Here is a 72,089-nt window from a genome sequence, read left to right as displayed (position 1 = left end):
ATATGTCAATGCTTGTATCATTTTAATTCACAGAAAATCAATAGCTTCTCTTTTCCTCAGGGCTCTTCAAAATAGGGAGTCGGTTTTTTTCCCTAGGAAAGGTCATAAACACACACAGAAATATAAAGAGGAATTTTCAAAAACTACTACTGTTTTGTTGCTATTAACTTTATATAGCTACTATATACATAATTACTTCCAATATCTATTATTCAGTTGTTACGGTAGTATATTCGCGCGGTTGTATTCATGAATACATAAGCAAAAAGCACCTAAAATAAGGGTAGTCCAACTGTACGCGCATGTATTCACATGTATTCGCGATTCTGTATTCATGAATACAAGCGCCTAAAATCAGGGCAGTCCAACTGTACGCACATGTATTCACATGTATTCGCGTTGTTGTCTTCATGAATACAACAACAAAAAGTGACTAAAATCAGGGCAGTCCAGCTGTACGCGCATGTATTCACATGTATTTGCATTGTTGTATTCAAGAAATACTGCAACAAAAAGCGCCTAAAATAAGGGCAATCCAGCTGCACACGCATGTATTCAAATGTATTCGCGCCATGTATTCATGAATACAGTAACGACAATCACCTTAAAAATAGGTATGTCCATCTGTCTAATAACAGAAATAATATCAATTAGCGTGATACACTCCTAATATAACTCAGCAAAATCAATTCTTACATGCCTCATTATCAATCCAATTAATTAGAATAATTTTTCAATTGTATATAACTGTTGTACTTAACTTTAGTATTTAGTGTGTTTCAATATTTTTTTTACTATTGCATTCATTAGATTCAATGTTTGTATTTACGGTATTCGCTATTTTATATTCAGTGTATTCAAATAAATTTGTATTAGCAGCATTTTAGTTATTCCTAATACATGTTATTACTGTTGTATTCAGTATATTTCATTGGTTGTATTCACTGTATTTCTATTTGTATTCAGTATATTTTAATGTATTTCACCGTATTTTAAAATTAAATATATTCACTGTTTATATTCTATTCTATTTTAATATTTGTATTCAGTGTATTTCAATGTTTATATCCTGTATTCATGCACGAATACATGAGTATTCAGTTGTATTAAAAAAATACAAACCTTTAAAATACATAAATACAGGCAAAACATAATGTATTTATATAAAAATACAATATATTTGAGTGAATTTGTACAGAATACAATGTGTTTGTATTATTGGATGTGACTAAATAGCGAAGAAGGGAAGAAAGTTCGCCGGATATGGCATTTTCCGGCCAAGCAAAATATTATATACATTGTATTAAAACTAAAAATGGAGACGAACAAAAACCCCGTCCCTTAAATCTTCTCCGGCATAAAAACTATTGCAGTATCCGTGTAGAAAAATCATTTACAATATCCGGCGTAGAGAGAGCCGTAGTCTCTTTCTTTCTAATATTGCAGTACAAATCCATTACAAATATCCGGCGTAAAAACTAAGCAGTACAAATCCATTGCAATATCCAGCGTATAAACTAAGGAGGTATTCTGCTCGAACAGAGAGAGAAGAAAAATTTTGTTGGGATTTTGAGATCGTGTGTTAATTGAAAGAAAGAGAGAGAAGGAAGAGAGAGAGAAAGAAGAAAAAATTTGTTGGAATTTTGGTATCGTGTGTTAATTGAAAGAAAGAGAGAAGGAAGAGAGAGAAAGAAGAAAAAATCTGAGAGAATCTTGTGTTAATTGAAAAAAAGAGAGATGAAAAATATAAATAGCATATTTCATGTCTCAATGATAGTATATATCATAAATACCTATTTTGCTATAAAATATAAAAAGTAACTATAAAAAATAATATTTTAAAATAATTTTAGTTTATAATAAATATGGTATATAACTTTGCAACAGGCGGTAAAATTTTCAAATATAAATGGACGTTGATCACTTTATCATAGTTGATCTAAATGTACAGTTCCTTTCCTTGTTCGATGTATCTAAATGTGGGAAATGAGTTGTTTAACACGTATATGTGACACTCACATAATCATAACGTGATACTAATGTACTATTTTATACTAACATTTTACTTTAATAAATAAATAAAAATAACAATATACTCCGCCAAAAATATCCACTATTCGACGAAATCAACAAAGTTTTTAATTAAAACTATCAAAGATAAGGATGTGTGTGTTACTATATATATGGTAATTGCTTTCTAACCTCTTTTCCAATATAATGAGAACTAAATAATCTCAACATTTAAATTTCACATTTTTTCTATTTTTATTTTACACTTTCAAATTGTGAAAATTTACAATATTGACTCGAAATTGACTACTACTTTGACCAAGTCAATCTAAGTGATGGGATAAGATAAGATACTTCAAGATACGTAGTCAGATTCGGCGGGAAAAAGATTGACCCAAATGAGATTTTGAGAATATATTAAATTGCAAAAAAGAAAAAATATATTCAACCTTAAATCTGAAATCCATTCTTGAGAAACATTCACAGTATATTAAAATTTTTAGATCTTCTCCGAAATTGAGAGAAAAGAAACTTGAGAAAAAAATAAAAAATAACGAATTGAAGTAAAAAGAAAAAGAGAACAAGAAATCACTAGCTAGCTTTGGCGTCATTGGTTATGTTGAACATCAAGAAAAAAAATATTGTTATTTGACATACTATTTCTAGATGAATTTAAAGACTATGGGTTGATGAGTATAACATTTAAGGTTATTAATATAGTTAGTGACGGCGGCGGATGATGATAGAGGTGGTTGGTTGGTGGTGATGGTTGTGTAATAATTGATAAAGTAGTGGTGAAATATTACGTCCACGAGAATCATTAAGTTAGCATTTTAACAATTTTGAAGACTTTTCGCAACATGGCTGATTTAAAAGTATAAAGTGAAAGCTAACTAATGGTGAGTTACAACTTCATTAAGTGGAAGTAACTGAACCTAACTGTTCCTTTTCTTCTAAGGAACACTTGTTTCATATACAGAAAATTTCTTCATGCATGTCAGAGTAAAAACAGTAACTGATTAACTTCATTGAATATTTAATTAATCACTGCAATTCAATGAATTCCACCAGCTTCAAATGGACAAGCTGTGTTCTTTGACATTGCTACAGAGAGGCTAATCAGGTCGCGGATATTTTTGTCAAAATAGAGCATTGACGAACAAGTGAGCTTTTTCTATGTTTCTAATGAAATGCGGCCGAGACAAGTCCGTAGTTCTTATGCATGAGTCATTCTGGTTAGTTTGGTTGAACTTTGTACGCGGTCGAAATAGATTTCGGCCTTCATACGATTGATCGAGGTCAAAACATAATGGATCAAAGTCAAAACATAATGGATCGAAGTAAGGCTCCGTGATGGGTTCCGAAGATGGAACAAACAAGCTTCGAGCCCGAAGGACCGATAAACGTCGAGCTCGATATCATTATCAAGCTCGAATCCAAATCGAACTATGATGCGAAGAAAAGTTATCGAACTTGTGATTCAGAGACCGACCCACATCGACCCCGAATCAATTCAGGGATCCGAGTCAGAATCAAGCTCAAGTCAAGATCGAGAGCTCAAGTCAAGACCGAAAACTCGAGTCAATATCGAGCTCATAGGCAAGAGCCGTTGCAATCCCACTAGAGTAGAGAATCTTGGTAGGAATTGTGGAAAAACTGATTTATCATTGGTCTCCCACTATGTATTTTTAATTATATCTAAAGTAATATCCCCTTACTATAAAGGGAATGATTATCATTTCTGTAAGGACCAAGTTTTTGCTTATATTGTAATTCAAGCACCATATTCTCCTACAGTGAAGAATTATTCTTTCAAACTTCATAAATTGATTCAACTTATTTAGTCCTAGCAATCATCTTCCTTACAACCTTTTCTATTTGCATTCTTATCAATCCATACTTGATTTTTCTATTCATCCTTACGATTTGTATTAAACTATACCATATATCCTTAGAACTACGTACAAATTCAACTCTATCCGTTTTTTGGGTAAACAGTTTGGCGCCAACCGTGGGGCTAAGGATAACAATGGTTATTTGATACGACCTTGTTTTACCCTTGTTTCCGAAAGCATTTCGGATTAGCAACAACTGACTACCAATCAAATGGCCTTACCTATCGACAACGAAGTCGGTCTTCAAGATGAGAATAACAACTTGACACCCAGTACCGGAATATCACTTGTCAACGCCGTTGAAGCTCGAATCGAAGTGCCGATAGATATCAATTCGCATGTGGCCATTGAGGCGAACCTACATCCTGAACCTGAGAATAGCATTCATGGTGGCACTCGGTCTGCAGTTCGAGATACCCATAATGTTGAGGAAAACGGCATCAGCCTGCGCATGATTTTTGAAATGTTGCAAGCTCAACAGGCAGCAATAGCTCAGTTGCAGAGCCAAACCTAACTACCAAGCAGACCGGAGCCCAGTCCACTTCGAGAAATCAGCCACAGAACAGAGTCGGCCATAGTGAGGTCAAATGAGCAAGAATCGGGGACTACTTCCGAAATTGCTAAAATGCTCGAGGAGCTCACAAAGCGAGTCGAAGCCAACGATAAAAAAGTAGAAACGTATAACTCCAGGGTCGATCAGATCCCGAGAGCTCCACCAATGATAAAAGGGTTGGATTCCAAAAAATTCGTGCAAAAACCTTTTTCCCTCGAGCGCAGCCCCAAAACCAATCCCCAAAACATTTCGTATGCCTGAAATTCCTAAATATAACGACAATGTTGAACCGTCATTAATGACTTTGTTTGTTCTCTTTGAACCTAGATCTTGGGATCTCCAGTCTTCTAGGTAGAGTTACCGCCACAATGACTTGTTCTCGGCCATAGCCCCATTCCCCTTGATGATTTCTCAACTACCTCTCTAGTTAGGCCTTTTGTAAGTGGATCCGACACATTATCACTTGACTTTACATAGTCAATTGTGATAATTCCTCTAGAGAGTAATTGCCTAACGGTTTTATGTCTTCGTCGTATATGACGAGATTTACCGTTATACATGACGCTCCCAGCCCTTCCAATTGCCGCTTGACTATCACAATGTATGCATATTGGTGCCAACGGTTTGGGCCAAAATGGAATGTCTTCCAAGAAATTCCGGAGCCATTCAGCTTCTTCACCGGCTTTATCTAAGGCTATGAATTCAGCCTCCATTGTAGAGCGGGCAATACATGTTTGTTTGGACGACTTCCAAGATACCGCTCCTCCACCAATAGTGAATACATATCCACTCGTGGACTTAGAATCAGTTGAACCGGTGATCCAGATGCACACTTATCTTGGTTTCCCTGATATTATCTTGATCTCCTAAATTGATTGCTTCAGTTTCATTCAAATTAGGCTTGGGTTTTTCTTCAAAGTGATTTAGTTCTCTACTGATTTCCTGAAATGCTGCTTCTTCATCATATTCTGTTTCATCATCACACTCTACTTCTTGGATTGTTGTTTCGGAATTAGATTGGCTTTTACGATTTGGCTAAAAATTCCTCATGCATGTCATGTCATTGAAACCAGCATAAAAAGAACTGTACAGAAAAAAGAAACAAAACAAAAATGAAACGCTATCAGGAATAATGGAAAACGGAAAATTGTATTTCATTGAAAATAAAAGGATAGAAGGGTTTGTACATCAAAACAAGCAAAAAATAAAAAATCTAGATTACAACCCTGGAATAACCCAGATAACAAAAAGGAAAACAAAGCAAACTACCAAAACTCCTTCCGGGTGGGGAGAGGAGTAGCTTTCCAATTGCTAAGCTTCACATTTGGCCCAACGAGCTGCACATCGGCATTATTGGAACCTTCCCTGATTTCCACCATATTAACCTCATCAAACAGACTCTGGAACCTCTTGATCAACTCTTCATCAAAGTCGACCACAGGTTTTGGGACCGCTGATATTGGGCGCTTTGCGACCCCTGGCTTGACAAAAGACTTGGAGACATGTGGAACAGGCTTAGGAAGTGACCATTCCTTTCTTTTCAAATTTTTAGCCTTTTTTACGTCCTTCCCTGTGAGTGTGAATCCCAAACCAAATGTACCGAAACTTTCACGTGGACACACCGGATGTGCAATACCCTGTAGAGATGAACCCAGGCCTTTGCTGGGCACAAAACCATTCTTCAACAGTTCATTTGCTACTATGACGGACACAAATGGTAGCTTCGGACCTGGAATGCATTCTCCTTCAGGAATCTTCTCGACAGACACTGTTTCGAACGTTTGGTAAACCCAAGGCCCTTTATCATCTTAAACTTCAATAAGTAGAACAGTTGTGTCATTGTAAGCAGATAAGTTCTCATCACCGTGCACAACTATTTCCTGCCTGTCCCATTCAAACTTTACCATTTGATATAGAGAAGACGGGATTGCCTTGGCAGCATGTGTTCAGGGCCTGCCCAACAACAAGTTGTAGGAGACAGCCACATCTAGCACTTGGAACTCCATAGTGAACTCAACTGGCCCTATTGGCAATTCGAGCATTATATCACCAACAGAATCTTTCCCTCCTCCATCAAAGTCTCGAACACATACATTGTTCATATGGATCCTTTCAGTGCCGATCTTCAACTTTTGCAAAGTGGACAGAGGGCAAATATTTGCACTAGAATCGTTATCAACCAGTACCCTTGAGACAGCAGAATCCTCGCACTTCACTGTGAGATAAAGAGCTCGGTTGTGCTCTATACCCTCCATAGGAAGTTCATCATCTGAGAAAGTGATCTTGTTTGCTTCGAAAATCTTGTTAGCAATCTTTTCCAAGTGGTTCACCGTGATCTTATCAGGAACATGGGCCTCATTCAAAATCTTCATCAGGGATTTGCGGTGGTCATATGAATGTATCAGCAAAGACAAAAGAGAGATCTGAGCTGGTGTTTTCCTTAACTGCTCTACAATGGAATAGTCTTGTATTTTTATCTTTTTCAGGAACTCTTCAGCCTCTTATTCGGTGACCGGCTTCTTTACTGGGACGTGGCCATCCTTGAATGGCTTGGCTTTTCTCAGTTCTTCTGGGGTAAAACATCTCCCAGAACGAGTCAATCCTCTGGTTTCATTGACTTCTTCCTCTACTTCTTTCCCTTTATATGTTACTATCACCTGTTTGTAATTCCACGGGACGACCTTTGTGTCAACCATTGGTAACTAGGTCACTGGCTTAATAATAACGGGGGTAATACGAGCCCCTTCCATGATTATGATAGGCTTGCCCAGGACCCCTGGCACGACCACTTTTTGCTTTTCCTGGTTCGCTTCAACATCAATCGGAGGCCCTTTCACAACCAATACAGATGGCTTCACGTTGAGCGTGCTTAGCTTCTCCGACACCCCTTCAACTGTCAAGGGCATTGCTTTTGCAAAATCTGGAGCTTTAACTGGATTACTTTCGCTAGCCCAGATCATCATGACATACTTGGAAGAATTCTTGGGCTCCCCGTCCTTATGAACTATCTCAATCATATGTGTCTCTGCATGGGCCGGCAAAGGATTTTGGTTGATGTTTGGCGCCTCCGGGCTCTGGACCACAATTTGATTTGTATCAATAAGCTCTTGGATCGCCCACTTCAAATGCCAACACTTCTCTGTGTCGTGCCCTGGGGCATCAGAATAATATGCGCATTTGAGGGAATAATCAAGGTTCCTTGGAGGTGGATTTGGTGTCTTTGGCTCAATCGGCCTCAAAACGTCCAACTGCATCAACCTTTGAAACAAACTGGTATACGACTCTCCAAGAGGGGTGAAGGTTTCTTTCCGCTGCTGCCTCTCTTTTCTATAATCCAGATTTGATCGAAAGATTAGACCAGTAGGGTTTCGGTATGGTTGTGGGGGTGGATAAGGATTTTGTGGAGTTGGAGCACGCCATTGCGGGTAAAGAGGGGGTCTGTGCATGGTGAACATGGTATTGGGGTGGTCTGGCTGAATATTGAGGGTCTTGTGGTGGGAAATAATGTTGGGATGGATTATATGGAGCTTGGGTGTAGGCTTGAGGTTGGGGTCGAGGTTGGGTGTACTGGTGAGGCGAACCCCTTGGGCCACGCCCTGATCCAGAGACAAATATAGCGACATTATCTTTCTTCTTTTTGCCTAACAGGCTTCCGATGCCACTTTGAATTGCCTGTGTGGTTGTTTTATGGCAGAGTAGCTCATGATCTTACTTGACTTAAGTCCCCCTTCCACCATTCCTCCCATCTTTACTACATCGTTGAAGGACTTACCTATGGCTGAGATCAACTGGCCAAAGTAAGTAGGTTCTAAGGCTTGAAGAAAGTACTCGACCATCTCATCTTCTTCCATTGGAGGATTGACCCGTGCAGCTTGTTCTCTCCATCTGAAACCATATTCCCTAAAGCTCTCGCTGGGCTTCTTCTCTACCTTGGTCAAATATAGGCGATCCGAGACAATGTCTATATTGTACTGAAAGTGCCGAGCAAAGGCCTGAGCCAAGTTGTCCCATGTGTACCACCTGCTAGCATCTTGGTGGGTGTACCATTCCAAAGCCGCCCCACTCAAACTCTGACTGAAATACGCCATTAATAATTCATCTTTCCCACCGGCGCCTCTCACCTTGCTGCAAAAGACTCTCAAATGGGCCACGGGATCTCCATGTCCATTGTACAGGTCAAACTTGGGCATCTTGAACCCAGCGGGCAGTTGGACATCAGGGAATAAGCATAAATCCTTGTAAGCCACACTTACTTGGCTTCCTATCCCTTGCATGTTCTTCAAAGATTGCTCTAGACTCTTCACTTTCCTGAATATCTCATCCTGCTCCATGTTCCGGGATGGCTTCTCAGTTTCAATAGGAGGTTCAAAGTGAGGGGTGTAGGAGCTTGGAACGCGGGTTCACTAGAAGATCGGTGGAGGGTAGCTCGCGGAGAGGCTATGAAAATAGGAGAAGATGTCGGAGCCGGGTATGCGGTTGTTTTGGTTGGTGGAGCATGGAAAGTTTGGGATGAGGTGCCGGGGTAGTGGTGGAAAGGGGTAAAACCCGGTGCATGCTGAGGGGAAAGATCAACGGTAGTGGGATTCTGGGCTTGTGCCAGTGGTGGGATGAAAGCGGGATTTTCTATGTAGTTAGCGGGAAATGAAGGTGGAGGATGCCCCCTGATCCAGGTTGGATACATTTCAGCCATTTGATGCTTCAACCTGTGGACCTCCTCTTTCAATTCAGACTCCCATTCTACAATCTCCCTCGGCGGGTCGACAACACCCGTGTCCGACTCTTTGCTAGTCATGACTTCCTTGCGCTTTGATCTGGTATTATAGGGGTGACTTGCCAGGATGCCACTAAACTAACCACCTAAACAGAACCTGTCTTTCTATGCACACACAATAACTTGGTCAGTTTTGAAGCATTTAACAGATAGGGAATTGCATATTGGGGATGCAATGCACCTGAGCAGTTAAACGTTTCTAAATGCTTTGCGACGGTTTATGTGTTTCATCCCGGCTCTTTTCCCAAATTTTGAATCCTGATTTTTCCTCTCTCCTTTTGTTGTGTTTCGCTCTTTTAATTCTCATTCTTTTTTTTCTTTTGTTTGGACCCTCTTTTCTTTCTTCCCTCCCTTTTTTCTTTTCCTCTTTTTTTTCTTTCTTTCTTTTCTCTATTTTCTTTTAAGACTATGATCGAATCCTATGGGGATTGCCTACGTATCATGACGCCGCATGAAGCAGATCATTACACAGTTCAGGGATATAAATGCGAAATGAAAATTTCTTTTTTTTGTTTTTTTTTCAATATTTCATTGATAAAAGACATCTTTTTGGATTTTCTATTACAATGACTTAAAGTAGTGATGACTATAAAAGAAAATTCTATAGACTCGAAATAAAGCAATAAACAGCCTTGACAAAGACAAACAAAACTCGAGGAGAAAAACAAACTCAAAAACTTAAAAAAAAAGAAGGTCAAAAATACATAAGAGCATCCACTGGTACTCCGGGGGCTTGCGGGACATCAGTCGGTCTCTGCACGGGCCTATGGGCAATATCTTCTTGAAGGTGGTCTAGGTCAACCATCACCTGTCGAACGAATGTCATCACAGAAGCAAAAAACATAGACTTGGTCATGTCTTCACATTCATGGTATTTCATTACAACATAATCAGCTATCTCTTTAATCCTCATTCTGATGACACCCTTTTCTTGAAGCAAACGTCCAATCTGCTGGGCCCGAGCCTCCAACACCTGTGTATCTATGTTGTTTTGATCTTGTAACTGCTGCAGGCTTTCTTGTAGCTGGTAAATCAATGCATAGCAATGTTCTCTTTCTGTCTTGAAACCCTTTGTTTGCTTGACCAATTCATTTTCCAGGGCAACCAGCTTTTTCTGTAAATTTGCTACTTCTTTGTCATATTTCTGCTTCAACTGGTGGGCTAATCTAGCATGTTCTTCTGCACTTTTGGCCAACTTTGCTTGAGCATTTAACAAGTCCCTTTCGGCCTTTGTCAAGTCAAAACCATAATCATGCACTTTCCGCCTTAGGTTGGTTATAATTTTCTCATCTCTCTCACTTCTTACCGGTGTCTCGGCGGCTATTTTCATTCTATGGATTTGGGCTCGAAGGGCTTCATTTTCCCTAGCCAACCTCTTATTTTTCCCTTCATCTTTAGCTTCCTGCAAACTACTATCAAATTTGATTTTTTCAATTTGTTCTTCTAGTTTGTTTATAGTAGTCCGGTATTCCTTTTCTTTAGCTAACCAAGCCTATTGCTCTCGTGCTCCATCGGTGAATTGTTGGACATGGGGCCTTTTGGCGGGCTGTTCTGGCTCTTGATCAACCCGACTTCTTTTACCATACCATGTGGCATAGTTGGATCCTACTTCACCTATGGACAAATCTCGTACTTGAGTTTGTGGTTCCAGGAACCTACATTAATGCCGAATCAGGCGAACCCTTTCTTCTGGAAATGTGGTTTTGGGTATAGTTCAATAACCTGTGGACTCAAATCTTCGTCATTGGGGACCGTTTGGTATCTGCCCAATTGGCGTAGGACCCGATGCGGGGCATATGGCTGTATACTCCGAAGACCCATTAATAAAAAAAAGCACACTCCGGCGGACATGTAAATAACTTCATCGACCAGAGCCAACCGAAAGTCCACTCAATTCGATTTGCATTTAAAGAACCCAAATACTCGAACCATGCCTTAGTACCTTCTGGAAACTCATGAGCATTTACTCGGTTTTCATATTCTTCGATGCAATTGAGTCCGGTCAGACCGTAGTTCATGTAACCTGGGCGATGACAAAGATGTTCTACCAACCACATTTGTAAAAGCAAGTTGCAACCCTAAAAAAATTTTGTCCCGACTCGACAAGAGGTTAAAGCTCGGTAAATTTCTGCGAGAATCATCGGTATGATAGTGCCATTGGCCTTTTTGATCATAAAGTCGGCCACTCCTGCGAGCCCCAATTCTATATGTCTGTCACTCCTTGGGCATATCAGAGTGCTTAAAATTGCCACCACAAAGGCCAAACCCCTGCGTGCTTCCCATTTGTCTTTATTTCCCTGATGATTCAAACTAGTGTCCGGAGCCTCAAATCCGTGGGGGTCCCCATACCGGCTGTATAAGAAATAGAATGTGCAGAATCCTCCGGCTAAATTTTCATCTTTAACCTGCCGGCTAATACTCAAGAGGTCCAAAAACTTATGAGGGGTTACAGTTCTTGGTGCTACTGGATATTGATGCCTTAGCTTCCCTTCGAAACCAGCATAATCTGCTATCTCCTCTAGTGTAGGGGTCAACTCGAAATTAGAGAAGTGGAAAATATTGTGTGTCGGGTCCCAAAACGGTATCAAAGCTTCGATTATATCAACCTTTGGTTTAATCTCCAGAAGACCAGTGAGCCCACCTAAAGCCTTTGTCACAGAACGCTTGCTGACCTCCCCTAGGTCGTTCCACCACATATGGAGTCCTAGTGGAATCTCGTCTACGAATCGAAAAGGTATATTTTCAACAGTGCTCATCCTGCACATTTTTATTTAAGGCGACTGGTTAAAAACAAGTAATTTTTGATTTTTTTTATTTTTGACCCCAAAAGAAAGATTATTTGTGCAAAATAAAACTCAAACAACTCAAGGCCACCTTTGCAAATACGGTCCTTCAGAAATGAAGATTTAAAGTTGTGCTTGCTAAGTGGCCAAAATTAGGAAAAGAGCCATAGGTGGCTATTCTGGTAAAACAAACTTCCTGCGTCCCGTCGGGACGTTTCTGGCTATTTGGACAGAAAGTGACATCCCCTAAATTTATTTATGACAAAATGACGTATTTTTATATTTTTTGGTTATTTTTGCAAAAACGGGGCCGGACCCGATGAGGGTTGCCTACGTATCTCACATCCGGTGAGAATCAAACTCGCGTAGTTCGGTTAATTTTGATGCACAGAAAGATATGATTTGTTTTGAAATGATTTTCTTTTTTAAAAAAACTTTGGCAGAGTAACGGGATTTTTTGAATATCGGGATTATCAAAATCGGGCATTTTTCTATCCTATCTTACTCTTGATTTTTTTTTCTTCTTAATTTTCTTTCCTTACTCTAGAAGCCGGTCAACATACAAGCCAAGCAAATTAATGCACAAGTAGCACGTAAAGAATGCATCAGGATGGTCTTTTAATTTTTGGGTGCACCTATCCTAGACGGACCCAACCCCTATGTTGAGTCCCCTAAGTCAAATACACATGATGCAAGTAAACGTACCTACTAGGGATTCGGCATGAGGATGTGTTATTCTAAGTTTAAATCTTGAGTGTATTGTTCTAGACCTGGCTTACCCGAGCGGACAACTCGAGCCGGAGGGGGGGGGGAGCGTATCGGGAATATAGAAGCTTCACCGGCTTTGCAACTTGTCCGAGCCTCATTCTAAAATTAGGATATGACTCTAACAGAAAAGAAGCCACGCGAAGCGCACGCTCCCCAGAAGATTTAGAAGACTCAGAGAGAAGGAGAGTTGTCGTAGCAATTTATATACAGTTCAAACAATATCAAAGCGGTAAAAAGCGGCATTTAGCACATTAGGTTCAAACACGTAAAAATCAGATTATAAATAAAATCAAGTATCACAATTATTCTAAGCTCGAATTTTGAACCCTGAACCAGAGATTCTGGGTTCTTTTCCCCAACAAAGTCGCCAGAGCTGTCACACCTCCTTTTTTCGAAGGGGGATAAGGGAGTTTTTCCAATTAAAGTGACGTTAATCGAAATGGGATTATTTATTTATCAGAGTCGCCACTTGGAATAGTTGTTATGGTGTCCCAAGTCACCGGTTTATTTTAAATCCCAAATCAAGAAAATTGACTCTATTTTATGGTCCGCGAACACAGAAGACCGGGTAAGAAATTCTGTTAACCCGGGAGAAGGTGTGAGGCACTCCCGAGTTCCGTGGTTTTAGCACAGTCGCTTAACAATTAATACTTGGCCTAATTATCTGATTTATTACATATTTAAAGCCTATTGTGCATTTTACTTTTTAACCGCTTTTAATTATTTATGAAATTATTTCTGGAATAAGTCACGATGTCGTACACTTGTCGTTTTGGCACACGTCGCAAACCGCGCCACATAAAATGCACCCGCGATTTACAACATATTTATTTTTATTATTATTGTTTGAAATTGAGGTCGAGTCACGTGAAACGCGCACTCGAATTGGAGATTACGTATCATGACTATACCACGATAACCGTACCCATAGTCACGATGATTTATTAATCGCGCCTAAAGCAAACTACGATGTTCGAATTATTTATCATATATTAATTTGAGATTATTGTAAGGCCATGAATTATGGAAGTGGTAGAAAAGAAGCAAATTAGTTGATGGAATAAACATGCTAGCATGTTCCTTCTCGTTATTAACCGAACCCAAAATCCAACTTCAATTTTTCTTAAAAAAATCAACCTACGGCTTAAAAATGCTCTTATTAAGAGTCGAATTAACAAAAGCAAGGTAAAAAAAAAATAACAGAAATTATCCAAAGCTCGAATCATTTAATTTTGAGTTCTCTGCCACGAATAATTTGTCTCAAGAAGCCAAAACCTCTCTTTTGCTTTTAAATTCAAACATTGTCATGGCTTAACCAAACAGATCGTAATCAATGAAAATTCAAACATTTGCAGCCACATTTTCATAAACTAATTAATTCATGTATGCTCCCAAATAACGCATCATCAACGGAAACTTTAACATAAATAAACTAAATTAAGAAAGTTCTAGACAAACAACAGAATAATCACACGGAATTCATAATCATCGGAGATTAATAGAGAGGAAACTTATCAGAGAAAGAAATTGACCTCAAAGAGTGACAGCTTTTCGATTACAGTAGCCGTATATGAGTGGAAACCCGGATCGAAAAACCCCGACGGAAACAGAAACTCGAACTTAAGACCGGAATATTTTTGGTATTTTTTAAGTGTTATAAATATTATAAAATACTAATAAGCTAATATATATTTATATATATATAATAAGAAAAGAAACATTATAAAACCATTTTTGTGTTTTTAAAACTTATGTTTTAAAATTAAAACTAAAAGCTGACTGAAATCCTATTAAAATGGAAATAAATAAATATTTTTAAAATACTACTTTTAAAAGTTGCGCGGGTCAAAAATTACGTGCTTACAATGACAAAACTAACCACTAGACGATACAAATTGTTAAATCAACACCATGCAGTATGACTCTTTTCTTTAATCCACCTTCTCCAGACCAGAACAAAAAACACATATCAATACGTTTTTTGCTCCCTCTATTGAGAAACAAAAGACGTAATGATGCTAAATGTACAATTTTACTTCGCATTTTGAGTAAAATACAGTTATATAACATATTTCTTGTACAAAGGGAGCAAAAAAATGTATTTTAACCAACTAGTTTAATGTGACGAGCCGAATACCCACCACGATTAAAATAATAATAATAATAATAACAACAATAATAATAACAACAACAACAACAACAACAACAACAATAATAATAATAATAATAACAAAAATAAAGATTATTCGTTTTAGCCATTAAAATGCTTCGTGTTTGTAAGAGTATAGCACACCATGAATTGCTTTGTTCCTTTCATGAGGATAACTCATTGATCAAGAGATCATAATTCAAATCATAACATGAAAATTTAAAGGGTTTAAGTTTAATGGCCTCAGTTGGATCTCTTGTTACCGATGTTTAAAAAATATTATCACATGCTCCAAAATATTTTGCAATTTATCTCTTATTTTTTGATGAAAAATGAATAAGATATTTCATTTATTTCCTTTTTGTTTCTAGCATTTACAAATAATTTATGCAGAAGTTTTTTTTTTGTAGGACAGAAATATGTGTGTTTGGAATTTTTACTTATTTTCTAGTTTATATTTGTTAAAATCGTAAGTTCAACCTAAATGGATGAATTTTCTCTCTCGACCTTATTAATTTAGACTATAAACAATTTATATTATTGAGAATAGGCATTTATACTTTATTTTTGAAACTTCATAGGAAAATTAACATTGCGGAAATTTTTTTATATGAAAGAGATTTGTACGAAATTTTTTGACCCTGTCGAATCCAAACTTTATGCTAATTTTGTATTTTTTTCATATTAAAAATAATAATTTCATATGGACATCTAACTTTCCACTGTTCATTAAAGAGTTAATATTTTAACTCTACAACTTGCGAGTTAATTTCTCTAGACGCCTATATAATATGACTTAATTTTGGTCAATCCCTTGCATTTCAAAATCTAAAATTTAACACCTATTTAAAGGAAGCTAAATCCTACCCAAGTATAATGATTACTAGTAATTAAGTAAGTAATTTATTTCATTAGATATTTAGGAGGTCTCGTGTACTCACATTTCAAAAAAAAAAAAAAATGATTTCTAACTTTTTAATGAAAGAGTACAATCCTTTGTCTCAAGCTCTTGTGGCTACAATGTTTGAATCTTGTTCAAGCGAACTTGTGGTATATTGGTAGAAATATGTCAATGCTTGTATCATTTTAATTCACAGAAAATCAATAGCTTCTCTTTTCCTCAGGGCTCTTCAAAATAGGGAGTCGGTTTTTTTCCCTAGGAAAGGTCATAAACACACACAGAAATATAAAGAGGAATTTTCAAAAATTACTACTGTTTTGTTGCTATTAACTTTATATAGCTACTATATACATAATTACTTCCAATATCTATTATTCAGTTGTTACGGTAGTATATTCGCGCGGTTGTATTCATGAATACATAAGCAAAAAGCACCTAAAATAAGGGTAGTCCAACTGTACGCGCATGTATTCACATGTATTCGCGATTCTGTATTCATGAATACAAGCGCCTAAAATCAGGGCAGTCCAACTGTACGCACATGTATTCACATGTATTCGCGTTGTTGTCTTCATGAATACAACAACAAAAAGTGACTAAAATCAGGGCAGTCCAGCTGTACGCGCATGTATTCACATGTATTTGCATTGTTGTATTCAAGAAATACTGCAACAAAAAGCGCCTAAAATAAGGGCAATCCAGCTGCACACGCATGTATTCAAATGTATTCGCGCCATGTATTCATGAATACAGTAACGACAATCACCTTAAAAATAGGTATGTCCATCTGTCTAATAACAGAAATAATATCAATTAGCGTGATACACTCCTAATATAACTCAGCAAAATCAATTCTTACATGCCTCATTATCAATCCAATTAATTAGAATAATTTTTCAATTGTATATAACTGTTGTACTTAACTTTAGTATTTAGTGTGTTTCAATATTTTTTTTACTATTGCATTCATTAGATTCAATGTTTGTATTTACGGTATTCGCTATTTTATATTCAGTGTATTCAAATAAATTTGTATTAGCAGCATTTTAGTTATTCCTAATACATGTTATTACTGTTGTATTCAGTATATTTCATTGGTTGTATTCACTGTATTTCTATTAGTATTCAGTATATTTTAATGTATTTCACCGTATTTTAAAATTAAATGTATTCACTGTTTATATTCTATTCTATTTTAATATTTGTATTCAGTGTATTTCAATGTTTATATCCTGTATTCATGCACGAATACATGAGTATTCAGTTGTATTAAAAAAATACAAACCTTTAAAATACATAAATACAGGCAAAACATAATGTATTTATATAAAAATACAATATATTTGAGTGAATTTGTACAGAATACAATGTGTTTGTATTATTGGATGTGACTAAATAGCGAAGAAGGGAAGAAAGTTCGCCGGATATGGCATTTTCCGGCCAAGCAAAATATTATATACATTGTATTAAAACTAAAAATGGAGACGAACAAAAACCCCGTCCCTTAAATCTTCTCCGGCATAAAAACTATTGCAGTATCCGTGTAGAAAAATCATTTACAATATCCGGCGTAGAGAGAGCCGTAGTCTCTTTCTTTCTAATATTGCAGTACAAATCCATTACAAATATCCGGCGTAAAAACTAAGCAGTACAAATCCATTGCAATATCCAGCGTATAAACTAAGGAGGTATTCTGCTCGAACAGAGAGAGAAGAAAAATTTTGTTGGGATTTTGAGATCGTGTGTTAATTGAAAGAAAGAGAGAGAAGGAAGAGAGAGAGAAAGAAGAAAAAATTTGTTGGAATTTTGGTATCGTGTGTTAATTGAAAGAAAGAGAGAAGGAAGAGAGAGAAAGAAGAAAAAATCTGAGAGAATCTTGTGTTAATTGAAAAAAAGAGAGATGAAAAATATAAATAGCATATTTCATGTCTCAATGATAGTATATATCATAAATACCTATTTTGCTATAAAATATAAAAAGTAACTATAAAAAATAATATTTTAAAATAATTTTAGTTTATAATAAATATGGTATATAACTTTGCAACAGGCGGTAAAATTTTCAAATATAAATGGACGTTGATCACTTTATCATAGTTGATCTAAATGTACAGTTCCTTTCCTTGTTCGATGTATCTAAATGTGGGAAATGAGTTGTTTAACACGTATATGTGACACTCACATAATCATAACGTGATACTAATGTACTATTTTATACTAACATTTTACTTTAATAAATAAATAAAAATAACAATATACTCCGCCAAAAATATCCACTATTCGACGAAATCAACAAAGTTTTTAATTAAAACTATCAAAGATAAGGATGTGTGTGTTACTATATATATGGTAATTGCTTTCTAACCTCTTTTCCAATATAATGAGAACTAAATAATCTTAACATTTAAATTTCACATTTTTTCCATTTTTATTTTACACTTTCAAATTGTGAAAATTTACAATATTGACTCGAAATTGACTACTACTTTGACCAAGTCAATCTAAGTGATGGGATAAGATAAGATACTTCAAGATACGTAGTCAGATTCGGCGGGAAAAAGATTGACCCAAATGAGATTTTGAGAATATATTAAATTGCAAAAAAGAAAAAATATATTCAACCTTAAATCTGAAATCCATTCTTGAGAAACATTCACAGTATATTAAAATTTTTAGATCTTCTCCGAAATTGAGAGAAAAGAAACTTGAGAAAAAAATAAAAAATAACGAATTGAAGTAAAAAGAAAAAGAGAACAAGAAATCACTAGCTAGCTTTGGCGTCATTGGTTATGTTGAACATCAAGAAAAAAAATATTGTTATTTGACATACTATTTCTAGATGAATTTAAAGACTATGGGTTGATGAGTATAACATTTAAGGTTATTAATATAGTTAGTGACGGCGGCGGATGATGATAGAGGTGGTTGGTTGGTGGTGATGGTTGTGTAATAATTGATAAAGTAGTGGTGAAATATTACGTCCACGAGAATCATTAAGTTAGCATTTTAACAATTTTGAAGACTTTTCGCAACATGGCTGATTTAAAAGTATAAAGTGAAAGCTAACTAATGGTGAGTTACAACTTCATTAAGTGGAAGTAACTGAACCTAACTGTTCCTTTTCTTCTAAGGAACACTTGTTTCATATACAGAAAATTTCTTCATGCATGTCAGAGTAAAAACAGTAACTGATTAACTTCATTGAATATTTAATTAATCACTGCAATTCAATGAATTCCACCAGCTTCAAATGGACAAGCTGTGTTCTTTGACATTGCTACAGAGAGGCTAATCAGGTCGCGGATATTTTTGTCAAAATAGAGCATTGACGAACAAGTGAGCTTTTTCTATGTTTCTAATGAAATGCGGCCGAGACAAGTCCGTAGTTCTTATGCATGAGTCATTCTGGTTAGTTTGGTTGAACTTTGTACGCGGTCGAAATAGATTTCGGCCTTCATACGATTGATCGAGGTCAAAACATAATGGATCAAAGTCAAAACATAATGGATCGAAGTAAGGCTCCGTGATGGGTTCCGAAGATGGAACAAACAAGCTTCGAGCCCGAAGGACCGATAAACGTCGAGCTCGATATCATTATCAAGCTCGAATCCAAATCGAACTATGATGCGAAGAAAAGTTATCGAACTTGTGATTCAGAGACCGACCCACATCGACCCCGAATCAATTCAGGGATCCGAGTCAGAATCAAGCTCAAGTCAAGATCGAGAGCTCGAGTCAAGACCGAAAACTCGAGTCAATATCGAGCTCATAGGCAAGAGCCGTTGCAATCCCACTAGAGTAGAGAATCTTGGTAGGAATTGTGGAAAAACTGATTTATCATTGGTCTCCCACTATGTATTTTTAATTATATCTAAAGTAATATCCCCTTACTATAAAGGGAATGATTATCATTTCTGTAAGGACCAAGTTTTTGCTTATATTGTAATTCAAGCACCATATTCTCCTACAGTGAAGAATTATTCTTTCAAACTTCATAAATTGATTCAACTTATTTAGTCCTAGCAATCATCTTCCTTACAACCTTTTCTATTTGCATTCTTATCAATCCATACTTGATTTTTCTATTCATCCTTACGATTTGTATTAAACTATACCATATATCCTTATAACTACGTACAAATTCAACTCTATCCGTTTTTTGGGTAAACAGTTTGGCGCCTACCGTGGGGCTAAGGATAACAATGGTTATTTGATACGACCTTGTTTTACGCTTGTTTCCGAAAGCATTTCGGATTAGCAATAACTGACTACCAATCAAATGGCCTTACCTATCGACAACGAAGTCGGTCTTCAAGATGAGAATAACAACTTGACACCCAGTACCGGAATACCACTTGTCAACGCCGTTGAAGCTCGAATCGAAGTGCCGATAGATATCAATTCGCATGTGGCCATTGAAGCGAACCTACATCCTGAACCTGAGAATAGCATTCATGGTGGCACTCGGTCTGCAGTTCGAGATACCCATAATGTTGAGGAAAACGGCATCAGCCTGCGCATGATTTTTGAAATGTTGCAAGCTCAACAGGCAGCAATAGCTCAGTTGCAGAGCCAAACCTAACTACCAAGCAGACCGGAGCCCAGTCCACTTCGAGAAATCAGCCACAGAACGGAGTCGGCCATAGTGAGGTCAAATGAGCAAGAATCGGGGACTACTTCCGAAATTGCTAAAATGCTCGAGGAGCTCACAAAGCGAGTCGAAGCCAACGATAAAAAAGTAGAAATGTATAACTCCAGGGTCGATCAGATCCCGAGAGCTCCACCAATGATAAAAGGGTTGGATTCCAAAAAATTCGTGCAAAAACCTTTTTCCCTCGAGCGCAGCCCCAAAACCAATCCCCAAAATATTTCGTATGCCCGAAATTCCTAAATATAACGGAACGACCGACCCCAACGAACACATAACTTCTTACACGTGTGCCATCAAGGGCAATGATCTAGAAGACGATGAAATCGAATTTGTGTTGCTAAAAATATTCGGAGAAACCCTCTCGAAGGGAGCAATGATTTGTTATCACAACCTACCACCGAATTCCATTGACTCATTTGCCATGTTAGCGGATTCTTTTGTAAAAGCACACACCGGCGCCATAAAGGTTGCAACAAGGAAATCGGACATTTTCAAGGTAAGACAAAAGGATAACGAGATGCTGAGGGAGTTCGTATCTCGTTTACAAATGGAACGAATGGATCTGCTACCAGTCACAGACGATTGGGCTGTTCAGGCTTTCACTCAAGGTTTAAACGAACAAAGTTCAACGGCTTCACGACGGTTGAAGCATAACCTGATCGAATACCCAGCCATCACGTGGGCCGACGTACACAATCAGTATCAATAAAAAATTAGGGTCGAAGATGATCAATTGGGGTCTGAACCCGCTGTTCGAAGGGATATTAATCGAGAACAAGGTCCGATCGGTGATCGATACAGACCGTATAACGGAAACCGCAGAATCAGTGAATCGAGACATAACCCCGGGCAAAATAATAAAAGAAGTGATCGAGGTCAAAGGTCCCGGGGGCTAATGAATAGAAGTAGGTTCGACAGGCCTGCCGGATCTAAGGAAGAGCATCGGTTATCGGAATATAACTTCAGCATCGATACATCCGCCATCGTGTCAGCTATCAGTTGCATCAAAGACACTAAATGGCCTCGACCCATGCACACCGATCCTGCCCAGAGGAATCCTAATCAAATGTGCGAATATCATGGCACCCATGGCCACAGAACGGAAGATTGCAGGAAGCTAAGAGAGGAGGTAGCCCGGTTATTCAACAAAGGGCACCTTCGAGAATTTTTAAGCGATAGGGCGAAGAACCATTATAAAAACAGGGATTTCGGCAAGCAAAACAAACAAGATGAACCACATCACGTCATTCACATGATCATCGGCGGCGATACCCTTCAAAGAGCGATGCTTAAACGCACTAAGACATCGATTGTGAGGGAAAAGCGATCTCGAACTCAAGATTACACTACAAACTCATAACGATGCACTGGTAATATTCGTACTTATGAATAAAACTAAAGTTACGCGTGTGTTGATTGATCCTGGTAGCTCGGCCAATATCATCAGATTGAAGGTCATAGAACAACTCAGCCTACAGGACCAGATCGTACCCGCAACCCTGGTTCTAAACGGATTTAATATGGCATGTGAAACCACCAAAGGCGAGATAATTCTACCAATAAACATGGTCGGGACCATCCAGGAAACGAAGTTCCACATGATCGAAGGCGACATGAGGTACAACACCCTTTTTGGAAGGCCGTGGATCCACAACATGAGAGCTGTACCGTCGACCCTACACCAGGTCCTTAAATTCCTAACATCGAGGGGAGTTAAAACAGTGTACGGAGAACAACCGGCCACAAGAGAAATGTTTGCCGTCGAATAAGCAAATCCAATATGCTCGCCTTCGCCAATAAAGGGTTCGAGCTCAAAAGGGGAACGAGATACCAAATAGCAATCACAGACATCGGCTTTAACCCGACCAGATAATCAGAAGATCAAAGAAGATGATGATCAGAGGATCCCTCGATCCTTCGTGGTTCCCGATGATTCTGACGCTACCAAATCAACGATTGAGGAATTGGAGCAAGTCACACGGATTGAGCACTGGCCCGAACGGAAGGTATACCTAGGAACGGGGTTGACCCCCGAACTCAGGAAAACACTTATTCAATTTCTTATCGATAACGTAGATTGTTTTGCCTGGTCCCATTTAGACATAACATGAATCTCACCGGATATAACGATGCATCGGCTAAGCTTGGACCCTAGGTTCAGACCGGTGAAGCAAAAGAGAAGACCCAGTACGAGGTAAAGCACATATTCATAAAAGACGAGGTAACCAAACTCCTCAAGATAGGGTCTATTCGGGAGGTGAAATATCCCGAATGATTAGCCAATGTAGTTGTAGTGCCTAAAAAAGGGAACAAACTTAGAATGTGTATAGACTATAAGGATTTGAACAAAGCATGCCCCAAAGATTCCTTTTCGCTACCCAACATCGATCGCATGATCGATGCCACGACCGGCCACGAGATCCTTACTTTTCTCGATGCCTATTCCGGGTATAATCAAATCCAAATGAACCTGGAAGACCAGGAAAAGACTTCATTTGTCACCAAGTATGGGACATATTGTTATAATGTAATGCCCTTCGGGCTAAAAATGCAGGAGTTACTTACCAACGGCTAGTAAATAAAATGTTCGAGGAACAAATAGGTAAATCAATGGAAGTTTATATTGATGACATGCTAGTTAAGTCCCTGCGCACAGAGGACCATTTGCCCCATTTGCAGGAGACATTCGAATTTTAAGGAAATACAACATGAAGCTCAACCCCAAGAAATGTGCTTTCGGGGTCGGTTCGGAAAAGTTCCTCGGCTTCATGGTATCAAATCAAGGGATTGATATTAACCCCGATAAAATCAAGGCCATAGAAGACATCACCATCGTCGACATTATAAAAGCCGTGCAGAGGTTAACGGGACAGATGGCAGCCTTAGACCGATTCATTTCGAGGTCGTCAGATCGGAGTCACAAATTTTTCTCTCTACTCAAAAAGAAGAATAATTTCGCTTGGACCCCGGAATGCCAACACGCATTAGAGGAATTAAAATGATATCTATCAAGCCCGTCACTGCTTCATACTCCAAAAATGGGCGAAAAACTTTACTTGTACTTGGCAGTATCGAAAATCACGGTAAGCGGTGTCCTAGTTAAAGAAAATCAAGGTGCGCAATTTTCCGTTTATTATATAAGTCGAACCTTAGGAGAAGTAGAAACTAGATACCCACACCTAAAAAAATTAGCGCTTGCACTGATAAGCGCCTCTAGAAAGTTAAGACCGTACTTCCAATGTCACCCCATATGCGTATTAACAACTTACCCACTTCATAATATTTTACACAAGCCCAAACTATCGGGCCGATTGGCCAAATGGGCAGTCGAGCTCAGCGGGTACGATATCAAATATTAACCCAGTACGACTATCAAGTCTCAAATTTTAGCAGACTTCATGGTCGATTTCACGCCAGCCCTCGTACCCGAAGTTGAAAAAGAACTATTGTTAAAATCGGGTACATCATTGGGGGTTTGGACCCTCTTCACAGATGGTGCTTCGAATGTGAAGGGGCCCGGGCTTGGCATCATGTTGAAACCCCCCACAGGTGGCATAATTAGGAAGTCTATCAAAACTTCTAGGTTAACTAACAATAAGGTCGCGTACGAGGCCATGATTGCAGGTCTCGAGCTGGCAAAAAGCTTGGGAACAGAAATGACTGAAGCTAAATGTGACTCTTTACTAGTAGTAAACCAAGTAAACAAAACCTTTGAGGTTCGAGAAGGCAGAATGCAGAGGTATTTGGACAAGTTACAGGTAACTTTGCACCATTTTAAGGAATGGACTTTGCAACATGTGCCTCGAGAACAAAACGGTGAGGCCGATGCCCTCACAAATTTGGGGTCATCGGTCGAGGAAGATGAGATTGATTCGGGGACTGTCGTTCAACTCTCGAGGTCCGTAATCGAGAAGGGGCACACCGAGATAAACTCCACAAGATTAAACTGGGATTGGAGAAATAAGTATATTGAATATTTGGGAAACAGAAAACTCATATCGAACCCTAAAGAGTCAAGGGCCCTAAGAACTAAAGCTTCTCGATTCACGTTGGCTGAAGATGGAACATTGTACAGAAGAACATTCGATGGACCATTGACAGTATGATTAGGACGAGGAGACACCGATTATGTTTTATGAGAGGTCCATGAAGGCACTTGTGGGAAACACTCTGGCGCCGAATCACTGATTCACAAAATCATCAGAGCAGGATATTACTGGGATAGCATGGAAAAGGACACTAAGGAGTTTGTTCGATGATGCGATAAATGTCAAAGGTTTGCACCGATGATCCATCAACCCGGGGAACAACTTCATTCAGTCCTATCCCCATGGCCATTCATGAAATAGGGGATGGATATCGTTGGCCCCCTACCATCAGCCCCAAGTAAAGCTAAATTTATTTTATTTATGACTGACTATTTTTCTAAATAGGTTGAAGAACAGGCGTTCGAGAAAGTAAGAGAAAAAGAGGTTATAGATTTCATCTGGGATCACATCGTGTGTCGATTTAGGATACCCGCAGAAATAACATGCGATAATGGTAAGCAATTTATCGGCAGTAAAGTAACAAAATTTCTCGAAGATCATAAAATAAAAAGGATATTATCGACACCATATCACCCCAGTAGGAACGGACAAGCCGAATCAAAAAACAAGACTATCATCCAAAACTTGAAGAAAAGGTTGAACGAAGCCAAAGGGAAATGGAGAGAAATTCTTCCCGAAGTCCTATGGGCATATCGAACAACATCAAAGTCCAGTACAGGAAAAACTCTATTTTCTTTAGTGTATGGCTCTGAAGCCTTAATTCCAGTCGGAGAACCCAGCGCAAGGTTTCGACATGCATCGGTGGAATCAAACCATGAGGCAATGAACACTAGCCTCGAATTATTAGATGAAAAATGAGAAGCAGCACTCGTTCGAATGGCTGCACAAAAACAACGAATCGAAAGGTACTATAATAGAAGAACCAACCTCCGCCACTTCAAGGTCGGGAACTTAGTCCTAAGGAAGGTCACCATCAATACTTGAGATCCTAATGAAGGGAAGCTCGCGGCCCAAATTGGGAAGGACCCTATCTGGTCCTCGATATAGTCGGAAAAGGATCTTATAAACTCGGAATGATGGATGGCAAGCCATTATCGAACAACTGGAACATATCACTCCTCTAATGATATTATTGTTAAGGTATGATTCTCTTTTCTCTTTGGCCCATATATACATATTTAAAGTTAACCCATTGAAGGAGTTCGATCAAAGATATCGAGACTTCAAGTTTTAAAGTACGCGTTGCACTCTTTTTCCCCTTAGATCGGCTTTTATCCCAAATGGGTTTTTCCGGGGAGGTTTTTAACGAGGCAACAACCATGTGCTACCTGAGGGCAATTCAACAGTATCCGAGGCTTCTTCCTAATCAACCTCGAATACTGGGGGGGCATTAGCCCTCAAATATATCAAGTTCTGAGGCAAGAAATATATTTCGTAACAACAGGGTTCCAATAGGAAAAGTTGTAAGAGCCAAATTGTCAAAACGAACCATGCTCATATAGTTGGCCCGAGCCCTGACGCAAAACATGAACACATGTATAATGACTTGCAAAGAAAATTTATATTCTATACCGATATCATATATCCAAGGAAAACTCCTCTATTTCGAAATTTATTATGCAAACAGGATCGAGTTCAAATCATTCACTCGACTACTAAGCCTGCGGGCTACTTTTATTTCGAGTTCGAGCAAGCACTCACTCGACCATTATGCATACGGGATACATTACTTCGAGTTCGAATCATTCACTTGACCATTACGCCTACGGGCTACATTACTTCGAGTTCGAATCATTCACTCGACCATTACGCCTATGGGCTATTTTTTTTCCGAGTTCGAATCATTCACTCGACCATTACGCCTATGGGCTATTTGTTTTCCGAGTTCGAATCATTCACTCGACCATTACGCCTACGGGCTACTTTTATTTTGAGTTCGAGCAACCACTCACTCGATCATTAAGCCTGCGGGCTACTTTTATTTCAAGTTCGAGCAAGCACTCACTCGACCATTACGCCTACGGGTTACATTACTTTGTGTTCGAATCATTCACTCGACCATCACGCCTACGGGCTATATTACTTCGAGTTTGAATCATTCACTCGACCATTACGCCTACAGGCTATTTTTATTTTGAGTTTTAGCAAGCACTCACTCGACCATTACACCTACGGGCTACATTAATTCGAGTTTAAAGCACTCACTCGATCATTACGCCTACAGGCTACATTACTTCGAGTTTGAATCATTCACTCGACCATTATACCTACGGGCTACTTTTATTTCGAGTTCGAGCAAGCACTCGACCATTACGCGTACGGGCTATATTACTTCGAGTTCGGATCATTCACTCGACTACTAAGCTTAAGGGCTACATCACTTCAAGTTTGAGTAAGCGCTCACTCGGTTACAAAGGCTACGGAGTCCATATTTGATCAAGTTGCCTAAATCCTTGTGAAAATATTTATAAGGTGTAAATAAAATCTTCACAAGACAGGAAACAGAACAGAAGCAAGTCGGCAAAAAAGGGATATTATTATATACAAAATTGTTTACGTAATTGATTACAACATAAAAATTGAGGACTAAGCTTCTTGGTTATCCCCAGGAACGGTCTCTTCTATATTGGGCTCCCCCCATTTTCGGACCCACTCTTACTCCCATCATCATCATCGTTATCATCATCATCGTCATCGGAAACCAAGGCTTCAGCTTCGGCTTCGAGTTCTTTGGCCCTTTTAATCGCTTCAGCGAGGTCGAAACCTCGAGCATGGATCTCCTCAAGGGTCTCCCTCCGAGATCGGCACTTAGCAAGTTCAATGACCCAATGCGCTCGAGTATCGGCGGTCTCGGTTGCCTCTCTTGCTTGGACCTGGGCAGCTTCAGCATCGGCCCGATTGACGGCCATGAGTGCATCCACATCAGCTTTTGCCTTTTCGGCGTCAGATTCGGCCTTTGCAAGTTCAGAGGCTAACCGAGCCTCGAGCTCCTCTATTCTTCTCGTTTGGACCAAGCTTTTCTTCTTTATTTTTTCGAGTTGGTTTTCTGCCGATGGCAATTGGGCTCGAGCAGTTTCTTTCTCTGCAGCAAAGCGGTCCATTCTTTCTTTCCACTCCAAAGACTCCGCTTTTATCACATCGACTTCTTTACGGAGTTTTTTGATCATTTCAATTTTCTGCTGCAGCTGTGAGACCGAAAAATTAGCCATCGTTCCGGTATCGAGCCCATAGGATTTTAAAAGTATTATTACCTGCTCGGACAGATCGATCTGATCTTGGTAAGCCTTGGCCAACTCAGCTTGAAGGTCTTTTATTTCTTCCCCCCTTTGGCCTAAGAGGAGTTTTAGGGAGTTCTTCTCCTCCGTAACCCGTTGAAGCTTGGCCTCGTATCGACGTAGCTCGGTTCGGGACCGAGAACATGATTCTCAATGAACTGCCGCAGCCTTCAAAGAAAGAAGGAACAAAGTCAGGAAAGAAAAGCAAACATAAAGGTAACGCCATATAATTTAAGGCTTACCTGATTTAAATCCTGCTGCACTCCGTGAAAAAGGTCGGATGTATCACTTGTACCGGTAGTGTCTTCGACACCGATAAATAGTTCACGAAAAGGATCCTCTCCATCATGAGGCCTATCTAATTCGAGGCCCCCCAAAGCTTGGGCTTCCCGAATTACCCCTACAGAAAAAGTAGGAAAGGTGGGCGAGTCTTCGATTGCTACTGCCCCAAATGAATCACCCGGGGCATTCTCTTGGGTTCGAAAAGATTCGGGAAGAGCCCCTTTAGGATTATCCCCCATCCGTCGGCTAAGATGGGAAGCATCTTCAATTTCCAGCAACTCGGGGTCTCTGCCCGAATCTCTCTATGATATATCCTCAGTTCGAGGCAGATCCTTATGAACCACCATTGATCCAACCGCCTGTGGAATGTCGGTGGTCTTTTTATTCGGGCCGCCAGCGCAGACCCATCGTTCTCTTCTTCTTTTTCTTCTTCATCCCTTAGACGCATAACTGATTCCACGGTCAAAGGAATGATATTCTTGTTTGGCTTACCAGCCGTCTTCTTCTTCGGTTTTTGATCATCGAGGACGGGGGATCTTTTCCCCTTATTATCTTTCACTGGCTTTGGGACATAGGCCAAAGCCTCTTCCTCGATGGATGAGGTCCTCAAAACTGCATCTTTGCCCATATATGCATACGGAAAATTTTATTGAAGTGTGTGAAAGGTATTCAGATTACCAAAAGATACGAGAAAGGTGCTCATCATGATTTTTTGCCTCCCATCGGCCCTTTGACAAGTCGCGCCATGAGCGCTCGGCGTATGAGGAGGTCGAAATCAAATCACGTACCCAGTTCTTGAGATCGGACACTGCGCCGGGTATCCAAGGAACCGCTGCACCACAAAAGGGGAATATTGATAATAAAAGAAATGAAAGAACAAAATAATAGGAGATAACAACAGAATTACACTTACGCTTCATGTTTCACTCCTCGGGAAAAGGCATCCTCTCGGTCGGAATCAGGTCCGAAGTCCTTACTCGAACGAACCTGCCCATCCAGCCTCGATCCTTATCCTCATCTATACTCGAGAACGGAGCCTTAGTAGCTCGATGTTGGAGTTTTATTAACCCTCCTCGAAAAAGGCGAGGATGGTATAATCGGATAAGATGATCGATAGTGAAAGGCATCCCCTCGATTTTACTCACAAAATATCGGATCAAAATAACGATCCGCCAAAAGGAAGGATGTATCTGGCCTAGCGTTATTAGGTATTTACGACAAAAGTCTATGATAACAGGGTCGAGGGCACCTAACATGAAAAGGTAAGTATACATGCTTAAGAACCCTCTCACGTGAGTAGTAATGTCCTCTTCGGGAGACGACACTACCACTTCTTTGTTCTCCCAGTTACAATATTTTTTTATTCGCTTGATGTGCTCCCGGGTTATCGAACAAATATATCTCGATACGGGCTCACATCGGCCAGGAACCGGTGAACCTTTATCGAGTTTAAAATTGGAGGTAAAAACACATGCCGCCGGAACACACTTCTCAGGACGTGGATCCATCGGTGTTTTGTCGGTGACAGATTGGAAAGAAGAAGCTTTTTCCTTTTAGGGGATGGTTTTTGATATCTTCACCATTTTGATTTAAAGAAGGTGACAAAGATTTGGTAATTTAGAAGAAGAATTTTGCAAAGAAGAATCACAGATTTGCGAATGAGCTCAGAGAATACGAAAAAGAACTTGAGAAATTTGGAAGACTGAAGATGTAAAAGTGGTAAATGATAAAAGGAAGGGCTATTTATAGGTTAAAATAATGGTGGTTCAGTATCAGCGGTGGCCGACCACCGTCTGACATACATTAAATGCCTTGAAAGACTAAATCTACGAGACAGCCATCACGTGCATCATGGTCGAGCCCAATGTAAATGTCAGCTTTTAATCCGATCGAGCCGTTAAAAAATCATATCGTTTCTCACCACATCCTTCCCGAGAAACGAGGGGACTATCTGTATGCGGTCGAAATAGATTTCAGTCTTCATACGATTGATCGAGGTCAAAATATAATGGATCGAAATAAGGCTCTGTGATGGGTTCCGAAGATGGAACAAACAAGCTTCGAGTCCGAGGGACCGATCAACGTCGAGCTCGATATCATTATCAAGCTCGAATCCAAATCGAACTATGATGCGAAGAAAAGTTATCGAACTTATGATTCAGAGACCGACCCACATCGTCTCCGAATCAATTCAGGGATCCGAGTCAGAATCAAGCTCAAGTCAAGACCGAAAACTCGAGTCAATATCGAGCTCATAGGCAAGAGCCATTGCAATCCCACTAGAGGAGAGAATCTTGGCAGGAATTGTGGAAAAGCTGATTTATCATGGGTCTCCCACTATGTATTTTTAATTATATATAAAGTAAGATCCCTCTACTATAAAGGGGATGATTATCATTTCTGTAAGGACCAAGTTTTTGCTTATATTGTAATTCAAGCACCATATTCTCCTACAGTGAATAATTGTTCTTTCAAGCTTCATAAGTTGATTCAACTTATTTAGTCCTAGCAATCATCTTCCTTACAACCTTGTCTATTTTGCATTCTTATCAATCCATACTTGATTTTTCTATTCATCCTTACGATTTATATTAAGCTATACCATATATCCTTAGAACTACGCACAAATTTCTATTCACATTTTTTATTATTTTGTTCTTTGGTCAAAGAAAAGGTATACTTAAGTTTCTGGACGCCTTACATTGTGGTGGAGTGGTAAGTATTCTTTCATCCTTAACCAGAGGTGTCGGGTTCGAGCCCTGTGTATGGAGTCGCCTTTGTTAGGGAGCACTTTACCCCCAAATATGGGACTTTTCGGCGCAAATCCGAATTTAGCCGGGTCCCAATGCGGGTACTAGACACCATGTGAGAAACAAACAAAAAAAGAAGGCCAAATACCTATATGACTCCTTAAACTTGGTTCTAGTTTTCATTTTAATAGCTCAATTTAAGCCAATACCGATTAAACACTCCAACTCCAATACTAGTATGTCTATTAAACACCTCATATAATATGCTTAAGTAAGTCCAGCCGCGTGAACTGGATGTACAATGACATGGCAAAATGCACGAAGCCCAAAATACCACATGGCTTTTGAATTTAAAAAAGACTTTAGAGAAAATAAAAAACCAAAACAAAACAAAAGGAAAAAAACAAGAAAACTAAATAACTTCCACAAACCCATTACAACCCGGTCTCCGGCCATAACCTTCAATACTCCACCAACATCATCTTCCAAGAAAGCTAGATATGTAACATCTTCCTCTTGCCAGACCCACCTTAATCTTCCCTTCCCCTGACACACACAACTATCAGATCCTCCTACTAGTACAATCAATAACTATTTTTCAATCTAACCATAAACGGATAATAGAAAAATGAGGAATAAATTGAAAATTGGTAAGCAGAAATGTTATTATCTTCAATAAAGAAGTTCTGAGCTGGATCTTACGAAGAAGGCCACAAGGATTATGAAAAAGAAGGGATGATAATTGTGAAAATTAAAGAAAATGGCAGTTAAATTTTTAGAACTCGCCGAAATTTTCATTACCGATGAACACTGATTTGGTTGTCGATGTTATGTTCATGTAATCCCTGGGCAGTTTTTTTCTAGTATATATGTTATTTTTTTATTCGATTAAAAAATTATAATTGATTAGTGGATAATTTAATGAGTAAGGGTGGTAGCAGTGATGGTAGGGAGAGAACACGGTGAAGGAGAAGACTGAGTTGTGGCACAGAGATGAGGACCAGGGGGAAGAGAAAGCTGGGTTGGTGGCAGCAAGATGAGGAAAGAGAGAGAAAGAGAAGATGTGATTTTTTTGTTGTTGGAAAAATAGGAAAAATTTAATTTGAGACCAATTTACGCGCGCGCGTGAGAGGTGAAGAACACGGGTTTTGCCACATCAGGGGTTGTGTTTAATAGACATACTATTATTGGAGTTGGAGTGTTCAATCGGCATTGGCTTAAATTGAGGTATTAAAATGAAAATTGGAGCCAAGTTTAAGGGGCCGTATAGGTATTTGACCAAAAAAGAAAATATCAGGGCGCCTTCTTTATTTTCTCGAGTTTCCTACTTGTTGTTAAAGAAGTGAGCTGCTTGTGGGAGCGGTAAGAAATTAAAGTACAACACCAACAAATAACAAATTCAATGTAATGAGATATGGGAATCACGTATGCGGACTTAACGGTTAAAAAGTCATCACAAATTTTACTATCCAATATATTTCAATGGACAATCCAAAATGTTGGGGCTGTGGGGAAGCATGAAAATTTCTTCACAGTGGTTATTTCTTTGCCAAGATCACAGGTTAAAGCTTTTTTGAAGAGTGATCAACAAATTAAGTTTGACAAATTTCAGAATTAGATAAAAAAAAAAAAAAAAAAGAAGGGACAGTTTACTTTTGCGCATTAACTTCAGTTTTGCATACTATCTTGTTTTGTTCGTTTAATTGTCTCTAATTTCGTACTAGTGAAGTATACTAGATAAGAAAAGAATGAGTCTTTTTATAAAGTTCTGACCGACTTCCAGAACATTCAATCCAAACTAGACAATTTGTGGCTGACGAAATAATTTGTGAGTCATGACTCAAATTTCAGTTGCCACGTTATGAAGAAGACAAAGCCTCGAATACTAAGCAAAGGGGGCCAACGTCGGCCAAAAATCAAGCTATAGCCATTAATGTTAATACAGCTGTTTTATTTGTTAAATCCAAAAATCAATCAACACATCAACATAAATCACTGTCATTAGTGGTCAAACAGTTGTTTATTTGCAAAATCCGACGACAAAAACAGTTTGCGTGGTTGAGAATTAAAGGACATTTTCCTGGTAATCGCCATAATTAACCAAAAGTCTAACCATCGATCTGTTAATTAATTACGATTTAATTTGATTCGGTTCAATAATTAATATTCGCATTTTTAAAACCTATAATAAGGAAGTCTTTCATTTGTGTAGCTTCAAACTCATTCAAATTATCTAGTGTGACCAAACAACATAAACAACTCTTGAAGATTTGTCTTCAACTTCTTCCCTTTTTTTCCAGATAAAAGCATGGCAAATACTTCGACTTGCTTCCTTCTCGTTGCTGCTTTCTTTCTAGGTAATAACTACACACACATTTACAACACATGATTTTTCCGTTGTCGGTAAGTACTTTCTAGCCATACACAAGTAATTTCCTGTGTTTGATTTGCCGTAAAGACGAAAGGAGAAGGATAAGGATCTTCGCCAGTTGATCCCTCTTGTTCCTGTTTATCTCCTTTGTGTCCGAAACAATTATTATTTTTATATTTCTTTCTTTCCTCGCTTTACCTTTTCCTCAGAAATACAAAATCAAGAAAATCAAATCAAAACTTAAGACTAAAATCTTTCTATTGTTTGTTTTGGATCCACAAATTAATCTTATGGATCCGCAACTGTATCAGAATTTGAAAAAGAAATTGATCGTGACTTTGAACTTGACCGTTCTTAATTGAGATGAAAGGAGAGTTTGTTAACCTCACTAGGGAAAAGGAAGTTTTTCTATTTATAACGATACTTCCTAATTGTTAATTGAATGAAGATGTAATGGCACATATCTTTCTGGCCAAGGAATTCAAAACTTTTTTCTGCTACATAAATCCATTTTTCATTTCATCCGAAAAAGTTTATATTAGAACAGGTGCAGAAACTTGGTGAATGCTTTACATTAAAACTTCAACAAGAAACATCTAGTCAAAGCTAGAACTCACTGGCATCAATAGAGCTTCAATCAGTGGCGGAAACGGCGGAAACGAGCACACGAAGAAGTTAAGGGGATTCAATCATTTAATATATATACATGAAAAAAATTGACTTTATATACAAAATAAATAAATTTTCAGCAAAAGGGGTTCGGCTGAACCACTTCTGCCCACCTAGCTCGCCCCTGGCTACAATGTAACTAGCCTTTAATTCCATAGTGATAATTTGCCCTAAAGGAAAGATTAACTATTGTTTTTATACTGTTTTTTTATATTTTATTCTTCATGCAGTTGGAACGATGATACCATCGGCACTATTGGCACAAACATGCTACCAAATACACCCAGAAATACTGTGCGACCAAGGCAAAGTTGAACCAGAATGCTTGCCCTTTTGCAAGAACAAATTTGGCGACTCTGGTAGTGGACAATGCATTGAAAACGTTGGTTTTGTTGGTCCTTTTTGTGCTTGTGATTATCCTTGCTAGCTACCCTCCCTTCACTTTCCTTCTTCCAATAAACCTCTATTAATTACATCCCGCTTTAGCAAGCTAGAAGGAATTAATATATAAAGTATTGCAGTTATTACATGTAGTTTTCATTTAAATCATGACATGTAATTATATATCATTTAGGTGATCTGGTGTAAAAAATTGTTTACAAGCTTAATTCTTCTGATACATGAGTAATTAATACTCCCTCCGATCCACAATAAGTGACCAATTTGCCTTTTTATTTTTGTCCAAAATAAGTGTCCATTTATATAATCAAGAAAAAATTCAATTTGTTTTTTCAAAATTACTCTTATGTACGTATCCCTAAAAAGTCTTTTACTCCTCACATTAACTATGTCACAACATTTAATTAAGGGTAGTTTAGTCACACTAATTATTTTTGTCTAGAATTTTATATTTCCTTAATGGATATGTCCAAGATAAATTGGTCACTTATTGTGGACATGGAGTACTTTATTTGCACTCCGGTTGTCTTGTTATTTGGACTCCGGTTGTCTTGATAAAACTAATCTTGTTTTTACGTATGACATTGTTGGAAATAGCCTGAGACTTTTTAACTATAGATATAGTTATAAACCCTAGATAATCCTTTGAAATAAGATTATTTCTACTGCTTACCTGTTACAACAATAAATTCTTTTTTACACTAATAATGTATTTATTTCTTTTTTTATTAAATTAATAACATCATTCTTAGGTCCATTTTTCGGTAACGTCCAGCAGTTACCAGTGACCACTAAAGAATTGTGATTTTGCTCCAATCCTGACTCATCCATCCCCTCAGTTAAAATCAATGTATTACACAAAGTGATCAAGAACATAAGGCTACTACATTTTTTTTCTTAAAATTTGCTTTTAAATTACTTTATTAGAATGACCAAGCCTTAATCAAATTACAACTTTAGTTTATACAAAGCAAGGAGTTTCTATAATCATATAATACTGATTTACTAGTTGTGTTTGCATATTTAGACTATTTCACCACATAACAACTACAGAGTATCTCCCATTAACACATAAGTATTGGGTAACTCCTCCTGCCAAAACTTAAATAATAGAAACTTAGAAACCTCAACTCCAAGGTTTACAAATATTTTATTGACCACTAGGTTATATTGTTGGGTGCATATAAAAGAACAATAGTTTATTAACTACTTCTATCATTAACGCATGGATAGTTCATGAATAGTCAATTTCGAGCCAATATGTAAATGACAAGACGCGATTAACTGTTTAATAATCTTATATGAAACCAAACAAGGAATCCAATGGGAACTGAAATTTGTTAGCCGACTGTTTTTCATTTAATTCTATTACCCATGAAAGGGAAGAAAAAGAATTTTTAAATTACAGATCTTTTCCCTTTCTAATAAAATTTGCACCTACTACTTTCTGCATAATTCCAATTTCAAGTGGGAAACCGGAATGGAAAAAGTAACTGGATTTGCAAATAAGATGGCCATAATAGTGCCAAACGGGAACAAGAAATAAATAATTATTAATGAGTTAAAAGATTAGTCTCTTCGGGAACATCTGATAATAAAAGTGAAAAAAAAAATTAAATTAAGCGCCGTGCAATTTAAAATAAGAATGAATGATTTTATTGAATTTTGAAGTTACATATATCCAGCAGGGGAAAAGAAATTAATGAAGTATTTAGCAGAAATACAATTCCACTGCTTTGTTTTCTTCAGCCATATCTGCTTAACTCTTGTATCTTTTTGGTCCTCTACCTCAAGCCTTGAATTTTGGGAATTGAGCTGCAAAAGTACAACAAAATCAATTAAAAGATGGAACAAGATCAGCTAATCAAGAAAAACCAAGCATATTGAGAAAATCAATATCGGTTAGAACATTCATTGTGCAGTCAGCATACTATCCAAACAAAATTTATATGACTAAATTTACGAGTTTTAAGAATGTTTAATTTTTTAAAAATTCTTCAAATAATAATACTTTCTCCATTCCCAAATATCAGTCATCTTGAAAAACTGAATTTGTTTCCAAAAATTTGACGTTTTAGAAAACAAGAAATCGTCAATTACTTCTTTTTTCCAAATCCACCTCAGTACTGCTCTTCTTACTTGTTTGGATGGTTGTTATGTGTCGTTTCATAATGTATCGTATAATATTGTATTGTATAGTATTGTACTGTATCATTTTGATGTATACAATGTTTGAAAAAATTGTATTGTTTGCCGTGTTTTCATGATGTCACACACCAACAATAGAAAGAATAAACTTGCAATATTACAGATAAAAAGTAAGATACGAGGTAGAATTATATATTATATAAAAAGGTGGGGTAAATGATAAAAAATAATTATTTAAGAATAAAGAAGGTCAAGATGAGAAGAAAAAAAAAAGGTAACGACGCGATCACACTAAATCGGTCGTTCCATAAAGTGGCACTTTTCATTTTTCCTTAACGACGGATTTAACGATACGATACAATAAAATTTAAGTAACGATCAAAACAAATATTGTATTTAACGTAACAATACGATATAAAAAGTAGTTTAAACAAATACTCATATTGATTAAGGCGATTAAATATCATTCTCAGGGTTTGTAAAAATTTTAAAAGACAAATAACATGAATCGAAGATATACCTCTGATCTCCTTCATTGAACACTCAGTATCACATTTCATCTCACAATAGGTATAACCATGGCCTTGTTGAGAGCATTCCTGGTGACAAGTGTTATAGCAATCTTTGAACTCTTCTTCAGTGGCTTCAGCCTTAGGGACATTAGACACAGCTGTTAGTACAACCATGCACATGAGAAACACTGCAACAAGCTTTTTTGCCTCCATTTTTATATTTTTCTTTTTTCTTGTTGTATGCTTTGTTTTTTTTAGTTTTTTATTGCTTGTGGTTTTACAGTGTTTCCTTTGGACGATTTGGTAATGGTCATGGCTTTGGCTATTTATAGGGAATTTTGTTGGAGAATAAACTTTAAAGTAGGCAATAGTTTGTGGATTTCCTGTGTTGTAGGACATCTGTTAGCTTTGCTTAAATTATGGTTACCCACTGATCGATCGAATGGTCGTGAGACTCGTTACACATAGTTTTATTGGCTAAATCAAGATGTGTTCTTCACAGGGGCGGACCTACATTAGGAGTAGGGGTCACCGGAACCTGTTGGCCTCGGCATAAATCACAGTATATTTTATTTTGTGTATATAGGTATATACCTAACTTACACAAAATCACAGAAGACTGCATGGTAAAGCTGGTTGAATGCACCTACCTGCTTACTTGCTCTGGATTGAAACCCCAACTCATGCTTTTAGTCTTTCCTTTTACAACTGATTTCATTGATTGTTTTACTTAGTAGTCTATTGATTAATTTTTTTATTTTATCTTTTTTAAATTCAATTATCATGGAATACTTGTACATAATAATCAACTTAATTAATATTATTCTTTTTCAAATCCCTCACTCAAAATCAAAAGCTCCAAATCGTAGCTCCTATCTCTACAAATAAAAAATTATCAACCCTTCGGTCATGACCCGACACATCATCATGCCACGTAGGTGCCATTTGGCATATATTAATGCCATATGGAAGCTTACATATGAAATAGATTAGCACATGTGGGAAGGTTCTAGAAAAATATGGAGATTTCTCGTGAAAGACCTTAGAACCCTATGAAATTGCTAGGAAATTCCTTAGAAGATTCTAGCTATGTAGAATATTCTAGAGAAGGGACTTACTTATAAATAATAAGGGTCTTGTGTAATAATTATTATTTACTCACTAGCCCCTATGAAACTAGTATATAAAGGGGTTATTCATTTGTAACTCATCAAGCAAAACAATCAAGTTTTCTCTAATACAAAAGCTTCCTTTGGCAATTCTCCTGTGTTCTAATATTCCTTTAGCGAACTTTAGTGTAGTAAGGCTGACTTGGTATAGCAAGAACGTGAGCAAGCTGTGCAAGATCGTGAGCAGATTGTCAAGTGCCGCACGTATACTTAGTTGAAGACTAAGGACATGACACTTCTTTCTCCCATCAACAATCACTTTGTCTCGATCACTTCGACAAAGTAGCAGCATCTATCGATTCCGATGAGAGCGACTGAGAATTTGTACTTTAGTAATAAGTTATCATAATCGTTAAGTTTTTAAAGAGCTGCACGCCGTAATTTATCGCTAGCAATTGGCATATTTAAAGACAATGTGCCCCCGTTGCACTCAAATTTTGAGTCCGCCTCTAGTTGTTTACCACCGAATTGAACCACTATTAGTAAACATATGTAGACTTGAAAGAAGGGGTGGAGCTAGCATGGAAAATACAGGTTCAATAAAATTTAGTAACTTTGTCATATATCTATTGATAAATCCATTGAATATGTACATGCAATAAACTTCAGAATTCATAAATTTCAAATTCATAACCCATAAGCTTCAAATCATGGATCTCCGCTTAAAAGTTGCTTCCATGGTTTATAAGGATCGGATAATAATTAACTAGAGTAGCAATTACTACTTTAACAAGATTTTTTACACTATAAGTACATTTTAACATGTTATAGTAACTAACTAAACTTATTTTTCAATGTTACTAATCCCAGAACTAATTAGAGATAAAGAAAAGTGAATTGCTTCTGACACCACAAGTATATGCTTATTATATAAGTATATCATGTATAACAAGCATTATGTTTTAACATAATCAACAGTTTGCGCAACAAAATAAGTTGGTGATATTTTTGTTCCTTATTTTTTTCTTTTCAAAGTACTAATAAGCTAAAAGTGCACGTGGGTAAAATGTAACAAGAGGTATGAAAAACAAACCAAAATGTTTAGGGGTCGTTTGGTAGGAGGTATTAGAAAAAATAATGCAAACATTAGCTTTGTGTATTACTAATACCTTGTTTGATACATTTTTTCAACCTATGTATAACTAATAATTGCATTAGTTATACATCATACTTGATATTAGCCTATGTATAAGTAATGCATAGAAAACCATGACATTAGTAATACCAAGGCTATTAATGCATGCATTAGTATGGTTAAAGACAAAATTGTCCTTAAAGTCCCTTAAAGCTAGAGAATATGAAGGACATTTTTGTAAACAATTATTTTTCTTAAAAATTATGCAATGCATTATAATTTTTAATACACCACACCAAACAGTTTATAAGAAATAATATCTGCATAATTAATACTTGCATTACTAACTCATGCATTACTAATACATTGTGTTCTGCAATATTCTTATACACCCTACCAAACGACCCCTAAGAGTCATACGTCTTTGCATTTACATTGTATAGTTTTCTTATACATCATCACGTTAAATTGATATGCAATAACAAGTACTCCATTCTTTATAGAAGGCTGAATTGACCGGTAACTTTGAAAAATAAAATAATAACCTTCTATAATCAATTAGATTACCCAATAGTAGAAAAAGATATTCACCGTGTACATATATAAATATAAAAGTTAAATCCAAGAATGACGTGCTGAAGAAAGTCATGTACTTAATGTGGTCGTACACGCAACGATAAATATTTGTTAACGAACTTTTCCTATATCGAAGACAATCAAAACCTTTTCAAACAAATAATACTCCAAAGGGAAGATCACCTAATTAGGTAAACAGTTGTAAAGGAGATAGATATAAACTGTATTCTTTATTGAGGATTAGTTATGAAATAAAGCCTTCCTCAGAGTTGCTAACCATTCATCATTAGTAATTAGTTTAATAGTTGGCCAACAAAACTACCTATCTTTTCTTGTTCTTTTGTGCTGAAACTTGCGTATATAACTCCCAAAGCCCTGTTCTTTCTCTGCACTCAAAACTGACCCAAAAAACTACAACCACATTTCTTTTCGTTTTCTCTTTTCTGAAAATCAATTTTATCCCAAAAGAAAAATGACATCCAAAATCAATGTGATGGCTCTAGTTATTATTCTTGTGGCCTTTTTTGGTACTGGAGCTTTAGCTCAATCAAGTTGCATGACTACACTTGTAAGCTTGTCCCCTTGTTTGAATTATGTTAGTGGAAATTCATCAACACCATCTTCATCTTGCTGCACTGCACTATCTAGTGTTGTCCAGTCCAATCCTCAATGCCTTTGCGTTTTGGTTAATGGTGGTGGTTCTAATCTTGGCATTGCCATTAATCAAACTCTTGCTCTTGCATTACCTAGTGCTTGTAATCTACAAACTCCTCCAGTGAGCCAATGCAATGGTAAGATAAAATCTATAATTTTTCATACTACTAGCATTGACATTGTAAATAATAAGTGAAATTAATAACCTAGAAAATAAGGCAGCTAACCTGGTAAAATAGGTTAAGATATACTGATACGGTAAAGATTCTTTACGTGTCAGTGCGTATAAGGTAAGTACTTGAACAATTATTATATTCAATTGAACTAACTGCTTGTTCTGTGCATACATTAAGCAGCTGCAAATGGACCAACTGCTTCAGCTGCAGTACCAGCAAGTTCTCCTACAGGTTCCACTACCCCATCTGATTCCTCAAATGAACTTCCAACAACTCCATCAGGATCAGGCTCCACTGTTCCAACAGGTAAATCCGAAGGATTTCACTTATATTCACTTACAGTAGCAACATATTCGTACATCAGTATGTTGTAACATGTTATAGTTGGTTGTATTATCTACATGATTTACTAGGTTACTAGTCCCTCTACATTGACGTCGGTGTATATTATTTAAAACTCAAATGCCAATGCTTCCATTGATGCAGGTGCTACAGGTTCTAAAACAGTTCCTTCAACACCTGGATCATCATCGGCAGAAAACAACTCAAAAATTTCAATCAGTTTAGTTGGATTCCTACTCTTTACTGCATCATTTGCTTCCACCTTCAGGGGATTCTGAGTTTTTGGAGCATCATGGGAGCTTGAGAAAAAAGTCATTTTTATGCCAATGTTGTATTGATAGAACAGTGTTACTGTTATTCTTTTGGTTTCTCTGTTTTTAGTAGGAGTGTCACACTGGTTGTATTTAGCTATTTATTGTTGCTTATTTGATTAATATATTCAGGAGGGCTCTTTGTTACTTGTTTCGAGTTAATAATATTTTTTCATCACATAAACAGACATTTGTTCGTTTTCCCTTCATTTATCGTTGCAAAATGTGGCTTCAGCCTTCATATATATAATTCAATTCAATATTGGAAGAACGTCACCTTTCAAGATTTTCAAACACTATTATCCAAAAGGATAATCAGTTCATTTAATGGCGGGATAGCAATATACTCCTATAACTTGTGCGGTGAATGAACAAATTAGATTACTTACAGAATGTGAACTAAAAATACAAAAATCTAGATCATGATCTAGAAGGGGAGCCTTGGAGCAACGATAAAGTTGTCTTCATGCGACCTATAGGTCACGGGTTCGAGCGTGGAAGTAACTATTAATACTTGTATTAGGGTATGATGTTTACATCACATCCTTTGAGGTGCATCCCTTTCCCGAATCATGCGTGAATGTTATTACTAAATTATGCTATTCATATATTTTCGACATCATGATACTACAATTCTTGATTATGTTTTGTTTGTCCTGAAGGTTCTATTACCAAGTGCCTTCTTTATTGTTCATGTTCTGTTTTGGTTCTACACTTTTGAATATTGACCTTTGCCTCTCAATTCAAATGTGGGCGGCACACAAGTGAATATTGGTTTTCTTTATCACCGGCCATGCATATATATAGGCTCCCGAAGAGAGAGAGAATCTGCCGACCTATCCAATTTGACTAATAGCCTGTTTGATCAAGCATTAAAAATCATCTTATTTTGAGAAGTGCTTTTTTTTAAAATATTTTTCTCAAAAGTACTTTTGATAAGAAACAGTTTCTGTTTGACTAATTAAAACATTTCTGAGTAGCAATTAGTGTTTGGCCAAACTTTTAAAAACTGCATCTAAGTTTATTTTTCTCAAAAATGTTTTTCAAAAAAGTACATTCGGAGATAAACTACTTTTTTCTGGTTCTCCAAAACTAATTTTGCTTTTTCTCAAAAGCATTTTTTTTTTCAAAAATTTGGCCAAACACTCCGACTTAGAAAAAAAAAAGTACTTTTTTGAAGAAAAAAAAGTACTTCTCGGATTGGAGAAACTTGGCCAAACAGACTATAAGCCATTAAGTATATGAGGAAGTAGAATTTGAAGTTTATTAGTTTTGAACTTGATGCTGAACTCATAATTCGTTTAATAATTGAGTTTGTACATAAATATTTATACAGGTTTAATTAATTTTCTAATACAAATGTAAACTCTTATCAAATGTTATTGGATTCGTCCCAACCCCTACGTAATACAATAACTCTTGCATAAGTGTTTAATAATGTAGGCACCTTTCTATCCACACATTTAACGAGTTTAACCTCTACATACTGATAATGTAAAATAGTTTTACGTTATTAAATTATGTAAAAAAAAATAGTAACTAAATAGTTGTTCATAATTAGTAAGAGAGCTGTTATAATGATTATATTAATAAGCTCCTAGAATAAATTAAAATTCATTAACAATATTCTAGAAGTACTTCACATGATATATTTAAGTTAAACGCATATTTAAGTTGGATGATATAGGAGTATTATCTTTGATGGAATAAGCAACAAAGATAGCCTTTTCTACTCCTTTTATGCTATGAAAGAGAGATGAAGTAAACCAAAATTTGGCAGCTACTCTTGAAACGTGGAGGCTATAGAGTGGAAGTACTTGTCTTTTCACAAAAAGTATAGACCAACCAGAAAACCTACACCTATTAATATATAGTAGCACCTGTTGTCATTTAATAAAGTCGAATGTAGAAAGAAAATTAATAAATGCTTACTCACGGATTCGTTATAAATTAGGAAAAAGTTGGTCACCCACATAGCAACCATCTGTCTTTAATTTATTACACCATCTTTCCCTTTATAAAATATCTTTCTCCTCCTATTCACTCTATAATAATATACTACTCAATATCAGAAACTCCTAATCACCAACCAAAAGTAAGATTTTGAGAAGAATTTCCAAGATAAAATATTCAAGAAAATGAAGATGTTAGCTAGTGCAAGTGCAATTTTAGTAGCTACGGCTCTTCTTTCATTACATGTTAGTGCTCAATCGGATTGCCAACAAGTAATCGTTGGTTTAGCCCCATGTTTGCAATACATTCGAGGAAATGTTACGACACCATCATCAGGATGTTGCACTCAACTTGCTACTATAGTGAAAAATCAGCCACAATGCTTATGTCAAGTGGTTAATGGTGGGGGTTCAAATTTAGGAATTAATGTTAATCAGACACAGGCTATGGCTCTTCCCAAAGCTTGTAATGTCCAAACACCCTCTGTTAGCCTTTGCAAAGGTAAGTTATGTTTATCCATAATATACTGCTTTTTGTTTCTCTTTTCTTTTCATTTTTTCACTTTTGTTCAAACTTGATTTATATTTTGTATAAGGACATTTTCTAGATAAATACTTTCTTGAAAGAAGTCATTTTCTAATAAATACTTTTCCAATCAAAAGGGATGAATGACTTCCCTGGGACGAAATTTGTTTTCCTTACAGCAATATAATATTAAGTTTTAAATTTATACTCCCTCCGTTTCAATTTAAGTGAACATATTTCCTTTTTAATCTGTGTAAAAAAGAATGAATTATTTCCTTATTTGAAAACAATTTACCTTTATGCAATGATGTATAACTATGCAAAATATATATGCTTTATTTTAACCCACAAGTTCAAAAGTCTTCTCTCTTTTCTTAATCTCCGTGCCCGGTCAAATGAGTTCACATAAATTGAAAAGGATGGAGTATTAGTTACTTTCTTTATTATTATTATTATTATATATTTTTTTCTACGATATATTTTTTTTTTTTCCAAAAAATATCCACTTTCCAAAAAAATATTTTTCTTGGAAAACGACTTTTTTTCTTCCTATATGTTAGATCATGCTGGTTTTGGACAAAGATTTTATCAACAACTATGTAAGCTTAGGAAATTTTATTTTTGTATTTGTGAGTACTTTAATTAATGAGAATATTACAGTTTATGGCTCTATGCATTAGTTAAAATTCAAGTCGAACAAAGCGAAGTTAGTTGACCGAATAAACCGAAATCGAAAGAAGTAGCCGAACCATATCGAATTTACTTATGTATGTATTGTATAGCATTTTAAAAAATCGAAACGAATATCCCTACTAAACACGGTAGATTTTTGAAGTATATAACATGTTTTGTCTTGTCAAACATTTCAGGTACTACTCCTTCAGGTTCTCCGGGGTCTTCATCCACTCCTTCAGGTACTGATAATACGAGCAAAACTTCAATTTCTAGTAATATATACTAACAAAACTCGATCGTTGTCGAAACTCCACTATTTGGATGTTTTTTTTTTCTCTTAACATAATTAATCTTATATACTTTTGGCAGGTGGATCTAAGGGTGAGCCAAGTGGAAATTCATCAGTATACTCAGTCAAGCTGCCATACTCTCTCTTGTTTACCCTTGTAGCTATCGCGTTTTACGCCACAGTCTTCACCACCATTTGAGCTCCAGTTTTGCCTATTCATTGCAATGGGGTTGGAGTAGTGTGGAGTTGGCACAGTTTGGATACGCATTTTAAATTTTTTGTTTACTTTGTTAGTGTGATGTATATATATACACCTTTGTAATACACTACGCTAAAGGCTAAGGCAGAGGATTTGATGTACTTAAGTTGAATTTTGAGTTGTATTGAGAGTTGATCAAGATTGATTTGTTTCTATCCGTACTAGATAAAGCTATTCTTTTTATGAGCTACTTGACTACTTCTGGACTTCTAAGGTGGAAAATGCAGGTCGATCCAGTTTGAACTGGTTTTTACTTATTTTGTCCACAAAAGTTTCTCAACTAAGAGTTACTATATGTTTGTATTTCACAGATAATCATATATGCAACTGAATACAAGAAGATATGAGAAAGAGAAAGGGATTTTTAACCATGGAGCTGAATCCACCAATTTTTCCCAATTATTTGTAAATAACTGCTGCTGAAGAGTTATCAATATTTCATTTTTCGGTTATCAAAAATAACATTAACCCTTCTTACAATGTTCATCAATGATGCTTCATATGCAATGGAGCGGTTCTATTAACATTAATTAGGAATAAGAATAGTTTAACATAAAAGGGGGAAGGACCTGTGTGCTTCCTAACGAAAAAACAAGCTTTTCCAGTGTCTGAATCATGGTGTCTAGGCAAATTCCAAAACCAATATTCCCAGATCTAAAGCATTTTCTTTAAAATGTCATAGAAGACGACCTTACCCAAATGTATAAATGTTATTTCTTTATTCCACGTCCAAATTGATATACTCCTTCACCCAAATGCAACTTACTTTATCCTCGAGTATCCACGGGTCTAAAATTAAACTCCTGCGGTAGTAAGCCACGTCTGGCAGGCAAAGCATTCCTTTCAAATCCATCATAGGTTGGAAAGATCCTTAAAAGATGATGGGAATTCCTTAGTTGAATTAAGAAATCCAAACCCAACATTTGTATGTACATTTAAAACAGTAGGTGAACATCTCACATGGATAGTCAAGATTTCAAAGGTCTTGTATTTTCATATATTATTGATTTCTGATTATAAGCCCTAATGTGTTCCTGAAAGTCGAATAAAAAATAGAGCAACACTTCTATGTAATTATAAGAGTGTCAATCCTATCACTTACAAGTGCCTTCAATTCTATAAGTTGTTGCTGCAACTGTTGATTTGCTAGCTGTAATTCATGTATTGCTTGTTCTCTTTCTTGGATTATTTGGTCTTTTAGATCAAGCCTCCTGGCACAGCCCCCAACGGGATTAGCGTCATATATCAATGCCTCTCGAATCTTGTTTTCAAATAGTTCTGGCGATTGTGCATTTGTTGTAGTCCTAAGCCATCTGTTAATTGCTATTTTAGTAAACACCTTACAAACGATGGCGTATTCTTGTTTCCTATGTGCAAGAAAAATGTGTGTTAACGGGCACCCTGGGCAATCTCTATTCCCTTCATGTAAACATGCTCCACATACTAGGACGTTTTCTTGATTTGCCTGCCATAAAAGGGTTAAAAGATTTTGACTGACTGATAGGAAGAGTGATTATATCAGAGTCGCTGAATGTGACTGATTTGACAAGACGAATTTGAGAGTCTGCGGATAAAAGTGACTAGACTAGGAAGAGTTGCAGACCGATTTGTCAGGGGAAGGGTTACATATAAAAGTAACTAGACTGGCTGATTTACTACTTATTTGTTCGTTTTTTCTTGACCCACGTAAGTCATGCAACATCGCAAAGTATTGTATTACCTCCTATTGGATTGTCGTTTCCGATCACGTTTAACCTATTTTATAAAATTAACCTTTAATGCAATAATTAAATTACAATAATAATATGTAAGTTACACTATTCGCACAACAAAAACAAATATGTAAATATTAGTGAAATCAACTAATTTTTTAGTTGATTGCTTTATAAGAGATGCGTAAGTAGATTTTCTTCTAATACAATAATAATATGTTGATAATTTTAACAGAACGTTAACATTTTGATTGAAAGCTTTCGTTTAAGATAATATCATTCATTATCATTATTATTTAGTTTTTCAAAAAAATAATTATCTTTCAATATAAAATATTTTTTATTTCTCAATCATTCTAAAATTTTATATTTAAATTTCAAATTTTATCCTTAATGCATGCTATTCTCATATTTTATAAATATAAATATACAAAATAAATAAACTTAAAATTGCCAAGTGACTTTTTATTAACTTATCAGTTGACAATATATATATAAAATTAAATTATGTCCTAAATCATATCACATTATGTCTAAATCCTAATGGCTAATTATGGATTACAATACTAGCTATGATTGATTATTAAATCGATAAAATAGGTTAAACGCGATCAGAAACGACAATTCAATAGGAGGTAATACAATACTTTGCAACGTTGCATGACTTACGTGGGTCAAGAAAAAACGAACAAATAAGTAGTAAATCAGCCAATCTAATCACTTTTATCTGTAACCCTTTCCTTGTCAAATCAGTCTGCAACTCTTCCTAGTCTAGTCACTTTTATCTGCAGATTCTCAAACTCAAATTCGTCCCGTCAAATCAGTCATATCAGTCGCATTCTCTAACACAATCACTCTTCCTATCAGTCAGTCATAACTAGTATTGTAAGATTTAATAATCAGTCATTGTTGCAACTCTTCCTAGTCTGGTCACTTTTATCTGCAGACTCTTAAAATCAAATTCCTCCCGTCAAATCAGTCATATCAGTCGCATTCAACGACTATGATACAATCACTCTTCCTATCAATTAGTGAACATATTTTTAACCCTTTTATGGCAAATCAAGAAAACACCCCAATATGTAGAGCATGTTTACACGAAGGGAATCGAGATTGCCCAAGGTACCGGTTAACATATATTTTTCATGCACATAGGAGACAAGATTACGCCATCGTTTGTAGGGTGTTTACTAAAATAGCAATCAGCAGATGGCTTAAGACTACAGCAGACGCACAATTGCCAGAACTATTTAAAAACAAGAGTCGAGAGGCATTGATATATGACGATGATCCCCTTGGGGGCTGTGCCAGGAGGCTTGATCTAAAAGACCAAATAGTCCAAGAAAGAGAACATGTGATACTTGAATTACAGATAGCAAATCAACATTTGCAGCAACTTATAGAATTGCAACATTTGTAAGTGATAGGATTGACGCTCTTGTAATTACATAGAAGTGTAGCTCTATTTTTTATTCTACTTTCAAGAACTAATTAGGGTTTATAATCAGAAATCAATGATACATGAAAATCTCAAAATACAAGACCTTTGAAATCTTGACTATCCCTGCAAATAATTTTAAAAAAAAATCAAGATTATCCTAGAAAAAGGGACTAAGTTTTGGATCTTTATGGTTATAACTATCCTTGGGAAAAGGACCAAGTTCAATATGGTTAACAAGACCAAGTCCTCTGCCAGCCTTAGAGTGAATCAAGATTGATTTGTTTCTATCCGTAATAGATAAAGCTATTCTTTTTATGAGCTACTTGCCTATTTCTGGTGTATATTCTATATGCTTTCAATCGCAACGAGTAATATCAATATGAATTTTCAGATAATTGAGTTGTCAACATCACTCTGTCTTACCGCAGTGGGGTGTTGTACTTAAATCTAAGGTGGAGAATGCAGCTCGATCTACTTTGAACTTTGAACCGGTTTTTATTTATTTTGTCCTCTAATGAAATATCCCTTCCTTTTTCTCCATTCCGCTTTGACATAGATACCCAAAGAATGAACAGTCCACAAAAAATTCTCAACTAAGAATATCATATTTTGCAACTGAATACAAGAAGATATGAGAGAGAGGGATTTTTAACTATGGAGCTGAAACCACCAATATTTCCCAATTAGTTGCAAATAACTGTTGCTGAAGAGTTATCAATCATCATTTTATTTTTCGATTATCAAAAATACCAGTAACCCTTCTTACAATGTTCACCAATGATACTTCAGAGCAACGAGACCAGACAAAATCCCAGTGGAATTTTGGAAGAATGCGGGTCAAGCTGGCTTGGAGCGGCTTACTGAGTTGTTTGATGTTATTATTAAGACAAAGAGGTTGTCCGAAGAATGGAGGTGGAGTACGATGATCTCATTGCACAAGAACAAGGGCCATATCCAAAACTGCAACAATTACATGGGTATAAAACTGTTGAGCCACAATATGAAGGTTTGGGAGATGGTGGTGAAAGCCAGGGGTGAGGAGGAGCGTCTTAAGAAAAAAAATTAAGTGGGGTATCATTACTAAGCCTAGAGAAGCAGGAGGTCTAGGTGTGCATAAAGCTGACCTGAGGAATACTGCCAGCCATCATAGTTTGGCTTGGAGGATGTACAACAACCCTCAAGCCCTGTGGGCCAGAGTGTTGTTCCACAGACACTACACTAGCAATCACCATAGCAGGCAAATTGCCTCTAGAACCTAGACTAGCATCAGAAATGGGTGAAAAGTGTGTAGAGATACTAATAGGTGGATAATGCATAAGGGTGATAGAATCAACCTCTATAATGACAGATGGATTCAAAACTTAGAACCTCTTAGAGCTTTAATAAGTGGACCCCTTAACAGGGGAGAGGGGAACAGAACTCTGGCCACATGTCTCCTAAATGGCCAACTCATCCCTAATAGCCTTTCCTTCAACCAACCTAGCAGTGTGCTTTCAAGTATAAACTCCACCATTTGTAATGCTAACCCTCTTAGTATAGATAAAAGGGTGTGGAACATGACCAATAATAGGCTTTTCTCAACCAAATCTGCCTACTTCATGATCCTTGAACAATCTGAGAATCTGCACCAAAGTCCAGAGATCAATTTCAATTGGATTTGGTCAAAGAAGGTACCTAACAAGATTAGATAGATACTTCCTGTGGTTGATGGCCCACGACACTCCCTACTACCAAACACCTGCAACACATGGGGGTCACTCTGAACCCCAGCTGCTTCTTCTATGACAAAGAGGATGAATCAATTGAGAATGTCGTAGTCAGTTGTGAGAATGACAAGTTATTATGGAACAACCTATCCCACATAAACTTAAATAACCATAGCACCATAACTATCTTGAATAAACAGAACAACTGGGGATGCACCAACAACACTATCCACAACAAGAAATTCAACTCACTCCTTAAATGGGGGGGAGTTGATCCCATTCTGCCTATAGGAGATTTGGCTCACCAGAAACAACAATAGTTTCAATGGGAAGAGAAAGCCAGTCTCATGTTGGGTTCATTCATGTGGTTGGAGGAAGCACTGACATCACTACTAATGTCCTTTATATCAAGTGGCATCCTCCAAGGAGAGGCCACTATAAACTCAACATAGACGGGGCAACCTTTCAAAATGGGCTCATAGGTGGAGTAGGAGGGGTAATCCGAAACAGCAATCGGGAGGGATCGAGTGATGGGATATATGGGGAAAATAAGTTATACCGATACTCTACACTCTGAACTAACTGGCACACCTCATTTTTTCGAGGGATAGAGGGGTTTTCCAATTAAAGTGACATTGTTCGAAATGGGATAATTTAATTAATCAAAGTCGCCACTTAGAATAATTATGATGGTGTCCCAAGTCACCGGTTTATTTTAAAATCCCAAATTGAGAAAATTGACTCTATTTATGGTCCGCAAATACAGAAGACATGGTAATGAATTCTGTTAACCCGGGAGAAGGTGTGAGGCACTCCCGAGTTTCGTGGTTTTAGCACGGTTGCTCAACGATTAATAATTGACCTAATTATTTGATTTATTAAACGTTTAAAACCTATTGTGCATTTATCTTTAACCACTTTTAATTAAATATTTAATCGCCTTTTAGTATTTATGGAGCTATTTCTTGAACAAGTTACGATGTTGTACACTTATCGTTCTGGTACACATTGCAAGCCGCGCCACGTGAAATGCACCCGCGATTTACAACATGTTTATTATTATTATTTAAAGTGATGGTCAAGTCGCGTGAAACACGCACTCGAATTGGGGTTTACGTATCATGACTATGCCACGAGAACCGTACCCATAGTCACGATGATTTATTATTAATCGTGCCTAAAGCAAGCTACGATGTTCATAAGAGTCATTTTCCAAAAAACTAAATAGAGATTATTGTATGGCCATATATTATGGAATTATTTGTGAAAAAGGTGAAGTAAATTAGTTATAGAAAAGTGGGCTATCTTGTAGCCTTATTGACATTTGGGCCAGCTTCAATTGTATTACTCTTGGGCCGGGCAGAATTCTTTTTGGCCCAAATCCTTTTCTGGCTTAAACCAACACACAACCCGCTTTAATATTTCTACACTATGTTAACATGGCCCAATATGATTACTACCCAACCTCCAAGAATTCGATGTACAATCCATAAATTAAATGGAACAAATAATTCCCTATATTAATCTTATCAACTACTCCTGCCAATTTAAGATATCAAACTAACGAAAAGGCAAGGAAACAAATACAATCATCAGTTCATCACATTAAAATAACACGCTTAAAGTAATTAGCAAAGAAAACAAAAGACAAGGCAGATGAACATATAGAAATGGGCATAGGAGTAAAAATGGACCTTGAATGAACAATGGAACTTTAATTTCTGACTGGCTTTCGTTGGACAAGGAACCTCGAACCGGAGTGAATCGAACGGCGACCTAGATGATGATCTCGAACTCGACTTTGGAGTTGCTGTTTTCGTGCGAAAAGGGGGCTGTTTTTCTGCATTTTCGGCTGATTTTGGAGGTTGTTCAGCAGCTGGTGGTTTTGAGCTGATGAAAATGGTGTCATTTCAGCAGGTTTTGGAATTGATTTAAGGGGCTGTTTCAGGTCAGTTTTCATGGGAGATGGTGGCTGGTTTTAAACTGGATTTTTAGCTCGTTTTTGGAGCTGTTTTGAGGTCGTTTTTAGGGTGTTTGAGCAGCTGTTTGGTGGTGATTTTAATCTGGGCTTGGGGCTGATTTTGAGGCTGGTTTTGTGGGTTTGAGAGGCTATTTTTCAGCTTGTTTTGCTGGGATTTTGGTGTGGAAACAGGGCTGGTTTTGGATGTATTTTCAGGTGTTTTTGGATGGTTTTGAGCCAGGATTTCACGGCTGTTTTTTTTTTTGGACTAATTTTCGTGATTTTAGGGACTGTTTTAGGTGTCAATTTGTCTGTTTCCTTGGTTTATACGGTGGCTAAAGGTGGCTTTAATGGAGTTTTGGAGGTTGGTTAACGATGGAGCAGGAGGTGAAGCCTATGGATCTTTCATGGTTAAAATTGGAGGAAACAATATGGTCTTTTTGGAAAGCTTTTTGGCTGCGACGGAACTGCTACCAGGAAGAAAATGTAGGCGGCTCTCTTTTTCTTAGCTCCTAGGGTCTGTTTTCTACAGATGCTCTGCTCGTTCCCCCCTTTTTCTCGTGTAATCAGTGTGTTTATATAATTAAGAGAGAATGTGGGGGAGGAAAAATGAAGTGGAAGGATGTGTGTTTAGGAAGGTCTCACGCAAGGAGTGAAGTCAGAGAATATTTTCTGTTGGTGCCCTCTGCTACCCTGGAAATGTGCCTTCTCTTTCCATGTGGGGGTGAATTTGTTACATATAGATAGAATAGAATCTTTGCCAAGTGGCATTTTTTGCATTGGTTCTTTTTTATGTCTTTTCTTTTTAAAGGTAATCTAAAATTAAAAATACTACACTAATATTTCAAACTAAAAAAAATATAAAAAACTACTAAGAAGAATTACAAAAATACTAGCTTACCAAAGTTAGAAGAAAATATATATTTTGCGAATTTCCTTTTCTTTGTAAATAAAAGTAAAACTAATATCTAAAAATGCGTTATCATTTTTAATTTTCTTAATTAGAAACAATAAAAAGGTGAAACACAAATTAAAATAGGTAGATTAAACTTAAAGAATATTTACATACCAAAAAGTGATGAAAATCTAAATATGGTCAAAAATTAGATACTCACAATAACAGCTCTAACGCAGGGACTAAAAATGGCAGTCTCAAACAACTTCATGCCTTTGGAGGTTAACATAGACTCAACTAAGGTAATACACAGTATCAACAAAGGCAATCTAGTTTATGAGACTACTGTATGCGAATGCAGGTCACTCCTAACAGCACTGGGGCATCCTCCAGTAAACCACAGCTACAGGGAAGCCAATAGGGTGGCGGATAAGCTGGCAAAGGAAGCAAGCAAGATGAACGAAGCAACAACAAACTTTTTGGTAGTTCCTCCGGTGTTTGCCAATGAAGCAATATGGGCAGACATCCTAGGAACTATTTTGGAAAAAAAAACAAGAGGTTGTAATGTTTATAATGTAGCAATAGACTACAATCTTTTTGTGGAGGCTGAGACCTCTCCGAATGATTCTGTTGTAATAAACATCCAAGTAACAAGTTAATATATTTATATATATAAAAGAATATCAATTCTCCTTGCTGTAGAGCATTTTCGTTTTAGGTCATAGAAGATGACCCTATTTCATTGTGTAACGATTATTTCTTCATTCCATGTCCTAAAACAGTAGGTAAACATTTCTCGCAATTTAGAGAATTGTCGCATGACAGGATTGCACAAATAAATGCGACTATCACCCGATGAAAAGCAAACTAAACAAGCGGACACATGGAAACCGGATACGGAAAGTGGGAAATGAGGTCAAGTGACAGAGTATACCTCATTGCTTTTTACCTTTCCTTCCATGTCTACTGAAACAAATCGTTGCCTGCATCTTTCTGACCGTCGGAAATAATTGAATTGCAGAAAAAGAAGTTGGGCAGTTTCCATTGAATGTTCCAGGTGAGAATGAATGAAGAAAGGACTAGTAATCAAGTCATTCCACGACTTTGATGCGCACCGTAACATGGATAACGTATTCACATGGCATCTTATAAGATCAGCAGGTAGCTTGTTAAACTCACTATTATTATTTGCATTATTCCCCTCCTCCTCCTCCTCTGTACTTTTCCTTAGTTGATCTTCGTTTCCTTAGCATCAAGCATTGTGGATATTACAATGTTTTCAAATAAACTGAATATTCTCCTGTTAACTAAAAAATCAAGAGAACAACTTAATATATCATACAGCAAACACCTTCACTCAAAAGGGTAGAAATCAAAAATTGAGCAAAATCCCTTATAAAATTTAAAGGCTAATAATATTGTATATGAGATATATCGATCAAAAGAAGGTAGGTACCTTTTTGTGCAGCTCCCATATGTGAAGTTTTTCCCGTTCCCAGAAGTGAATATTTTCCTTTGGAGTAACAGTAACCTCCTTCACAGTTTCAATTTCCTCCTTTTTTTGTGGCTATGCGGCAAGGGAGGAGATGAGCGTAAACGTGGAGGGGCGCATAGCAGGCTATAAAAAGGAAAGAAAGCCAAGTTTTATCGATTGGGCCTTCGATGACCCATGTTCTATGGCCACAAAAGAATATGGGTTAGGTACACAAATAGCCCTCAAAGTGGATGGTCTTAAATTTTTGTTCCCAAGGCAGAACTTCAAGTTTAACAAGTGTTGCCCCTCGCTTGCCCTATTGGTAACACTTCTAACTTTTGACTTCGAAATTCTGCTCAATTCGCAAGTGGATGTGTTATAAGTTAAAGACAACACCAAAAAAGTAGAAACGACACCAGGTAGCCACTCTAAAGGGCTGCTATTTAAGATTATCCCGTGCGTCCTGAATTTCAATTTTTCAGTTCAATTTTTTAGGACAAAGATAACCCAAGTTGTCTTGAATTTAAGATTTTTAGTTTAAAATTTCAGGACAAAATAAGTACTGGCCAATCTTTAAATATCATCCCTGAGAATGGCTATATATGCACTTGCTGTCATATTTCTGCAATTTTTAAAAAATAGAAGCCGCTATAACGGGAGATTTAACTTAGTTTGAATAACCATGGCCCTCCTAGCCCTAAACCGGAGTTCATGATACACTCCCTAGTGTGCGTTCTTCAATTTCTTCAGCAACAATGAAGGTCGTCGGGACCATTTCAAAAACTTCAATTCTTAATTAATATTTTTTACGTAAGCATAGTGATGGATTTAACTTTAACTAACTGTTTGTGCAGACTTTGTTTATGAAGAGGTACAACGAGTCTATCAATTGAGCTCAAAAATGTAGTAACATATTTGAAGGGAAGGTACACATTCAAATACAACTACAAGTAGTTCAAGTAATTTGTAGCAACTTTTCGCCTCAACAAAGATCCACAATAATTTAGGATAAATGACAGACTAACTACTCTCATCATGGCTAGAAAAAGTACAAAGAGTTATCCATATGAAATCACCAGTGATGATAGTTGTCTCGAAAACTAAAAACTGATTGCTAAGTACAGCAAAAGAGTCAAGTGATTAAAATAATTCCGACTCGAAAAGAGGAGAGCCATGTAATTATGTTGCAGCAGCAGCATACACTTCGGAAGGCAAACGGATGAAGCAAAAGAAATGCAACTAGTCTTTATCAAACTGCTAGATTAAAAACAAGACAGTTGCTTCGTACAATGACAAAAGTAAAAGCTCCAAAACCTAAAACATGATATAACTAGATTACTGTATAGTACCAGTTTTGTCGAAAGATCCCTACTATAGACTGCGAGTGTCCATAAAGACACTGAAATGAAACATAACCAGTAATGATACCAGTGAGAAAGCAGGGAGAGCATCATCTTCAACAATGATAAGGAGCCTCTTCAACTATCTTCTTCCAACCGCTCAAACAAAAAAGCACTATACACGAAAAGAAGTGAACAAATATAAGCAAAAGTTATAACAAATGATAGCTAAATACAAAGTAGACATCACCAAAACAATGAAAACTTGGATGGCTTACCTTAAGAATAACTAGGTGATCAACAATCTCCAGAGCAAATGGAATTTAGCTGAGAGAAAGTGGGATAAACCACTTAACATGTATAATTGGACTCACTAGAGGAAAGCTAAAAGATAAGATACCCAAGACCAGGAGTAGAAAGGATATAGCTAACTATTAATTCCCCTTACCAATTTTCATTCCAAAAAAACAGAAAAATGGTCAAGGGGAAAACAACTTCAAGGGGAACAAGTACGAATTAGATCCTGTTCAAAGTAAAGAAGTGAATATGACAAGAATACAGGAAACGGGGTGATCTGATGACTAGCCAATTTAGGCATTCAGGATTAGCAAGGACTCTGATATACTACAAGGAGATAGAGATGGTTGGGATGGAAGATTGAATGGAAGGGCCAAGAGTTTGGTAACAGAATAAAACATAAATCCAAATGGCAGCTAACTAATCTGGTTGGGTCTAAGATATATACAATATCTCTGACAAACAGAAGATCTAAAGATTCGTGAAGAAGCAAAGAATGAACAATCCTATGAGAACTAGAATCAAGGATCTGAATTGATGGTTAGATGCTATCTCTATAGCATCAAAGATAGTTGACCAACAGTTCTGCAACCCCACAAAGGACTGCAAAGCTATCTATCAATTACTGCAATAGGAGCTTCACACTCAACACCCAGCTTTTCTTCCACTGAAGTATGCACAAGCACACATACTTCAAGATCTTGAACCCCTGTAGAATTTAACCACGTCCACCCATAAATGCATGAACTTTGAAGCAACCTGGAGAGAGTTGACCAACCTGCCACTGCTCATATTGTACTTCCCTTAAACCAACCACAATTAACAGCTGTTGAAGCTTCACCACTGAGTTTAAGCTGCTCTCCACCACGACAAATGCTAAGCGACTAACACAAAGTCCATCTAAAGACTGCTTTATTCACGATTTATACATATCTACTAGTACTACCAAATTCAAACTACATTATCCCCTACTTAGCAGCTATTCAGCACTCCCACCACACATTCATCAATCTGTAATTTCGAGATTGAGGATACGACGAAGAGTCTGAGTGGCAGAGTCAGTACTGACAAATACGATTCCTGGAGAAGGGCTGTGCTCCCTGGTTGGGGATGCAGGAGCAGACTTGGCCATGGGACGCAAATGAATATCAGACGCTGAAGCAGGCAATTCAAGAGAGACAGTCCTTTTAGGCCTGAGAGAAAACTTGGGCATGGGCAAAGAACTAGGGGGAGGAGAATTTGAATAAGCTGGCCCCGCCCACAGTTCAGAAAATTCGTCATTCAAAGAAACCCCATTGCCAGAACCAACATCCACTTTGAGGTTAATTGGTATCGCAATCATGCTACTTCTGGCTGGTTTTCTCGATTTCGTTTGACCTTCAGTGTGAGATTTCACAGTATTAACAGGTAGTGATGTTAAAGGTGATCGTGTGTTGGGAGACAAGCAACCCGAAACGGCCGGTTTAATGACATGTTTAGACTCGAAAGCCCGGTAATTTAACTCCCTGCACCTACCAGAAGGAGGTGAACCAAATGACCCAAATCGAGCAGGGCCATGTTGTGCCCTACTTCTCCCATAATACTGATTACTATGCTGAGCAACAACAATCATTTTCCAAGTCACTCAAATAACCAATTCAATCAAAATCCACTGTATCTTATCAACAAACCTAAAGATCTAACAGGAAACAACAGAGGTCAAAGATTCATACTGGCGTTCTGAAATGCTGTAAAATGACTACAGATCTTAGATCCTCTTTTCAACCACCACATCTGAGTACGTCAAAATCACGACCAGATTTATCCACTATCACCACTGTAATCTTCAGTTTCTTCAGATCTATAGGCCAGTAACAAGCAAAAAGAAAAAAAAATCAGCCAAATTACATGATATCAAACCAAATCAGTAATCAAAAATGAAACACACAAATCGAAAAATACAAAACTTCTAGCATCACACAACTTAACTATTACATCTCAATTTCATAAGGTTTATTCAGATACAAAAATCTCAGAATAGTAACTTCATATAAATCTAAGTTCTCAATTTTCATTTTGAAGTAAAGTTCCGAAAAATTACCTGATGTCAGAAGGTATGCAGTGAAGCACAGTGTCTTGAAGGTGTGGTTTTGAGTGGGGTTTTTTCTTCCTAAACCTAACAAAATTAGGTGTATGTACGTATATTGAATTTGAACATTAAATACTATTTGTATGGTTGTCTGTGCTCTTTGTATTATTGTGGAGACACCATTGAATTTGCTGACTAAAAGCTTTTTTGAACCCTGAATCCCCGGATCTGAAAATGAATCCAAAAGCTCAAAAAATAATTGTAAGAATTGTAACATTGTAAAAAATGGTGAAAATTTTTTTGAATGCTATTTGAAATTTAGAATTGTGTTTGACATAAATTTCAGTTTTGGTTGTTTTTGAAGTTTTGTGAGTAATTTGAGTGAAAAATTTTGAAAAATAGTTTTTTTTGCGGTTTTTTAAATTTTCGAAAATTTTCAAAATATATTTTCGAGTGAAAATTGAAAATTTTATGAACAAACGCTGATTTCGAAAAAAATAAAAAAAATTTGAAAAAATCTTCAATCAAATTTCATGTCTGAACAGGCTAAATTTCATCATAGGTCTAGCGACGCGATTGTACGATTAGACCCTCCGTTATGACGTGTAATTACAAAAACACCATTACTTTTTATGATAGAATATCGAAACTCTAATTTTTCATATGTAAATTTATCAGATTATTTGCTCTAAGTATTGAAACTCCAATAGGAAATACTTATTTTTAATGGTGGTTGTGTTTAAGCTAGTTAGATATGTACTAAATAATCTGTTTCGGATAATCAGAATATTGAAGATGTGAAGTTAACATCTGGCCACTGAACATGGTATACTGGGAGCGGTGGATATTAGTCAGTTGACTTGATGCCAGAAGTAACATTTGTAATATTAGCTACACATATATTTATTAGTTTTGGAGTCTAGTTATATGTACTTTTATTTTATTTTGGTGTATTAAACTCTAGTTATATACTTAAAAAAGATTTTGATCATTTTGAATTTTTTTTTACGTAATCTTGTCTTTATTGGGACGTCCTTGAAGTACAATAAAACTCATTCTCTGTATTATAGAGCATATGCAGGCTGAGAAGGTTAAAGTCGTAAACCCGCAACATTCCCTTGTAAAGGTAGTTCACTCTAACATAACACACATTAGTTTTTCTGGTCCAATAAAAACTTATAAATAATGAAACAACAATATAAGTTTTCTCGGTACCAACTTCAGATACATATGTCCAAAGTTTGAAACTTCGGACCTGAAATTTTCAATTTTGCGAGCCTAAGGTTAATTTTGAAGGGTCTAAACTTAAATAAAAAATATAAATTTTGGTTATTCTTTACATTTACATAGGGGTCCTCCAAGAGGCTCTCTGTGCAGTTGCCCCTTAACTCCTCTAACATTGGCCCATCTTGCAATTGCCCAAGACTAGAACTACTCTCATATGACATATCTGAGTCCAAGTATCTAGAGGCTGAATGCATTTGAGACGAGCCTTAGCCCTAGGTCTGCTTGATTGACGGCCCAAACTTAAGTAGCATTTTTCCACCATTAACTCATAGCGGGAAGAAAAATTACAGTAAACACATTGGTTATAGGAATAATTTTGGAATATGAAACGATAGCACATTGATGTGCACAATCAGTCAAAAAGAAAAGTTGGAATAATCTAGTGGAGATTGATTTTTATTTTGTTGGTATTTCTTTCGTACAAACTATGTTCGAAGATCTATGTTGAGAAAAATGTTTAATATACATGTACTGATACAATCCCTTTGTCGCAAAACAGTAATCAGGTCCGTTCGGAATACGAAGGTCAGCAAATCTATTTTTCTACGTAAATTGTAACATAAATTTCGTAATCTGTTAGTATAAAATATGTGTTTAGAAACTATATAATAAAAGTGATAGTTAAAAAAACTTAAAAGTATGTTTCGCTGAAAAATTTGACAGGTATAATAAAAGTTAATTACACATGCTCCACCACTGAAAAATAAAAGACAACAAGAAAAGGACGTTAGAGGCAAATACTAGAGATGAGAGGATGAAACATGTGGATTAATGACGATGAGCTTACGTGATACTAACAAACTGTATATTATATTACTGTAGTATACTACTATACGATTAAATATAGCATGTGAAAAAAAGTACGTCAATTTAAAACTCAAACTCATGCTGACGAGCACTTAATGATACAATACTTAATTAATCATATTGCAAAGAGTTAAAAGTATCACGTTCTTTTGCATATTATAGAACAATGGCTGAATCGAGGTCCGGGTCGAGGTCGAATATCTCTAATAGAGTTATAATAGCTAATTTTAAGATAGAATATTAAAGAGAATATTCTAGTGGATATTATCTACACTTGTATTATTATGGTTTCTTAGGAATATGTTTCCTATATATAGAAAAAGACATTATGATAGGGAACATATAATATTCATTTGTAAAGAACACACTTTGACTTAAAGAATCGGATCTTAATTGCTAAGATACAAACATCACATTTTCACTAAGATTCTTGTCTATACTTTTCCACCAGATCCGAGAATAACTCAAATATTCAAGTGTCACGACCCAAAATCCCACCATGGACGTCGTGATGGCACTTAGTCTCTAAGACTAGGTAAGTCGATTACAATTTCATTTCGAGGCATTTTTTTTCCTTGAAATATATAATTTAATACAAGTGTTGAAACCAAAAGCGGAAACAAATATAACAATCTCCCAAGACTGGTAATATTGAGTCACGAACTCTAACTGAATACATGCAATGATCTCAATGATCGGATATACAATATTGTTCGAATAAGAGTTGACATTACAATAAAATAGAAAGACTCCAAGGGATTGCGATGACCAAGCAGCTCTACCTTGAATCCTTGCGATCAACACACTAACTCTGCCCGAGTTCGATATCTCCAACACCTGGTTCTGCACAAAAATATACAGAAGTGTAGTATGAGTACACCACAGTCGGTACCCAGTAAGTATCAAGACTAACCTCGGTGGAGTAGTGGCGAGGTACAGTCAAGATACTCACTAGTCAAATAACTTGTGCAATATAGCAGTATACAATAGTACTGAAAAATAACTAGCAGTGATATAAACAGTAAGGCAACAAGAATACCATAATTATTGCTCAGACGAATAAGGAACACAAGTACAACCAATTAATCAAGTCCTTCAAATATAAATCTTTCACATATAATTCTTTCTAATAAATACCTTCGTAATATATTTCTTTCAAATAAATATCTTTCGGATATAAAAAAAATTCAAATAAAAGTCACTATGTGATACCTCATTTCATAATCATAAAATACGGTTTCAGCTCATTTTCATATTTTCGTAACATGGGTCTCAACCCACTTTCATATTTTTACGGCACCTCGTGCTAATATTTCTATCAAAATAGCACAAACAACTCATGTGTAATAATAAAAATCACCATATTTCCCCCAGCACCTCGTGCCCACATTTCATATCTATTGCGGCGTGTAACCCAATATCATATAATATTAATCATACTTGTTGCGGCGTGCAATCCGATCCTATATAACATAATCTGCTCGACATTAGCCACATGTTCACAATTTTAACATAGATAAGATTATTATCAAGTTTATCAAAACAACAAGACAAGTTGCACATGATATAAAAATAAACACAAGGAAAATCACAACATCACATGAAAATTACCAATGCAATAACCCACATCATCACATAAAAATTACCAACACAATAACCCCACATCATCACATATTATCCATGACAATAGCCACCCTTATCTCTCCGCCCTGACAATATCAATAGCCACCCTTATCGCTCATATAGTGTCATGGCCCAATTCTCCCTCCGTAAGATGTCGTGATGGGACCTAGTCTCTACAACTAGGTAAGCCTAACAAAATGTGAAAATAACAAAAATAGAAGTAAAACTTAACAACTAACTGTAACAGATAACTCAATAACTGGTACCAATGTCGCTCGATATGTACAATAACCAATACTCTGGTAATACACAATATTTCCAAAACCCGAAACATCATAAGTCACAAGCTACAAAAGGAAACTAGTATCTCTATATACCAGAGTCTAATAAAAGAAGTACGAAAGGTAAATGGCATAGGAGAGAATAGAGGGGGACTCCGAGGTCTGCGGACGCTGCAGGTGTACCTTGAAGTCTCCGTACAGCAGCAATCACTCTCAGCTAGTAGAGGGGCTGATAAGAAGCACCTAGATCTGCACACAAAATATGTGTAGAAGCGTAGCATGAGTACACCACAACAGTATCCAGTAAGTGCCAAGCCTAACCTCGGTCGAGTAGTGACGAGGTCAGGTCCGGGCCCTACTGGGATATAATAATAAGACATTTGATATAATAAAATGGAGAATTTACCAAAAAGAATTCACAGAGAAATAACAACACAACACAATGTGATAACAACAGGGGCGCTCCCGAGATACCGTCTCGTAGTCCCAAAAGTAAATATTCAACAAGGGATCTCCCGAGATACCGTCTCGTAGTCCCAAAAGTAAATATGCGAGGAGATCTCCGAGGTACCGTCTCGTAGTCTCAAAAGTAAATGTGCAGTGGGATCTCCTGAGGTACCGCCTCGTAGTCCCAAAAGTAAATATGCAAGGAGAACTCCTGAGGTACTGCCTCGTAGTCTCAAAAGTAAACACACAGCTCAACCGATAAATACAACAGTTAACAGCAAGAACCCTATAGTTAAGATCGATAACAATCAAGGAGAAATAGGAATTCAACTAGGTATCCTGCACAGAGTTCAAATAAGCAGATAAAACACGTAGACATATGATTTAGACTAAGCAAGATAACTACACATACTAGTATAACTAAATTAAGATGGAAATATGTTACTACTCAGTAAAAATTGGGTCTTACAATAAATATCCCGTGTACGCACTCGTCACCTCACGTACACGGCGCTGCCATATCACAACAGTACCAATCCTAAGGGAATTTTTCCACACACAAGGTTAGGCAAGCCACTTACCTCAAATCAAGCTCAATCAATTAGTAAAAATGCCATTTCCTCGATTATCCCACTCTGAATGGCTCAAATCTAATAAAAAATAATTACATATCATAAATACAACTATAATAGACTAATCTAATTAATAAAATTAAGACTTTAACAAGAATTTCGAAAATCGTCCTAAAAGGTCGATCCGAGCCCACGTTTCGGAATCGGGTAAAAGCCACAAAATATGAACATTCATTCACTCATGAGTTCACTCGTACTAAAATTATCCAAATCCGATATCAAAATCCCAATCAAAACTCAAAAACTTAGTTGAAGAACTTCTCCATTTTCCCAAATTTCTCAACCAAATTCCTTAATTAAATGATGAAATCAACTGTAGATTAGTGGAATATAACCATAAGCGAGTTAAGAATAATTACCCCAAAGTTCTCTCTGAAACAAATCCTTGAATTATCACCTCAATCCGAGCTCTCAAAGTCCCAAAATTGAAAGTGGGATAAAACCCTCGAACTTGGCCCTTTTCTGCCCAGTGATTTCGCATCTGCGGACTTCTAGTCACACCTGCGGAAATTCCATCGCAGGTAAAGACTTGACTTAAGTCCCATGTGTCCGCATCTATGATAGGAAGGTCGTACCTACGGATGCGCTCCTGCGATCAAGGAGCCGCACCTGCGACCTCATCGCTGCTGCGCACCTTCCCATCGCAGAAGCGAGGCCGCTTCTGCGTAAATCTTTCCGCACCTGCGAACCCTGCCTGGGCTGCCCAAATCCTCTTCTGCGATTCTGCATTCGCACATGCGTGTCTGCACTTGCGGACAACCCCACCGCAGGTGCGATGACACCAGAAGTTGAAAAACTTTAGCTGCTATACAAGTCCAAATTTCTATCAATTAAAGCATCTGAAACTCACTCGAGGCCCTCGGGACCTCAATCAAACATACCAACAAGTCCTAAAACATCATACGAACATAGTCGAGCCCTCAAATCACACCAAACAATGCTAAAAACACGAATCACCCTCTAATTCAAATTTAATGAACTTAGAAACTTCAAACTTCTACAACCGATGCCGAAACATATCAAATCACGTCCGATTGACCTCAAATTTTTCACACAAGTCATAACTGACATTACGGACCTACTCCAACTTCCGAAAACCGAAATTCGACCCCGATATCAAAAAGTTCACTTCTGGTCAAACTTTCCAAAAATTCGACTTTCGCCATTTCAAGCCTAAATCAGCTACAGACCTCTAATTTACATTCCAAACATGCTCACATGTCCAAAATCACCCAACAGAGCTAACAGAACCGACAAAACTCCATTCCGGGGTCGTCTTCACACAATTCCAATTACGGTTAAAATCCTAAGACTTAAGCTTCCGTTTTAGGGACTAAGTATCCCAAATCACTCTGAAACCACAGCAAAACCTCTCGGCAAGTCATATAAGCAGAAAAAGATACGGGGGAAGCAGTATATAGAGGATCGAGGCTAATACACTCAAAACAACCGGTCGTGTTATTACATCATCCCCCTCTTAAAAAAATTATTCCTCCTCGAACGAGCATAGAGACATACCTGAAGTGGTGAAAAGATGAGGATAGCGGTTGTGCATATCATGCCCGATCTCCCAAGTCGCCTTCTCGACCGGCTGACCCCTCCACTAAACCTTCACGGAAGCAATATTCTTCGACCTCAGCTATATTCTTTGACCTTAGCTTTCGAACCTGCCTGTCCAAGATAGCCACTGGCTCCTCAACATAAGATAAATCCTTGTCCAACTGGACTGAGCTGAAATCCAATACATGAGACGGATTGCCGTGATACTTTCGGAGCATAGAAACATAAAATACTGGGTGAACCCATGATAGACTGGGAGGCAAGGCAAGCTCACAAGAAACCTCTCTAACACGCCGCAACACCTCGAATGGGCCGATGAACCTTGGGCTCAACTTTCCCTTCTTTCCGAACCTCATAACACCCTTCATGGGTGACACTCGGAGTAGGACTCGCTCTCCAACCATGAATGCAACATCGCGAACCTTTCGATCCGCATAACTCTTCTGTTTGGACTGGGTTGTGCGAAGTCGATCCTGAATCACCTTAACCTTCTCCAGAGCATCTTGAACCAAGTCTGTACCCAATAACCTAGCCTTGCCCGGCTCGAACCAACCCACTGGAGACCGATATCGCCTACCATACAGAGCCTCATACGGAGCCATCTGGATGCTCGACTAATAACTGTTATGGTAAGCAAACTTTGTAAGTGACAAGAACTGGTCCCAAGCACCCCTAAAATCTATCACATGCACAACATGTCCTCCAATATCTTAATTGTATGCTCGGACTGTCCGTCCGTCTGAGGATGAAATGTTGTGCTCAACTCAACTTGAGTACCCAACTCTTTCTGCACGGCTCTCCAAAACTGCGAAGTAAACTAAGTACCTCTATCTGAGATGATGGATACCGGTACGCCATGAAGCCTGACAATCTCGCGGATATAAATTCGAGCCAACTGCTCGGAAGAATAGGTAGTCATCACAGGAATGAAATGAGCTTACTTGGTCAGCCTATCCACAATCACCCAAACTACATAAAACTTCCGCTGAGTCCGTGGAAGCCCAACAACGAAATCCATAGTGATCCTCTCCCATTTCCACTCCGGAATCTCCAACTTCTGAAGCAATCCACCTGTCTCCTGGTGCTCATACTTTACCTGATGGCAATTTAGACACTAAGCTACATACTCCACTATGTCCTTCTTCATTCCTCTCTACCAGTAATATTGTCTCAAATCCTGATACATCTTCGTGGCACTCGAGTGAATGGAGTACCGCGAACTGTGAGCCTCCTGGAGATTCAGCTCACGCAGACCATCTACATTGGGCACACATAGCCTGCCATGCATCCTTAGTGCACCATCATCTCCAATAGTGGCCTACTTAGCATCCCCGTGCTAAACAGTTTCCTTAAGAACAAGCAGATGGGGGTCATCATACTGACGCTCCCTGATACGATCATAAAGAGAAGACCGAGAGACTACTCAAGCCAACATTCGACTCATCTCAGAAATATCCAATCTAACAAATTTGCTGGTTAAGGCCTGAACATCCAATGCCAATGGCCTCTCTACTACGGGTAGATATGCTAAGCTCTCCAAACTCTCCGCCCGGCGACTCAAGGCTTCAGCCACCATATTGGCCTTCCCGGGATGGTACAAAATGGTGATATCATAATCCTTAAGCAGCTCCAATAACCACTGCTGATGCAACTTAAGATCCTTCTATTTGAACAAATGATGCAAACTCCGGTGATCAGTGTAGATCTCACAAGGGACACCGTACAAATATTGTCGCAAAATCTTCAAGGCACGAACAATAACCCTAACTCAAGGTCATGGACAAGATAATTCTTTTCAAGCACCTTCAGTTGTCTGGATGCATAGGCAATCATCCTACCGTCTTGCATCAACACCGCGTCGAGACCAATCCGTGACGCATCACAATATATAATATAAGATCCTGAACCTGTAGGCAATAATAATACTGGGTTGTAGTCAAAGCTATCTTGAACTTCTGAAAGCTCTCCTCACACTCATCTATCCACCTGAACGGAGCACCCTTCTAGGTCAGCCTGGTCATAGGTGTTGCAATGGATGAGAATCCCTCTACAAAAATACCCCGCCAAACCAAGAAAACTTCGGATCTCCGTAGCTGATGACGGTCTAGCCCAACTCTGAACTGCTTCCACCTTCTTCGGATCCACCTGGATCCCATCACTCGATACTACATGACCCATGAATGCCACTGAGTCTAGCCAAAACTCACACTTTGAACATTTCGCATATAACTACCTTTCTCTTAAGGTCTGAAGCGCAATCCTCAAGTGCAGCTCATGATCCTCCCGAGTCCGGGAGTACACCAGAATGTCGTCTATAAACACAATGATGAATGAGTCAAGATAAGGCCGGAACACACTGTGCATCAAGTGCATAAAAGTTGTTGGGGCATTGGTCAGTCCAAATGACATCACAAGAAACTCGTAGTGACCATATCGAGTCCTAAAAGCAGTCTTCGGGATATCTGGCTCCCAAATCTTTAACTGATGATAGCCTGAACGCAAGTCAATCTTGGAAAACACTTTGACACCCTATAACTGATCAAATAAGTCATCAATACGAGGCAATATATACATGTTCTTCACTGTGACTTTGTTCAACTGGCGTTAATCAATACACATCCGCATATAACCATCCTTCTTCTTCACAAATAAGACAGGAGCACCCCAAGGTGACACACTAGGCTGAATGAAGCCCTTATCAAGCAACTCCTGTAACTGCTCCTTCAACTCCTTCAATTCAGGAGGAGCCATACGATATGGAGGAATAAAGATGGGTTGAGTGCCCGACAACAAATCAATGCCAAAATCAATATCTCTATTGGGCGGCATGCCCGAAAGATCAGCTGGAAACACATCTGGAAAGTCCCTCACTACTGGAACTGACTCAACTGTAGGGGTATCAATACTGACAACTCTCACATAAGCTAGATACATGTCACACCCCTTCTTAACTACTAGTTGAGCTTTAAGAAATGAAATACCTATGCTGGGAGTATACTCTAAGGTACCTCTCCACTCTAATCGCCGTAAACCTGGCATAGCCAGCGTCACGATCTTAGCGTGACAATCAAGAATAGCATAATGGGGCGACAACCAGTCCATGCCCAAAATAATATCAAAGTCTATCATGCCGAGCAATAATAAATTATCTCTGGTCTCAAAACCACCAAGAACAACCAAATACGACTGATACACATGGTCAACAACAATAGAATCTCCCACAAGTATAGACACATAAATAAGAGAACTCAAAGAATCATGGGCTACGCCCAAATATAGAGTAAAATAAAAGGATACATTGGAATAAGTGGAGCATGGGTCAAATAAAACTGACACATCTCTATGACAGACCGGAACAATACCTATAATGACAGAGTCAGAAGCAACTGCCTATGTACGAGCAGGAAGAGCATACTATCTGGAATGGCCTCCCCCTCTAGGGCGACTTCGACCTCCCCGACCTCCACCTCGAGCTGACTGAGCAGGTGGGGTAGTGGGTGGTGCTGTAATCATAGCCTGAGGATTTGGTGGAGCACGCTACGCCTAAGAAGTCTGTGGAGGTGCACCCCCCCTAAGTCTGGGGAAATCCCTCACCATATGGCGAGTGTCTCCACACTCAAAATAAGCTCTCGGAGGGCGTGTCTGCTGTGATTGGCTCGGGCCAGGTCTGCTAGACTGACCGCTAAAAACACCTCATGCAGGAGGCGCACTAGATACTGGAGGTACATAATAAGGCTCATGGGGCTTAGAAGGGGCCGGAATATAACAGGCGGTTGGAAGTGCTGAGTGAACTGGGCGACTCACATAACCCCTACCATGACGAACTGCAGCTGGGGCACGAGCACCACTATAAGTTCTAGACTCTCGAGACCTCTTGGCCTCGCTCTCCTGAGCAACCATACCCTCCAATCTCCTATCAATACTCACAACCTGCTGGTAAGGAATATCCATCTCCAACTCTCGGGCCATGCTAAGCCTGATACTAGGGTGGAGTCCCTCAATAAACCGACGAACCCTCTCTCGAACTGTGGCAACTAAGGCTGGTGCATGTCGGGACAAATCGCTGAAGCGAACTGCATATTATGACATAGTCATAGCACCCTGGCGTAACTGCTCAAACTCCGCGCGCCATGTGTCTCTGAGACTCTGGGGAACATACTCACTCAAGAACATGTTCGAGAACTGGGTCCATGTAAGTGAAGCTGCCTCAGCCAGACTACTCAACTCATAAGTATGCCATCACTGATAGGCTACTCCTCTAAGCTGGAATGTAGTAAAAGAAACCCCGCTCGCCTCCGCTACACACATAGTACATAGAATATGGTGACACTCCTCCAGAAAACCCTGGGCATCCTCTAACGCCAATCCATTGAAGGTAAGAGCTTGGTACTTCTTGTACCTCTCAAGTCTGAGTTGCTCTGCCTCAGAAACTGCTGCCCTAACCTTGGGATGAGCTGGAGCTACCGGCTGCATCGGTATAATCTCTGGAACCTGGTCTACCTAAACCCATTGCTTTGGAGTACCAGCGAAAGAGTCTGTGTTCCTCCCCCGGTCTGAGATGTGGCAGGAGCAAGTGGGATCAATCCAGCACTAGCCAAGGTGCTGAACATGCTTAGAAACTGGGCTAGAGTCTCCTGGAGGGCTGGTGCAAACACATGTATCTTAGGTGTCTGCCCTTCAACTGGAGCTACAAGAGCTCATCTAAGGCAGCTCGTGCGGGTGCTGTAACTGCACCGCGTGGACGTCCTCGGCCTCTACCCCAGCGCCGGCCTCTCGCGGTTCTAGCAGGGGTGCGGATGCCTGGTCACCAGATCCGCCGGTACGTGTCCTCACCATCTGTGAGAGAATAAAATACAGAAGTTTTGAATTTCAGAAGTCAACAATTTTCGCACGATAAGGAATCAAAGTAGTGAGTTGTTTTTCTTCCTAACAGTTCCATGGTCTCCGGAAGATAAGTACAGATATCTCCGTACCGATCCGCGAGACTCTAATAAACTGGCTTATGGCTCACGACACCTATGAACCTAGAGCTCTGATACCAACTTGTCACGACCCAATTCTTCCTCCATAAGATATCGTGACGGTACCTAGTCTCTACGACTAGGTAAGCCTAACAAAAATTCGGAAATAACAAAAATAGAAGTAACACTTAACAACTAACTGCAATAGATAACTCAATAACTAGTAACAATGTCGCTCGACATCTACAATAACCAACACTCTAGTAATACACAATATTCCCAAAACTCGAAACATCATAAGTCACAAGCTACAGAAGAAAACTGGTATCTCTATAAAGCAGAGTCTAATAAAAGAAGTATGGAAGGTAAATGGCCTATGAAAGAATATAATGGGGACTCCGAGGTCTGCGGATGCGGCATATGTACTTTGAAGTCTCCGTACATCAGCAAGCATTCTCATCTAGTAGCGGGACTGATAAGAAGCACCTGGATCTGCACACAAAACATGTCCAGAATAGTAGCATGAGTACACCACAACGGCACCCACTAAGTGGTAAGCCTAACCTCGGTAGGATAGTGACGAGGTCAGATTCGGGCCCTACTAGGATATAATAATAAGATAGATGATATAATAAATAAATTAAAATGGAGAATTTAACAGAAAGAATTCACAGAGAAATAACAACACAACACAATATGATAATAACAGGGGCGCTCCCGAGATACCGTCTTGTAGTCCCAAAAGTAAATACTCAACAGGGGATCTCCCGAGATACCGTCTCGTAGTCCCAAAAGTAAATATGCGAGGAGATCTCTCTAGGTACCGCCTCGTAGTCTCAAAAGTAAATGTGCAGGGGAATCTCCCGAGGTACCGCCTCATAGTCCCAAAAGTAAATATGCAGGGAGTACTTCCGAGGTACCACCTCGTAGTCTCAAAAGTAAACACACAGCTCAATCGATAAATACAATAGTTAACAGCAAGAACCTTACAGTTAAGATCGATAAAAATCAAGGAGGAACAGGAATTCAACTAGGCATGCTGCACAAAGTTCAAATAAGCACATAAAGCACGTAGACATTTGATATTAGACTAAGCAGGATAATTACACATGCTAGTATAACTAAATTAAGACGGAAACATGTTACTACTCAGTAAAAATCGGGTCTTACAATAAATAGCCTGTGTACGCACTCGTCACCTCACGTAGATGTCGCTGCCATATCACAACAGTACCGGTCCTAAGGGGATTTCCCTCACACAAGGTTAGGCAAACCACTTACCTCGAACCAAGCTCAATCCATCAGTAAGAATGCCCTTTCCTCGATTATCCGACTCCGAATGGCCCAAATTTAGCCAAACACAATTACATATCATAAATATAACTATAATAGACTAATCCAATTAATGAAATCAAGACTTTAACAAGAATTTCGAAAATCGTCCTAAAAGGTCAACCTGGGCCCACATCTCGGAATCGGGTAAAAGCCACAAAATATGAACACTCATTCACTCACGAGTTCACTCACTAAAATTATCCAAATCCGATATCAAAATCCCAGTCAGAACTCAAAAACTTAGTTGAAGAACTTCTCCCATTTTCCCCAAATATCTCAACCAAATTTCTTAACTTAATGATGATATCAACTATAGATTAGTGGAGTATAGCCATAAACGAGTTAAAAATCATTACCCCCAAAGTTCTCTCTCAAAATCCCTTGAATTATCACCTCAATCTAAGCTCTCAAAGTTCCAAAATTGAAAATTGGATAAAACCCTCGAACATGGCCCTTTTCTGCCTAACGATTTCGCATCAGCGGGCTTCCAGTCGTACTTGCGATGCCGCACCAACGGAAATTCCATCATAGGTTCGGACTTGACTTAAGTGCCATGTGTACGCATCTGCGAGAGGAGGGTCGCCCCTACGGATGCGCTCCTACGACCGAGGAGCTGCACTTGCGACCTCATCGCTCTTACGCACCTTCCCACTGCAGAAGCGAGGCCACTTTCGCGTAAATCTTTCTGCAACTGCGAACCCAGCCTCGGCTGCCCAAATCCTCTTTTGCGATCCTCCATTCCCACATGTTTGTCCGCACCTGCGGCCAACTCCACCGCATGTGCGATGACACTAGAAGTTGAAAAACTTCAGCAGCTACACAAGTCCAAATTTTGATCCGTTAAGCATCCGATAATCACCCGAGGCCCCCGGGACTTCAACTAAACATACCAACAAGTCCGAAAATACCATACGAACTTAGTCGATCCCTCAAATCACACCAAACAACGCTAAAAATACGAATCGCCCACAAATTCAAAGTTAATGAACTTTGAAACTTCAAACTTGAACAACCGATACCGAAACATATCAAATCACGTCCGATTGACCTCAAATTTTGCACTCAAGTCATAACTGACATTATGGACCTAATCCAACTTGGGGAAATTAGAATCCGACCCTGATATCAAAAAGTCCACTTCCGGTCAAACTTCCCAAAAATTCGACTTTCGCCATTTCAAGCCTAAATCAACTGCAGGCCTCCAATTCATATTCAGGACACGCTCCTCTGTCCAAAATCACCCTACAGAGCTAACGGAACCGACGAAACTCCATTCCGGAGTCGTCTTCACAAAGTTTTAAATACGGTCAAAATCCTAATACT

At 37.9% G+C, this 72,089-nt stretch overlaps 2 protein-coding genes and 2 long non-coding RNA genes across 5 annotated transcripts; 3 read left to right on the top strand and 1 right to left on the bottom strand.

The window, feature by feature from the left end:
- Positions 1-32,960: 32,960 nt before the first annotated feature.
- LOC142176719 (uncharacterized) lies at positions 32,961-34,505 on the top strand. Its single transcript, XR_012705467.1, has 2 exons — positions 32,961-33,194; positions 34,108-34,505. It is a non-coding gene; the product is annotated as an uncharacterized LOC142176719 (long non-coding RNA).
- A 5,625-nt stretch (positions 34,506-40,130) lies between these two features.
- LOC107787124 (non-specific lipid transfer protein GPI-anchored 5) lies at positions 40,131-41,386 on the top strand. 2 transcript variants are annotated; one of them, XM_016608651.2, is made up of 3 exons: positions 40,131-40,547; positions 40,764-40,892; positions 41,073-41,386. In XM_016608651.2, exons 1-3 carry the CDS (start codon positions 40,229-40,231, stop codon positions 41,204-41,206), a joined length of 582 nt encoding a protein of 193 aa, XP_016464137.1. In that variant the 5' UTR covers positions 40,131-40,228; the 3' UTR covers positions 41,207-41,386. The 2 variants fall into 2 exon arrangements, with proteins under 2 accessions (XP_016464137.1, XP_016464138.1); XM_016608652.2 differs by having other exon boundaries at positions 40,132-40,547; positions 40,767-40,892.
- Positions 41,387-43,215: 1,829 nt separating this feature from the next.
- On the top strand, positions 43,216-45,126 carry LOC107787125 (non-specific lipid transfer protein GPI-anchored 5). The gene is made up of 3 exons (XM_016608653.2): positions 43,216-43,693; positions 44,587-44,631; positions 44,762-45,126. The coding sequence occupies exons 1-3, from the start codon at positions 43,378-43,380 to the stop codon at positions 44,878-44,880; spliced, it is 480 nt and encodes a 159-aa protein (XP_016464139.1). The 5' UTR covers positions 43,216-43,377; the 3' UTR covers positions 44,881-45,126.
- A 7,652-nt stretch (positions 45,127-52,778) lies between these two features.
- LOC142176500 (uncharacterized) lies at positions 52,779-58,151 on the bottom strand. Its single transcript, XR_012705151.1, has 4 exons — positions 57,846-58,151; positions 55,747-57,605; positions 54,111-55,643; positions 52,779-53,961 (listed from the first exon to the last, which is right to left on the bottom strand). It is a non-coding gene; the product is annotated as an uncharacterized LOC142176500 (long non-coding RNA).
- Positions 58,152-72,089: the final 13,938 nt, after the last annotated feature.

The sequence above is a fragment of the Nicotiana tabacum genome, chromosome 22, assembly GCF_000715075.1.
Source record: "Nicotiana tabacum cultivar K326 chromosome 22, ASM71507v2, whole genome shotgun sequence".
Lineage (NCBI taxonomy): Eukaryota > Viridiplantae > Streptophyta > Magnoliopsida > Solanales > Solanaceae > Nicotiana > Nicotiana tabacum.
This window is presented reverse-complemented; position numbering and strand designations above follow the sequence as displayed.

Coding starts and splice junctions, on each gene's coding strand:
- LOC107787124 (XM_016608651.2), top strand. CDS start 40,229: ATGACATCCAAAATCAATGTGATGGCTCTAGTTATTATTCTTGTGGCC. Junction 40,548..40,763: donor TCCAGTGAGCCAATGCAATG/GTAAGATAAAAT, acceptor GCATACATTAAG/CAGCTGCAAATGGACCAACT. Junction 40,893..41,072: donor AGGCTCCACTGTTCCAACAG/GTAAATCCGAAG, acceptor CCATTGATGCAG/GTGCTACAGGTTCTAAAACA.
- LOC107787125 (XM_016608653.2), top strand. CDS start 43,378: ATGAAGATGTTAGCTAGTGCAAGTGCAATTTTAGTAGCTACGGCTCTT. Junction 43,694..44,586: donor CTCTGTTAGCCTTTGCAAAG/GTAAGTTATGTT, acceptor CAAACATTTCAG/GTACTACTCCTTCAGGTTCT. Junction 44,632..44,761: donor GTCTTCATCCACTCCTTCAG/GTACTGATAATA, acceptor TACTTTTGGCAG/GTGGATCTAAGGGTGAGCCA.